At 42.1% G+C, this 70,690-nt stretch overlaps 5 protein-coding genes across 6 annotated transcripts; 4 read left to right on the top strand and 1 right to left on the bottom strand.

Annotated features, from left to right (window-relative positions):
- Positions 1 to 4,150: 4,150 nt before the first annotated feature.
- cacng6a (calcium channel, voltage-dependent, gamma subunit 6a) lies at positions 4,151 to 13,249 on the bottom strand. Of its 2 annotated transcripts, none has more exons than XM_010751654.2 (7): positions 13,208 to 13,249; positions 10,473 to 11,107; positions 9,131 to 9,241; positions 8,808 to 8,916; positions 6,346 to 6,420; positions 5,021 to 5,158; positions 4,151 to 4,940 (listed from the first exon to the last, which is right to left on the bottom strand). In XM_010751654.2, the coding sequence occupies exons 2-7, from the start codon at positions 10,674 to 10,676 to the stop codon at positions 4,720 to 4,722; spliced, it is 858 nt and encodes a 285-aa protein (XP_010749956.1). In that variant the 5' UTR covers positions 10,677 to 11,107; positions 13,208 to 13,249; the 3' UTR covers positions 4,151 to 4,719. The 2 variants fall into 2 exon arrangements, with proteins under 2 accessions (XP_010749956.1, XP_019109377.1); XM_019253832.2 differs by lacking the exon at positions 13,208 to 13,249 and adding an exon at positions 12,733 to 12,962.
- Positions 13,250 to 31,844: 18,595 nt separating this feature from the next.
- On the top strand, positions 31,845 to 40,573 carry LOC104935767 (neuronal pentraxin-1-like). The gene is made up of 5 exons (XM_027287149.1): positions 31,845 to 32,849; positions 35,152 to 35,845; positions 36,782 to 37,032; positions 39,192 to 39,371; positions 39,790 to 40,573. The coding sequence occupies exons 1-5, from the start codon at positions 32,106 to 32,108 to the stop codon at positions 40,000 to 40,002; spliced, it is 2,082 nt and encodes a 693-aa protein (XP_027142950.1). The 5' UTR covers positions 31,845 to 32,105; the 3' UTR covers positions 40,003 to 40,573.
- A 2,272-nt stretch (positions 40,574 to 42,845) lies between these two features.
- On the top strand, positions 42,846 to 46,517 carry LOC113747355 (C-type lectin domain family 6 member A-like). Its single transcript, XM_027286986.1, has 7 exons — positions 42,846 to 42,906; positions 43,200 to 43,328; positions 43,523 to 43,612; positions 44,406 to 44,570; positions 44,804 to 44,955; positions 45,414 to 45,538; positions 46,367 to 46,517. Exons 1-7 carry the CDS (start codon positions 42,846 to 42,848, stop codon positions 46,515 to 46,517), a joined length of 873 nt encoding a protein of 290 aa, XP_027142787.1.
- A 942-nt stretch (positions 46,518 to 47,459) lies between these two features.
- On the top strand, positions 47,460 to 51,522 carry LOC104935765 (cytochrome c oxidase subunit 6B1). Its single transcript, XM_027286160.1, has 4 exons — positions 47,460 to 47,544; positions 48,533 to 48,655; positions 51,090 to 51,190; positions 51,357 to 51,522. The coding sequence occupies exons 2-4, from the start codon at positions 48,550 to 48,552 to the stop codon at positions 51,408 to 51,410; spliced, it is 261 nt and encodes an 86-aa protein (XP_027141961.1). The 5' UTR covers positions 47,460 to 47,544; positions 48,533 to 48,549; the 3' UTR covers positions 51,411 to 51,522.
- A 1,270-nt stretch (positions 51,523 to 52,792) lies between these two features.
- On the top strand, positions 52,793 to 70,374 carry LOC104939426 (solute carrier family 2, facilitated glucose transporter member 1). The gene is made up of 11 exons (XM_019253280.2): positions 52,793 to 53,404; positions 53,661 to 53,796; positions 60,809 to 60,910; positions 61,502 to 61,662; positions 62,230 to 62,470; positions 62,566 to 62,728; positions 64,844 to 65,031; positions 66,927 to 67,031; positions 67,121 to 67,219; positions 67,701 to 67,904; positions 68,006 to 70,374. The coding sequence occupies exons 2-11, from the start codon at positions 53,785 to 53,787 to the stop codon at positions 68,357 to 68,359; spliced, it is 1,629 nt and encodes a 542-aa protein (XP_019108825.1). The 5' UTR covers positions 52,793 to 53,404; positions 53,661 to 53,784; the 3' UTR covers positions 68,360 to 70,374.
- The last annotated feature ends 316 nt before the right edge of the window (positions 70,375 to 70,690 follow it).

Here is a 70,690-nt window from a genome sequence, read left to right as displayed (position 1 = left end):
CTGACGGATGGTTGACTGACAGACCCCGGGGGGGGATTAGTGAGTTTGTTAGGTTTTCCACTTAGCAAGCTCGCAGTGTCCAATTCTCCTCAAAGTTCCTTAGACAGCACATCAACATGAGAGTCAGCAGACTTTGCTGACTCCAGAAAAGAAAAGTTGTAGCTTTAACAACTTGCGATCTGCGCTCGCTTCGCTTCACGACCTCTCGTATTAATTTAGGAGGATCATTTGATTCTCTGTGGTGCAGTAAAGTGGATTGGATGACGTTGGGAATGTAACCTCAGGGGTTCAGTATCAAGCAGGTTCAGACTGCTCGCACTGCGAAACACTTAAGTGTGTATCATCACATTTGTGCGTTGCTGAGCAAAACACTGCAGAGATATACCGTGTGTGTGTGTGTGGAAGAAGTGCACGCATGTGTTTTTTAACAAGTGAATTTGAGAGTGTTTGTGAGCAAAGCCTGTCTCCAGGTTTGTGTTTCTCCTGCCACGTCAGTCCTATCGGCTACGCTCTATATTTAGCCGAGAGGTCGCAGCCAAACAGCATGGGAGACGCTTCGGAGAGACGTGAGCCTGGAAGGAGGTCAGCGTGGTGACTGAGATGTGCTGTGAGCAGGATAACAAGAACCAAGCTGGTGGTAGAGGGGGTCAAAGAGGGGCACAGACCACGAGTCAGTGCAGTTACTTTGAAATCACACAAACTCCTAAAACTGTTTATGATCTTCAGTCATGCAGCCATGCCAATAAAAAAGGTCAATTAAGTGAAATGCTGATTAATGCTGTGTGACGATATCGCCACATGTCTGTAATCTACTTTTCATGCTGCATTCAGATCCTGTCGGAAATATCAGAATCATGACATGAGCGTACACGATCCATTCAAAGAAGGTAAAAGGGCGATGCTGGCGGCCGGGCAGTCTAAGTATGTGCTGTATCATATAACGGCATGTAACATGCAACATCCTGAGTTCAAATTTAGCCTGGACCTTTGTTGTATGTCATAGTCTTCTATTTCCTCCTGCTCTTCACACTCTAATGTCTTATAAGGCTGAGCGAGCTGTCTGTATCTACTGTCATTATCATAGTTTGAATTCATGTGGATAACTTGTTTATAATTATTGAAGTTCTTTGAAAAAAAATGGGCCAAAAATGCATCTATTGTGAATTGTACGTGAGCCTGGGCTTCATATTTAACATGATCCAGTGCATGTTCACACCTGGTTTGTTTACTTTGGTCCGATCCATTGTTGATCCGCTGTACCGTCCATGTAGCCTGTTAGGATTTACTCCACAAAGGAAACAGGAATTCTAAACATTGGGCGCCCTCCAAAACCTAAATGGCACAGTGCCAGTTTGAATGAGTTGGTGGCGCGCCATTTCTAACTTCAGTTCAATCCTGTACCTGGATCAGCAGCACTGTGCTGCACATACCTAAACACGAAATGCCACACAGCAGCATTGCTAAAGATAAACACATATTTAACATAGATAAATAGAGCTGGAAATGTGCTGTACTGTCTATCAAAGTTGATGTTAGCTGTGTTTTTTAGGCTCTAGTGATCTGTTCCGCAAAGTTCATAAAGAAGTTGAATAATCACACCTTGCAGAACTGCTATCGGACTTGTTTTTAGATAGATATCTCAGTTTTTATTTATTGTGTATACCTGCTTCTTCTGCCTCCTATAGGTAATCTATCAATCGACAAAAATGCGAATCATCGGCTTGGAAATATATTGATTGTGGTTTTAACTGGCTAACATTAGGTTACCTACTGTTGTGGAGATTGCTGAAGTCAAAGGTCAATGGTCAGGTCAGGAGGGAAGAAAGTGTTCAGGAGCCTCTGATGTCTTTTTATTGACACTTGGCCAAAGAGAATTAGAGACACTGTCAAAGTTCATCAGAAGTGCCTGAGTCGGTCTCTGTTCAACTCATCCTGGTGGATCGACTTTAAACCCCAAGATAACACCACAAATACTACACGCCCAGAATTAGTCAAAGAGAATGTCTTTACCCATGGAGGTGTTATTGTCAGCATATTCTAGTCTGGAGACACAGACGTCTGTTTACGCAGATTGGACCGTCAACAACAAGCTATCTATTATGACTAGGAAGGCAGCAACAGGTCTCTTTGACCCTGGCCACCACAGTGTTGAGATAGACTGGCACCCAGTCAAAGCCAAACAACTAATACTGCTGAGGACCTCAAGGCCCACACGTGACCTCGTGTAACCTAAGGATAGAAAATTCCATAACTCCTACCATGCTGTCTTGAATGGATAACGTCAGCTGATTCATCCAGACTCCTGAGGTTAATCCGGCTAAGTTAAGGTTATAGTTAGTATCATGGAGCCAATGGTCCAAATAAAACAAAGGAATGTTACAGATGTTCTAAATATGACTGTAATTTATTTCCCAGTGTTCAGTCTTGTGTCAAGGGTTTACTGAATGTTTCATAGAGAATCTTTCAGAACGGCGTTTATTTGTTTATGCAGATGATGACTAATTGTTCTATTCAGTTGTCTCTATTATACTTTATATTTTTTTATGTAACATTTTATGTTTTATATTTAAAACGGATTAAATTCCAGATGAAATTCAAAGAGGACGAAGCAAATATGTAGCGAGTCAACACAGCATGTTTTGTCATGAGGTGTGAAGCAGAAGCGACCATAAAAACGCCTTTTTGAGGAGGGCGCGACCGCGAGCTGAGAACCTGTTGAGAGTGCAGATTAAGAGAGAAATGAAACCTGAGAGAGGGTGACATTAAATATTCATGTCATGTTTTAATAATAAAATGAAGTCATTCATACTCAAATCGATTTCAGTTCAAAAAAGTTGCAGTGACGGTTCACCTTCCATTCAGGCACAGAAAAGCACTTCGTTCTAACATAAATCATCCACGAAAAACTCTGGAGGTAAAAACGTGGCAGCGTCTCACACTGATTTAACACCGTGTACCCGCGACGCAACTATACATGTACAGTGTTTTCTAGTTGTATCTGCATGTCAAACAATTTACCGTACGCTCACTTCTTCTCTACTAAACGACTGCATGTGAAATCTAATAATGATAAAAAGACAAGTTGTGTTTCAAAAACCAAAAAATCTGAATGTATTCTTATAATTACAAAGTTAGTCCTGTCACATGACTATGCAGGAAATGCATTTCTAATTAATGTCTATGCTAACTAATGAGCAACACAACAACAACGTCAACAACAGGAAGGCATTTGAAGACAAACATTTTTTTTGTTGTTTTTTAAACATCACAGAGAAAAAACAAGTTTCTTAAATGAGGTTCTCAGATTGGAGGTCAATAAACTGTTTGTAGGTGTTGAGGATTGTCGTTACCTGAGCTTACTAGGTGGGTGTAATCTAACCGACAGTGTTCAGCTTAATTCTGCTGCTTTACGTATTCTGCGCTCAATGATGCAACCATGAACTTTCCCAGAATGAACAGACATGACGAACAATAAGTCCTAATTTGAAAATCTAAAACTTTCACTTGTTCAATAACCTTGGGATCCAGTTAAAGTAAATATACCCTTGAAATAAGGGTAGATAAATTAACCAACCAGCATTTACATTTCAAAGCAACATTGTGCGACATTTCTTCCATAACATAGCAGTTTAAAATTACACTGACGTGTAATCAGGTGAATGGTGTCCTCTACGTCTGTTTCTGTCTCTATGTAACTTTGGGCTCTGGGTACAAAGTACGTAAGTCACACACCACCAACTATTGGTGGTATATTTTATGGAGAAAGCGTTTTCCTCTGACTGCACCGCCTCAAGTCTCAAGAGTTTCCCAATGGTCAGTAAACTGTTGTTGAACTGTAGCTGCCGTTAGCTAACGTTGGCTCAGTTTGTTAGCCAGGCTGCCCGGGACTGTGAGCTCAGAGTCTCTCTGGGTGCAGGGGAATGAATGCTGATGGGGAGCGGAGTCTGTGTCGTGCTAGAACCGGAGCTGGGCAAGCTGGCTCAGCAGCCTCTATGGACATAATGACAGAGGTGATGTTGACGGAAGACGCTAAGACAGAAAAGAAGAGATTGACCGAGCAAGAAGCTGCTGGAGAGTAAATCTGGGACTGACTTTTAGTCGCTGGTGAGAGCTTGGTGAAATAAAAGGCAGTGATATAATCATAACAAATACACATGTACGAATGTCCATATTTACCATAGTGGTATTATACTCTGAAACTGGGGGTGCTAAATCACAAAAATACCTTTTTCTATGCAATTCAGGTTAACCAGATACTAACATGTTGGCCAGATAATGATGATGTTGATGAAATTGTTAAGAACCTATTAACCTATTGAATGAACAAACAGTAAATTGCCTCCAAACCCTGCAGGATGATCAGTAAGACAATGCAGGACTATTTCCAAAACACATCCGAGCATTAAGCTCACCATATTTCATAACGCTGAATGGGATGTTTCACTGTCACTTGGCATCACAGCTTTAAGCACCTAGCACTCAGGGTAAATCTTAAATAATGTTAAATCAAAATATGTTCATTAGCAGTCAGGGATCCAGACTGACAAATAATATTTTATATTAATAAACAAGAATATTGAGATGAACAGGCACTTGTTCTGTGAATGGGGCACATCAGTGAATCTCCCATAAATATGCTTATGAAAATCTCTTTGCTAAGATGTCTTTGGGAAACATTGCACTCTCCCTCCTCACAAACAGAAAGTGCACGGAGGGTCACTAGCTGCCGCCGTCCTTGTGAGGGAGGCACCTCTGCCAGGGGCTGTAGGGCAGCGCCAGCAGCAGGAAGAGGATCCCACCCACGATGAGGACCGCCCCCGCACAGCCGATGCACGACACTGACCAGGAGAGCTCGTGGTGGAGGGGAACCGTGTGGTCGCTGGCGAGGAAGGCCATGACGGACTGGTGGAAAACCAGCAGAGCGAGAAGGACCATGACGCCTGTGGAGGAGACGGTGGACATTGATCAACACTCTTTATTTATTTTTGGACAAGACAAGATTTCTCGAGCCTCTTCTGACCTGACAGAATAAAGCAGATGGATGCCGGCTTGAGGAAGAAGAGGATCTCTTTACTGAGAGCCATGGTGATGCAAATGGCCCCCATCACCATCAGGAAGAGGCTGAACAGAGACAACATGGCCGTCGCTACATTCAGATCTGCGCAGAGAAGGACGACAGCGCTGTTATGCGTTCACTGTAACAGGAACACCTGTTGATTTTGAAACTAGGCTGATAAATGAAAGAGATTTGAAGTACTTTTGAGATATTTTCATGTTTAGCAGAGACACATCCTCTCGTTATTTTATATTAGGTCTTATACAGAACCAGAAAATAATTTATAAAGCTTACGTCATCATGTAGATTTACTGTCAACCCACACTATTGTTGAGATGGAGATTACAAAAGAAGAACGTGATAACATTAAGCCACTATTATATAGTATATGTAACATTATTGCACACGGATATGTCTGCAAAGTCCTGGATAAATCTCTTAAAGTGGACTTCTGCAAACATCTCTGTGGATCTTCACAGACAAAGACATCATGGGTAATCATAGCTCACAGAGGAGCTGACGATCATGTAACACAAAGATGCAAATGTCAGCTTGGAGATTTCCAGATTTTAAAGGTATCACGTGTCGGATTATGAGACATTTAACATGTTACTTTTGAGTTTTTACTGCTAATGGTTGAACTTTCGGTTGCTCGTACCTGCTGAGTTAAAGCAACAAGGTGCTGACTGCAGCTCACTCAATGCCCAAAGATGTCATTATTAACAAGGGAACATTAAATCATAAAACACTATACAAGATTTACTTGAAGTGAGACCTTTGTGATCTCAAATAAAAACAGGACATTATAGTACAATCTTCTACACACTCTGCTGTATTCATTAAATCGCCACGTTGAGGCCCGTAGCATGAGCTGTGGAAACAACAAGGTTTTAATGAACGTCTGTTTTTAATATATGTCTTTCTTCATTCGGCGTATGGCACCGTGTGATCTTAATACGTTATGGAGCTGCCAGTGAAATGAGAGGTTAGACGGCAGCTCGGAGACGCTTGAATGCAGCGTAGGCGGAATAGATTTCAAACACTCGCAGACAATGGCCGACCTGAAAGAGTGTGGCGAGGAGGTGAAGGGAGACGAGGGGGAGAGGGAGACAAAGGGACGGCGAAAGACGGGGACAGATCATGGGGGAGATGACGGAGGGGCAGAGGAATAAAGATAAACGAGATAGATGAAGGGGCAAAGAGGGTGCAGGGAGACGGAGGGGGTGGAGTGGGCGGATAAGGTGGGACAACAGTTGAGAGAGGCCGAATGAAAGAGGTGTGTGACTCACTCTTCTGCGTCGTCTTCTGAAACAGCACAGCGTTTTCCCCCGTGGTGAAGAACTTGAAGTAGGTGCAGTTTGCTTCTGCAGGAGGACAGAAAAGATGGAGATGGAGACGGAGGAAGAGAAACAGTAAGTTAGAGAACCATGAACACCAACAGGTGAACCTGCTGTAGCTGCAGACAATCCCGATGAACAATCTTATTGAAATTCAAGGAGCCACGTCTCTCCCTCAGCCGCTTCGCACACTTTGCTTCCAATGATTCTCCATCAAACATAATCAGCCGTGAACGTCAATGACAAGCTCAAGGTGACAATCCAATGCTCGCTGCACAATTAGTATTCTGCCGCTCCGATGATGTGTTACAGTAATTAGAGTTTGGCCGCCAAACAGAATGTGACACCTCTATCTGTTCCCCTCACACATTTGTGTGCACGAGCAAGCAATTCACGCACACACACACACACACACACACACATCACTCTTAATTAGTGCGATCAAAGCCGGATCCTCAGAGTGTTCTGGGTAGTTCCCCACAACAACAGATATCAGGTTTACATTCTGTTGACGAGCTGCACTCAGAAATTCATCAGTCAATAAATAAAGGCTGACGTCGGCTTCGCAACCCAACCAGTCAGACAATAATTGGGCTTTGTTCTCGCCAACCACAGAACATGTGTTCACTTTAATCTATCAAGGAAGACGTGATTCATGTCGTTCCTTCTGATGGGGCGCAGTAACAACGTGAACAGTCTGACGACTTGTTTCATACTCAGAGATATCACCATGTTCTGTACAATTATGTCACGTGACGACATACTGTACACTGTATGTAGAGGACGCCAATCTAAACTTGGAACTACTTAAATCTCATGTGTGTCCCGACATTTAAAACCTGTTTTAATCTTTTACTTGTGTTGATTTTGCTTTGTAAATAAAACTCTGATATTAATATACACTTTTTGTGACATATCATTTTGGGTGGAGAGTTTTTATAAATCAGTTGTTGTATAGTCTGAAATTGCACATGCCAAAAAAAGCCCTATCGTTCTGTGAGGGCTGCAAAAAATGAATTAATCTTCTCCAAAGTTTTTGTAGTTTCAGTTTCTTCATCTTAGCAATCATCCACGATTGTAAAAGCAGTTAATAGGGACACTGATGGACCTCAGAGAGGCACAACGTCCTTGTCCTGAGCTCACTGATGCTCATAAACACACTGCTACATCACATTTAGTGCAACTGGACAGTTGGTTATCCTTATACAACAATGTACGACAGGAAGAAGATTATCTTTATTGATACCTCGATGGGGAAATGATTTAAGTATCCCATTGGCGATGCAACAGGAGGCCAATGGAAGACTTTTCCTATGGTGGATCCAATGATGGTGCTCCTACTAATAATCCATCTGCTTCCATAAGCGCTTATCCTTATCAAGGCAGTGGGCGAGATGCAGGGTACACCCCGGTCAAATCAGCAGTTCATCACAGGGCTGACACATGGAGACAAACAACCATTCACACTCCCATTCACACCTAACTAAAGAGTCTCCAATGTCTCTGGACTGTGGGAGGAACTACTATTTATAAAGCACTTTGTTAGACATAAACAGGCACCACCAACTCAATCAATCACATGCAGGCAAAATGATATTATTTTTAGATGTTTTAAAAAAAAAGTCAGCAATCCCATTAATCACTAAAGCAGTAATGAAAATCAATCTATGATGAACACACACACACAGCTCCTGGTGGACTTTTCTCAGTCTGTCTCTATTTAGCTTTTGTGAGTCATGCTTCAAAAGGAGAGTTCATACAGGTGAGTCATGAAAAAGGGGAGAAAAACCACAAATACATTTTTAATAATCGTCCACTTAGAAGTCATTTTCAGCTCACGGGTCTGCGTTATTCTCTTTCTCTTTATTTATTCATTATTGATCTGAATATTCTATAAACAGTCTATTTTTAATTGGCTTGTGTTGTGACATGTTCTTTATTTATATATATATATATTTGAATTAAAAAACGACCTCTGACCTCCATTAGACTAAATTCATGTGGAATGTGGCCGAGCTAAAAATAAACTTGTTTAGACAAATCGCTGCACAAGAGCTTCCAAAGTCTAAATGATGTATCTCTTCTCTTGAACTATAAGCAGCTTGTGGACTCACTCTTTTACTCAGACTATGTAACAATGACTCAGGCTGTTAGTCAGCCAGAGAGCGTTCATCCAGCCAGCCATCAAACCGCGAGCCAAGCATCATTTGTCTAGCCGGAAAGTCAGGTAGAGCACTCACTCACGCTCAACTCCCTCCCTCAAACTGAGCCGTCCAACAAAGCTCGACAGTTTGACAAACATCCTGTCAGCCGGCCTGTTTGTCAATCATCCTCTTTAAAACTCCGTCCGTCACGCAGGCATCATAAAAGTCAGACAGTCATCCACCCAAGCAGTCAGTAAATCTTTGAGTCACCTCCGGGTAGTTCAGCAGGTCCACAGCTCTCTCTCTCCGGGTCGATATCAGCCACCCACAAGGTCTTGGTGCAGCCCTTCCACAGGCCGTAGTGAGCTGTCAGACAGGTCTGCACAACAAAAAATCAAAGGTTGCTGTATTCTTTTTCCATCCATCACAGGGTTCAGCTTCAGACACCAAACGGTGGTTCATTCCTAACAGGAAATGACTCTTTCTGTTTTGATTACTGCAGGAAACATCTGTGGACAGGTTAATAGCATCTGATGTGTCTGCGTAGGGGTGGAAACATCATATGATCGAAGGTTACTGCTCCAATATTTCACCTGGTTGTTATAGAAACTCTTGGGAGGTGCCAGCTCCACCCAGAACTCTGTACCCACCCCAAGGACGGTCAGGACTACGCCCACGATGGCCACGAAGAACGCCAACTTGATCTGGTGACAACAAAAAAACAAATAATCAAATAATGACTTGTAAAGAGTTCCCAGTAAACCTGCATGAGCTCAAGACTGTAGTCTGTACAGCTTGTGTTATATTCAGGTTCTTCATATATAGTACCCGGGCAGAGGTGTGTAACCTAGGGGGGGGTGACGTGAAACCTGATTTGACCACCCCAGATGCTGCCCCATTATCCTAAACTATGATTGGCTACCTGCCCTGTCAGAGGTGGGCTTAGTTTGACGAGTAAACTGGACAAATGTATTTTTGTCCGTGTTACAAGAAAAACTAAAAATGCCTCCACGTCCATCATCATTCCTCCAAACGACACAATGCAACACAGTGTTGAGGGGTTAGCTGGTCTCAGAGCTGTCACTTCCCTTTAAGTCTCTAAGCACGCCACGCTGCAGACTTGTTGTATGTAATGTAATATGAATTGATTTCACATGGCACTGTGCAGGTAAATGCTTCTGTCCAAGTTAAGGTGATCCCACAGAGTTATGTGCACAGTGCTTACGGTTACGGACACGTTATCTCCAGCTGGTTTCAGGAACAACTCAAAGTTCGTCCGTGATGGACAGATGGTTCATCCAATCACCTGCCAACGGTGACGTAACATTCAGATTTGTGACGTCATTTAATGTCTGTGGGAGTTCAGTGCATGGACATTTTTTGCTGCATACACCCAAAGAGAAGCAAAGAGAGCTTGATAACTGAGTTAAGCTGAAGGCGGACATCCTACAGTGAAGTGCAGCGAGGACGTAACGACACCAAAGGGACAGAACGATCTCTGCTTGTTGTTTTTAATGTCCTCAACAGATGAAATATCAACTCTCCAAGCAGCAATTGAGACACGTGGGTGGTCGTAACTTCTTCAAAGCACAGTTAGAGAGACTTTCAGGGAAGAATTAGGTTCAGAGTTTGGAGATGGGGAATGAATTATGTCACGGGTGGTACATCAGATAGAGGTGGAACTGAGCAAAAAGCAGAACGCTGGCTCTTATGGTTACATATTTTATCTCCCTAATGTCACAGAAACTGCGTTTGATCTATTGCAGATATTTGTTTTCTAACATTAGCAGTCCTTCATCTCTTGTTGGGGTGTTTCTTGCCCCGTGGACCAACCTGATTCCAGCTGAAAAAGTCGCCTGTATGATTGATTAGTTCCATTAGCTTTTCATACAGCCTGAGGAGGAACACACATTCACACAATATGAGTCCAGTCACCTTCCCTTCCTGGGCCTCACTCATGGCGTGTCCAGTTGACGTCGTCCTGCGGCGCTTGTTCCCCCCAAACGTACTGCGTCCAGTCATCAGGTTGGTCAGACCTCCCGGGCCCTGGGCCGGACCCCCCGCTGCCACTCCCACCGTTCCCGCCGCCGGGTTCACCGTGCGGCCCTCCTCGTCGGTCACCAAAAAAGTAGACCACATTGTCGTGACGAAGTAGAAAACAACTAAGACAGCTGAGTGGGATTTCAGTCTGGCAGCAGAGCTTCGTTGTCTGCCTCGACGGAGACGGTAAAGTGTTATCAATAGAAAAACCGAAGAGTGGAACAAAAACAGTTTGTGCCCATAAAAAAGTCAAACGTGTCAGATGTCAGGCGAATCCGACAGAGAGAAAGGGCAGACAGAGGTAGAAAGAAGCTTAAACCCAAAAAGTCTTCTTGGAAACTAAACATACAATGTCTGTGGAAACTTCAACCTCCTCTTGAGGAAAAAGTCCCAGAAAAAGTGTCAGCTTTGAGATGCAAAACTGATAAATGAATCATCGTGAACAAAAGAAAAAATATACGTGTAGAAAAGCGTAGCCGCTGAGTCTGTAGAGGTAGAAGTCAGGAGAGTGATGAAGTGACGTTTCAGTCCTGAGAGAGGAGAAAGGAGGAGAAGGTCAAAGTGACTGCGAGGCGTTCGGATGCACAATCATCGAAATCTTTCACGTAATGTCGCGCGACGTTTATCAATAACAGAGACAGAGAGGTGGAGTGCTTCATGTCGTACATTTCATGGTACAAAGACATGAAGGCTCGTAAACAGGGTGCATGCACTATAGACACAGAAGCAAAACGTGCATGTTACTACCAGGGACAAATGAAGTCCTCTTGGACTTCTTGTGGCCAAAATCACGAATGTTAATGAATGACAGGTGAGCGAAACTGTCGTGAATCCACGTAACTTTAGGTTAAAAGCATGCATTCCTTTTGAAATGTGCAGCGTGAACACAAACAAGTCAAATCTGAAATATGTAACAAAGTCTTTATTCTCAGAGGAAAAGCAGAGAGCGCTTCCTCCAATCACGTGTAATCATCTGTGCCGTCCGTTCTGCTGCTTTCATTAGGACAGAAAAGCAACATGAAAGCACGGTGAAATCACAATCAGTTATCTATTTTGAGACGTTACGAGACAGCGAACATGTAGACAAAACAGTCGGCGCGCTGAAATCATAACCTCGTCTATTCTCAGACGCTTTGTGGTACCTCAGTAGCACAAAAACACTCATCGTGTTCGAGCCATAACCAATTATCTATTCCAAGAAGCTCTGTGCTAGAACAGATACGCTGCGGATGAACTGAATCTTAAAGCCTTTATGTCTGTAGGGTGAATGAAGCAGCTGTCCCGTCGACTTCCACCAGGATGCGGCGACAACAGACATGACACGCAGCCCTCCCCTCTTGTTAGTGAAAATGAAACGCATCCCCCCGGGGAGGACACATAACTTTACTTTCACGTCGCCGTCTGTCTTGTTAAGCGAAAGTTTGTTTTCCGACAAAGTTTTTCATGAAGTCGTACTTCAAGGAAATACAAAACATCACAATACTTCACAAATGAATATTTCACACAAACTGAGCTCGGATCCTGTAAATTTAAAGAGTAACTTTAATTTTATGAACAGAAAATAGAAATATTTGTGTTTCTTGTCAGTTCTTGAGTTTAAAAACAGTTTTATTATTTCAATATTTAAGTAAATCAGAAGGAAAAATGTTGCAAATCTTAAACAACCTAGTTAAACTGACATGAGTTAATATTTAATGGTATTGAATCCTCACAGCATCTTTTCAGTGCAAATATTTAACACAGCTGATCTTCTGATTCAAAAATATTCAGACACTATTAATAATATCACTTCTTCTGCTCCTCGTAACCACATGAATATATTTCATATTGTAGGATTTAAGATAATGTTTGCAGCGAAGAAACAGGATGCATCGGGCGTCTTGCACAAAAGCACTTTCATGCATCGGATGCGGGAATCAAACCTGCACATGAACTACTATTGCATTTCTCATTATACCGTTTCTGGCATTCAAACATTAAGTGTTGCGTAACTGTAAGACCTTTAAATTATGAATGTGTGGAAGAATTTGGCTGCAATGAAAATTGGTCGTTACATGAAAGCACGGCGACAAAACAACATTCACAGTTAGTTGTTTAAACTTTTAATGTTAGTGGTCAAGAAAGTTGTTAAAGTAGTAAAGTCTGTTGTCCTTACTCTTCAAGACTGAGCACAGCTCTCCTTATACGGCCTCCGATTGGACGCGCTGGAGAAGAAGCAGCACTGAAGCACGAGGAGGAAGCTCATTACAGCCAAACAGCCTTTAACAAGTTCACTCTCTTAGAATATCCTGACTGTCTCCAGAAATAAGCCAACATGGGATCAGTATGAGGAGAAAGTTCTTGTTATATCAGCAAACCGTGACTCCATAAACACTCTGCACAGGCGACGTTTGAAGAAGAAGCCTGTTCAGCTTTATTTAACCCCCCCCAACACCACCCTCAAACAGCCAGCCGCAGCCCCCTCCCCTGCAAACAGTCGAGCAGCCAACAGATCTCATGCTGAAATTAGACACATTAGTTTTATTTTTTCACTCTTTAACACGTACTGCACGCGTGCACACTTCACGACGCTCGCCGCCGCCGCCGCCGCCTCACAAATATCACGACAATGAGATTAACAAGTTGCTGACCTGGTTTTTGTGTGTGTGCTTCTGCTCGGAGTGACAGAGGGCGAGGAGAGGAGAGGAGAGGAGGGTGACGGAGGGAGAGAGAGAGAGAGAGAGAGAGAGAGAAGGGAGGTGGACGGGTGAGGGAGGAGGGGGAAAAAAAGGGGGTGGAGGTCAAAGTAGGAGTCAACGTTACGTCTGAGGGAGGTGGTTTATGGTGGAGGGGGGGTGTGTGGAGGTGAAAATGAGCATCAGCTAAATGCCTGTGTGTGTGTGTGTGTGTGTGTGTGTGTGTGTGTGTGTGCATGTATAGTGTGTGTATACTTTTCATATAAGGTTGCAGGATCTGGGCGTGCATGTATGTATGTGTGTGAGTACATATGCTTGCGTATTAACTTGCAGGCCCCTGTGTGTGTGTGTGTGTGTGTGTGTGTGTGTGTGTGTGTGAGGTATGCAGTCACTCTGTAGCTTCTGTAAGTGAATCTGTTTGTTTGTGCTAACGTGGACAGTGCTGGACGAGTCCCTCAGCTTTAAAATGTACTTGTGTGGAAACACACACCAACACACACCCACACACAGCTCCTTAACTCTGTGTGTGTGTGTGTGTGTGTGTGTGTGTGTGCATGTTATGCGTCCCTCCTATCTATTTTTGCCCCCCACCTGTTAATGACATTAAAGCCGGGCCCGGGGGACAGGGCTGCAGCGGGGGGCTCGTGTCAGCTCGACCCTGGCTGTGAGGTTCATGTCTGCAGCCACCGCTGATTGAAGAGGGAATTGTAGATTCAACACCTTCGAAAAGAAGCAACGCTGCCGGTTGGCTCACGTAATCAGATGTTGAGAAAGCCGTGAGAAAGGAATCAGATGGACGCCTGCTGACACATGCAATGCAACACTTTAGTCACAGTTTGTTTGCACTAAAAGACGTTTTAAAGTGTGTGACAGTCTAAAAATTCATTTTAAGATGTGGGGGTTTTATCGAGATCTCAGTGGATGCTTTTGCCAGAAGGATACTCCAACGTTTCACCAACTTTTTGTTGCAATGCATGACTTGAATGAACCATTTTCAGCTGCCACTCAGTGTCACATCGGTAAAACAGAGGCAGGTCCAGGCTTATTGCCGGCCAATCACGGTGGTAGTTTCTAAAAAGTGCCACAAACAGCCTGTTTCTTTAGAGCTGGGCATGGATCGCTGAAAATCGCATACATTTTGAGCCATCTAATCAAACTTTTGGGCAAACTCTACGTGCAAAGACAACAACAACAACACATGGTCCAATTTATTTAGGTTTTCCAAAGTTTCAGGTCCATGTCGTAGCCTTCCTTGTGGATGGAGTTGCCATAACACAAGTTGGAGCTCAAGAAAATACCTTAATTTGGCATCTTCGTTAACCTTGTGACTGTTAGTGAAACTTCTTCAAAGACATGAGATGCACTTTCATACCTTCTGCACCTTTGTGCAAGATTATGTCAATGAACACCTCTTTTTGATGTAAGTCATGATGGCAGTTCACACTCCAGAGGCATCCTCATCTTCCTCCACTCTGCCAGAGGAGAGATTTAGCAGTCTCCTGGACACAGCACTCAGAGTGATGATGCAGCATGCCAAGTGTGATATTTGCAGGAGCGTCGTCCTCTGCGGCACAATAAGTCAGTTCAAACACACTGATCACAAAAAAAAAGAATTGTAAGAAGGTAGAAGGAGGGTAAAGTCAGAGAATGACCCAAGCTCAAACAGGGACTGCCCATTGTGTCAATGGCCCATTATTCCGAAACCCCAATGGTCCAAACAATGTCCCATTGGACCAAAAACCCATTTGCCTGACAGCCTATTATCCCAAAAACAAATGTCCATTGCTCCGAAGGCTCGTTGTGCCGAAGGCCCATTGATCTGAAAATACCACCAAAGAGTGTAACACACACGTCAGTCCAAGTGAAGTAAAAAGTGACATTGACACAGTGCAACTGCAAGGAGAGCGTGTATTTTCGGAACAATGGGCCTCGAAGCAATGGCCGTTTTTTTTAACATAACGGGCTGGCGGACAAATTGGCTTTCAATCCAGTCGACAGTTTCCAGACTATCCGTGTTTTGGGAGTAATGGGCCGTCATACAATGGCATACATGGCTTCACCCAAACGGGTTCACTGGATCACTTTATGGGATGGTAGATTGGTTTGATCCAAGGCTCCTCCAATCTACACATCGACGTATCCTGTACTTTAACTTTAACTGTCACCAATAGCCTTGCATGGCCTCCGAGTGAACATTAGTCTGTTTACAACCACTTGCAAGCACACTGCTTCTAAAATCTGTTTTCTTCTAGGACCTGACCCAAAATGTCACTTGGTCATTTAGAAACCTCTCAATCACAAATCTTTATTTATCTTTATCAAACGGATGTTACGGGGATTTTTAAAGACTGGATTCAAAGTATCAAAGTTTAAATTGGATTTATTATTCTTGTGTAAGAAGGAGTGTTTAACAGTGGAACACACTAAAAGGGGTTACAGAGAAAAGGCTCCCTGAGGAGCTCTAACAGTCGGTTCTTATACATTTTTTAAAATGGGCTGTCTCAGACACCTCGCTCACTGATGAGTCTGCTCAGCAATGAACATTATGCATCAAAATGACACTTCCCAGGCGTGTTTCTCACGTCCTTGTCCTTGAACTACAGTACCGCCATCCTCAGCAAAACACAGTCCAAACGAGGGACGAGTGCACGAGACATGCAAAAAACAGGAAACATTATATGAGTTAAAACATCTGAACCCCAGTATAAATCCTAATTTTTAGAACAACAGACAAAACCAAATATAAATAAAACAATATTTCAGTAGCTGATTTTCTTCAGTAGTATTGGTCAGGGTCTTGTTTCAAGACACCTTCAGTGTTCAGGTCAATTCAGTGACACTGACAAATTTGCACAATCGTCCAAGAACCAAGTTTTAGTGCTGCATGTCCAAATTGATTGATTTGTTGCTAAAATATGGGAGAGGATTTCTTACTTAGAGAACCTCCATTTAAAACTCAAAAAAGTCAAGAAACAAAGTAAGAAGGCTTCTTTAAAAACCAATCAGTCCCTTCAGTAATCTGTATCATATATTCTCTAACTCGGTGGCTCTGCAGAATGATAAAAGTATTCATGCAATCATTTTTCCATCCGTCTGATCAGAGGGTCAGTGGTTGCCTGGTGCCTTCTGCTGCTTGAGAGACAGGGAGAGAGAATACTGCAGTCAGATGTGCCTCGCATTGTGATAAATTGTGTGTGCGCAGGCAAGAAGGTCAGACAGACTGAGACAGACAGAGATGGTGGAGTGAATGGAAGGGAGTGAAAGATTAAAAGTAAAAGACGAGAAGAACGGAGAGGAAAGAGAAGAACCAAAGAATGATGGACACGGAGACAGTTACAGACGGTCTCAGACAGTTACCTCACCGCCGAGCCGGAGCGGCCAAATTAAAATGCACAGCGTGCTGAGGTGGACGATGGAGGCTGATGTAAAGCAGTTGAGACTTGATTACATGGGGTTTTAAGCCTTGATGTTTACTGGCAAATACTCAGTTCAATGCCATGACACTTGACTTGTGAACAGTAAAAGTGACTGGCAGTTCAACCTTCCACCTCCCGTGAAGCAGGACAGCTGATTTTCATCCAAAGCTGGTGATGTGATGGATGGATGGCTTCATTTATGACAAATATATGTTTCCACTGATGATTTATTGATGCTGAAATCTTTTTAATGTCCTAAACAAAAGCAGTACACATACAAGGTAAAGCCGTGTGTGGTTTTTTTGAGCTAATAGCGAGGAAAAAGCAACAGATTTATCAACTTATTGCCTTCTTTTGTACCACTGTGAGGCATTATTACTTCACTGCACCTCCTAACTGTTTAAAAAGTACAGCATGGCTTGACTTTTATCCTTTATTCGAAGTGGAAGAAGGTGACTTCACACCTCACTTCACACACCAGGCTGTTCTGCTTTTCACGGAGAGGGACGATTGGTTGGGTGCTTTGTTTAAGGACAATTGGGCGTTAATGTTCAGGGAAATGGGAGAATTATGCACTTCACTTTCTACCCCCAGTTCATCCAGCCAATCATGGAAAATGAACCAGTGACCTTCTGGTGGTAAGTAGAGTAAGTAAAACTGCAGTAGTAAATCTGCAAGTGCGTCGTTCTCCAAATGCAGTAGTGAACCCTATCCATAAGATGGCACTACCTTGCAGAGAGGCATGTAGGGTGGGAGGGGTGAAGGGCGTGATACTGAGCTCCTCTGATCCTTCGGACATGCACAGTGTCAGGACACTTGAACTTGTGTGTTGCAGCGAGGTCTGATGAGATTACAGCAACACAAAGGGGCAAGAGGATTCATTAGGATGCATGACCTGTTGGGGATGAAGCACGCCTCAGTCCAGGTTCATGTTGACACACTGAGAATCTACACCAGTTGCAATTCTTGTCACATCTTTTCATATGAAAGCGGTATCGGCAGGACGAGGTCACAGAAAGAGCTTTGCAGCCACATGTAGGACGAAAAGGAAAATAAAATAAAGGAAACACTGTTACCGTGCAGTTGTTGGAAGAAAATAAAACTGCAGAAGAGCAAAATCAATCCATCAAAGACAAGAAAACTGGATTTTATTTTTATATTTTAGTTGTATTTAGCCTGGTTCCAAACCACTGAATTACTGTCTACATCTGGTGTTCTTGACGGCTGTTCTTCCAGTTGGAGAACCAGTTGCCCAAACAGCTTTGTGGGTACATCATAAGCAGGCCGAGAGATGCCGCCTGGGTCCTCAAACAAACCAACGGTAATGGCACCCACCAGGCCGCTGTGGACATTTTAACATGGGGGCGTATGGAGATTGATTTGTTGTTTGAGGAGCTGCAGTTTTTGGCACTTGTGCATTGGTTTTATTTTACGGCCATGGAGGTTGCCCTTAGTACCCTTGGATATATAGATATTCTTACATAACTGCCTAAAATATCTTTATCATTTCAGACTTTGAGTAATGGTGTTTTGCTAGTAGATAATCCTTGGCAATGTATCAAAACTAACCTCTCTTTTTTATTATTATTATATATTTATTTACCCAGGTAAAGAGATGCTGTCATGACATCTCAGATCTGGCCATAATCTTGCCTTAGCATCCGTCTTCTTTCATCTGCCCTTTACAACATATATTCACATCATTATATACTATACATACAAAAGTGAGACTGATCCACACAGGTGTATTTCCTGAAGTAGTAATCATGGACATCATTATGTTACCGCGGTGAGAGCGGCGCCGTGTGCAGCGGCTGATGCTGAGAGAGAAAATGAGATTGCCACCAAGTAACGATAGAAAAGAGTTTGAGCAGAAACGAGGTTTTAAGGAAACAAATGGAGATGATGGCAGCCTGCTGGTGTGTCTAATTAAGCTCACCTCTTCTCTCAATGTACAGATGCAGGCAGATGCACACAGATTTTCTACGTGACCTTGTTATTCAATCGCTCACTCCCTCCGCCACCTTTCACTTGTTATTGTATAAAAGACAATCAAGCGTAATCATCCATCTGCGTCAGCGATGACCTGCAGGTCGCGGTCCAAATAATCATATGTAATAAGTGTTCCGGTGTCTCGATGATGTGTTACGGTAATTACGGCAGAACAGAACTCGCAGACAAAGGAAGCATCATGTTGTTTGAGTGGCATTCGGGTTCTTTTCCCAACTGAAGTCTCTCTAAACACACAGTAGACATAGTGTGATCATCAATTTACTTGCTGAACTTGGAGAACAAAAAGTCTCATTGGTCTACTCATAAAGTCTTATGGAGTTATATCATGGATCGCACTGTGATGAAGTCATTTGGCAACATATTCACGTTGTTATAAAAATTAGGAGTATACTGGGGTGCAGATGTTTTAACTCTTGTAGAGAGTGTGTCTTTTCTGTCTTTGGCATATCTCGCCCACTCCCCTTATCTGGCATGTTCATTACGAAGCGGAAAACCAAAAAAGGAAATTGTTAGTGGGGAGATGTCCGAGACAACCCATTTTGAGAAAATTGTATAAGAATCAACAGTTAGAGCTCCTCGAGGAGCCTTTTCTCTGTAACCCCTTTTGTGTGTTGCACTGTTAAGCGCTCCTTCTTGTACAAGAAAAATAAATTGAACTTAAACTTTGATACTTTGAATCCAGTCCTCCTTATTCAAGGGGTTTTCTTTAAAAATTCCCATAACACTTGATGCATGGTGCACTCTTTGTTTGCACGTCTAAAATCATTTTTGTATGTATAAGTTAGAGCTCCTCAGGGAGCCTTTTCTCTGTAACCTGTAACCCCTTTTGTGTGTTGCGTGGTTAAACGCTCCTTCTTGTACAAGAATAATAAATTAAACTTTGATACTTTGAATCCAGTCTTCCTTATTCAAGGTTTCTTCCTTAAAAAATCTCGTAACAATAGTTACGAGTTACGAGTCTTTCACATAGAAATCAGTAAACTTTACAATAAGTTACGTTACAACCTGTTCGCCTATTAGCAATGAAAAGTTTGATTCAGGCTTAAAAACTTAAGAAACAACACGTTTATTAAAAAGTAACCAAACCCCAACTTTTCCAACCACAGTGAATTTGTTGCCAAGCCTCACCACAAATGAGAATCACCACAACAAGAAGCCTCAAACTCTGATGCCAAAGTCCTGAGCTCCACCATCAACATGAACCCCTCCAGCATTTGATCGGATGTCTCTCATTGTTTTTTTGGGGGAAATTTTGGAATATCATCCTTGAAAACATGATGGCTATTCTAGAAAATTCTGCAGCTAATATTACCCTGGTGGCATTATCATACAATTTGTATATTTACGTATATGTTTGACAAATGTTGGCAATGTGTGACAATAGGATCTCAAGTTTAACCAAGTGTGTTTGAGTTAGGATCATAATTTGATTTGATTTGTTTCTAGGCCCCGTAGATCATTATACATGAGCACATCTCACCTGTTTATTTATTTATTTATCTGTTTATTTGAGTTGTTGGTGGTGGTGACCAAGGTCTGTGCTGATGTCTCATAATGTAATTGACAAAATTAGATGTGTATTGGGTCACTTGACAAATAATGCCACACTCATGCTGTTGCCAAACAAGGAAAAGTTTTCCCATCACATGAAATTGACACCTTTAGTTTACGAGACACAGGAAACAAACATAAGTGGTTGGTTTAATCAGATATCGTGCACGTAAGTGTGGACTTTGTGTGGGATTTACAACAAAACCTTTCTTAACTTGAGACGACTGAGTTGTTTTCTGAAAAATGTTAAGAGCAGTAATCTCTTCATATTTTCACACGTTCATATTCAAATACTCTCACTCTTGTTCGTCTTCTCTCTCAGCCTGAACTTTTAGCAGGCTGTAGTAATGGCATTGCAGCTGTCAGTCAAATAGTTTGATCAGATAATAAAGTTTTCTAATCCGCAGTTTGAACAGAAATATTCAAATTTATTCATAGTCTCATTCCTGTGTGGATGTGTTAGAAATGTGCTTATCTCAGTCTGAAAACTATTATGTATCTGTCAGTCCTACACGGCCTGAAATGCTTTTTACCACATGAGGAGCTTTGTTTCACTGTGGCATGAATACATTTGGGAATAAAATAATTTCCTGACAGCTATCATTCAACAGCACGAGAAGAGGGAGCCGCTCTTTAAAAATAGCATCGGTTTGTGAAGCAGGGACTCTCTCGACGTACCTGATGTATGTTGGAAAACCTGCAGAGCTGACATGGAGAATCCATCATCCACAAGAGTCGCTTCATTTGCATACGGGTACAGAGAAGCAAGAAGATTAAGGTTAAAAACTACAAAATGTATGCGATGGTTTCTGGTTTCATTATATTTTTTCCCTCGGTACAGTTTATAATGCTGGAACCTCGACTACAACCAAAAGATTATTACACCATAATCATTTTTTGTACCAGGCTGTAAACATGTTTATTTCTGCTGTGAAGTTGGACATTTGAACATGGGGACTTATGGAGACTGACACTTCTGGAGCCAGCCTCAGGTGGACGTTTGAGGAACTGCAGTGTTTTTTTGGCACTTCTGCTTCACTTCGCAGCCACAGAGGTTGCAGCTCTATCTGTAAATTAAAAAATAAATGGAGTGATAAATTACCAAGTGAATTGTTCCTGTCTTACATTCATCACTCACAGCTTAAAATAGCTTTTTAAGGAAAGCCTCCAGGGTGAAAGTACCAAAAAATAATTGCAAAAAATGAAACTGATGAAAAATGTTTAACCAAAGCTTTAATCTTTAAAGTGTAAATTGGACTGAAATGATAGATGCAGCCAGGACTGTTAGGATTTGGCAGCGACAGGCCTGGTAGACATGGATGATAGCGTAAGAACTTTATAAGGTGATAATCTGTCAGGGCTCGTGTCTGTCCGCTGTTTGGAGTTATGAGTTTTGGATATCGAGCAATTTTCAACTGGAGCTTATCAGAATGCCGTTGATCATAATTCATATTTCTAAAAGTTAAATTGTTATTCATTCAACAACTTTAAAAAAAATTTGTTTCCCAAAGTCTCAGGTTCATCTGAAACGGCAGTCCCTGAGCAGCAAGCAAGCCGGGCACCTTTTCACCCCGATCAAATCCTTTGAGGAGGTTATATAATGAAACTACACCGTTTTTCTTTTCCCGTAAGTGCTTTATAACTTCTAAGAAGTTCTTCGGACCCCGCCGTAAAAGGTTTTCAGGAGATAAAACCTGTTAAGATGGCACTTCGCCCTGAGTTTGTTTGGGGGTTAAAAGATTAGTAATAGTTTTAATTTGGGTGACGTTCTCAAAAAGATGCCGAAATATGACATTTCAGTTTGTTTCCTTAATGTGAGGATGGTTAATTGGATGATTATGGAAGGACTGAGGCAAAGCCAAGAGCAAACATATTATTATGTCTATATAAAATGGCCACATTTATTGTCAGACTGTTTCATTGATGCATATTTACTGCTTTGAATGGTTAATGCCATTCTGATGTTTACTGACTGTGTGGCTTTCAAACAAAACTGTTCAGTGCAGCATGAAATAGGCTTTTTTTTTTCCGTCAGAACAAATGCTTACTGTATTTCTTATTCATGAGGGGAGGGAACTGCGGGTTGTTATGAAATGTAAACAGTGAACACATGACAGCCAATAATCTGCTTCGGTTTTACCCACACTACTCTGTATTTTTAGCATGTTTCTATATATGAAAGTGTTTTCCCGATGACCTGAGCGTAAGGTTACGATTATAACAGTTAAGTTTCTGTCTGGCTGTCAGTGTGCTGCCATAAGCAGAATAACAGGGGTCAGAGCAGGAGAAAATACCTGGATTTAGCCCGCCCCGGGGTTAGGAGGTCAGCCTGCGACAGGCTTATGAAACACGCTTAAGCTGAGGAAAGGTCCAGACCTGCGTGTACGGAGCGCGTTCTGCAAGATTCTACAAGATACCCAAACAAAGAGTGAGGTCAAAATATTTCACACAGATTTTGCCTGAAGGTTTGCTCACGAAGCGAAAGAGGATTTAATCAAACAATGAAATGAAAGTTGTAAGAGCAAAAATGCAAAGGCAGAGAGTGTGCGCTCTCAACGATGAGAAGAAATTAATAAGCATGCAAAATTAAAAAAAATTTCAAACCTAATTTAAAAAGTTTTATTCATGTTCTTTCCGGACACCAGCTTAAAACCTAATTTGTGGAATTACAGTTAATTACTTTTATGTCCAAGAGAGATAAAGACTTCATTAATTTTTCAAATTCTTTTTGGTTTTTTACACGCGAGCTGAAAACGTGGATCGCTTCTGTAAAATCTATTAAATATGTTTGAGTTCTGACGGTAATGATGACGCATCGAGATGTTACAAAAGAGTTTTCACTTCAGTGATGAACTCAAATATTGGATCAAAAGCACAATAAATGTCAAAGAGGGAACAATAGCTGTCTTTTACAAGCAATGCAGACAAACGAGGAGAAATCCATCAGGGAGGAGGAAACACCCACAGGCAGTCGCAGAAAATAGACCACGCAGACACAAGGCCTGTTTCTGCTTTGCGTAACTTTCACACTTTTGTTCTTACTATCACTACCACTCTCCTCCTACGTGTAAAACCCACAACTGAACGCAACACGTGAGGCCTCTCTGTCCTCCCTCGGCTCTGTCGAGGCTGTTACAAGAGGACTGGAGGAAATCAGTTCTGCTGCAGAAGACAGCGAAGACAGGGAGTTCACGTCGTGACAATATGACGTGTTGACGTGTTCTTTGTCAGAGCCTGACCACTTCTCAGTCCGTTTCTACCTGAACGTGACTTCACCTTACACAGATGTGACGCGTTCCGGCCACTGTAGCTGATCACGGATGATCTAGTCAGTGTTTCACCACCAGAAGTGCTGCAACATGTTTCTTAGGCGGCACAAACAATACACGGCTGCATGAATCTGCACAGAGCTCCTCAAGCCGACACAGAAAGGGCACAGAGAAGCCGGTGGATTTTCAAAATAAAACACCTTGTGCAAACTTTCGATTCATAAAAACTGCCAGAAGAGAAACAGTTTAACTTTGTAGTCTATTTATTAAATGTAGACGCACATAAACCGAGAAAAAAATGACGAAAGTTCTGCCGTTATTCCCCAAACTCTGAGTTGTGCAGAGGTCACATCGCTTGTTAACCTCAACCAAATGATGATGTTTTTGTTTTGTTTTGTTTTTGTGCGGCACATTCTGAAGCTTTTTGTAAGAATCCTGCAAAAAAAGGTCATCAAGTAATGAGTGTGTTGTTCTAGAGGTCGAGGACAAACGATGCATTTAATGTGGAGGTCTTGTTGGTCGTGCAACGTGTTTAATTTCAAGGAACTTTTTGTGTTTTTATTTTGGGCGGCAGTAGTTCAGTCTGTAGGAGCGTGCACTGTCCAAACATCTGAGTGAGTTTTCTGTTTTAGATCTCCACTGTACCACAGACGACATTTAGTCTAATCACAGATAAGTTGTGCTGATCATCCAAGTTTAATCACCAGAACATTTGTTTGTCATCCTAATAAATATTCTTCTTCTGATTGCATCATTAGTCGGCCTGTGTACCAGCCAATCAAGAACGTGGGACTTTTCCTGTCTGAGTTTTCTGCCGTGAACCGTGACGACGGCTCCGTTTCCTGTGAGGCGCTTTCAAATTTCAAATGAGTGGGTGTGGTTGAGATCCGTGGGGCCTGGTTCTAAAGGCTAAAGGCTCAACTTAATCTGCAATTAAAAGGACTTTAGATGCCCGAGTCATTGGAGTGAATTCAAATACAGTTTGACCCAGCTCCCGGGATTTCACAGCAAGTACTTACAGTCAGTTTAAGACACAGAGACTGAGGAGACTTGTAGAAAAATATATAAAATTACCAGTTTAGAAAAGTCAGTTTAGTAGCATAATGTATTATGAAGAAAAGTGATGACCATCTGTTAATCTAAAGGTTGCTCACTCATAACTTTTCTGCACAGGGACAGGAATTATTCACATCTACAGGTTTTCATTAGAACACATTCAAAAACCTGAAAGTAAATGACAGTAATCAGCCAGTCTGACTGATCATAAAGCAGAGAGGTGTGTGTGTGTGTGAGTGAGAGAGGGAGGGGAAGATAGACAGAGTTAAAATTATCCACCTGAAGCCAATCCTCCTCAAGCTGATCAGCGCGCTGAATGGACTAACCAGCTCGGAGACTCCAAACTTGCAGGCAGGTAAGAAAACTTTAGTTTCTTTCCGACTGAATGAATGTTGGTTCTTTTCTTTAAGGAAAACTTCTTTTAGTTTCAGTTGAGCTGTTTTCACGTCGAGTCTTTGCTGGAAGGAAACATCTCAGGTAGTTTGTTTACATGGAAGCAGGTGATGTAAACACTGAATCAGATGTTAATGTTCGATCTGCAGTTTTCTTTTAGAGAAACCTGTTTTTATATTTTTCATATTGTAAACACAAGATGTGGTTCATCTGGTTATGTAATGTGTATATAAGGACAGACAGTCGACCATAAGCTGCCAGCTTACATGCTATATGTATATACTAGGCATATAGTACAGCACAGAGGTGAACAGAACAAGCTCATATCTACAGTTGCTCTGGATCAGAAACCTTTAACCCTTTAAACAATAACACAGAAGAATCAGAATTAGGAAAATGTAGGTTTGCTTATTTGCGTTCGTAGCTCTGTGATTCTGGCTCTTCGTAAACGTTGGCGTGCATTTTTGTGATAAAACTAAAAAGGTCTGTCATCTACGATAATCGCATCACGTGTAAGTCGATCACACAGAGCCTCTTTGACTGAAGACACATCCTGAACCGGAAGCTGAATCAGGCCGCTCGCACGGTCGTCGTGCTGAGATTAACGGATGTCGGTTAATGTTGAGAAGACTTGAACGTGCCGATCGATCAATGACATGAAATTTATTGCCTTTAAATGTTTTTTTGTTCGTTTTCTTTTGACTTCAGGCTTTGAAGATTTTGGAAATGTGTTGACCCAAACATGTCTCTGTCCTCGAGCTTTAAATCACGTGCGACTAAGATCTTGATGTGTTTGACGCCTCGTCTTTAGCCTTTTAGTCTTTCGTTGTCTTCTTTTCCGTTCCCCTCCCCATCCTGTGTATTCCGCTCGGCCTTTGGCCCGGCTCGCTGCAGCCCTGATGGGCTGAGAGGCCACGTGCCGCACTGAGACCTTGGTTTGACTCCTCATTAGTCGCAGCGAGGTCAGAATCAGCTTACAGGAGCCAAACAAAATGTGAGGAGATCAATCACCCCCCCATCAAATCCACCTCTTGACAAGCATGACGCTGGCTGGCAGCAAATCACCGATGGCCAAGAATTACGATAAATGATGATATCACCTGAAATCTCCGGGTTATAGGGTCACATGGGCTATCTTATATTGCAATATTATGACCTAAAACTCACAATACAAAGCTTGGAGAGTTGTTTTAACTGTTATTTTTGGGGCGCTCTTTATTATCATGCATTCCCGCAACACAAGCGTACAAAATCCAAATAAAACAGCCACGTGAAGTGCCTGTTAAAGTTACAGAGTGCTACAAAAGACAATCTGTGTCTCTGTTCCTCTTGACTTTTGGCACATCCGATTAACGTCTGTGTTGCACCGGACAGTCCAGTGAGAAACCTGAGCCCCCCGCAGTGCAACGCAACACCTCCAGCGAGCTCTTTGCACTAAGCCAGCGTATTGTCACATTAGTTGGTTAGCATTTCCACTCTCTCCACTTGAGCCTGAGAGCTTTCCAAGGCATCACAAGTATTCCCGGGCCGGTCTGGCGAGGGCGACCCCAGGCAGGGAAGTCACTGATGAAGCTGTCCTTGTGTCAGGCTGAGGTTTTTAAAGTAGCAAAGGTTAGAGAGTTTGTTTTCTTTAATGTTGTTGACATAAACCTTTTGATACTTTTGAAAGTGCTCTGCTCTCCTCTGCTGGGGGAAGTTAGTGCACATACGAAAAGATAAGACAATGCTATGATTGTCAATAAAAAAGTAGCTATGTTCAAGGTTAAGTTTGTTAAAATTTCACTTTCTTTGCAGCCGAATAAAACATCACATGAATATTGAACAACCCAATTTCTGTAACTTCAGGAAGTGGATGAAAAATGGTGATCTAATGCTAAAAAGAGGAGATATGTGAGCATTCACTGTTGCAGTTAAACAACAAGTCATCATCGTTTTGTTGCTTTTGGAGGCACAGTTTGTTCTGGTTACACACACACACACACACACTTTTGTGCAAATTACAAAAGACTAAAGTACCGACATCGAAATGTGCTAAAATAAAATAAAAAAGTACAAAGGTGCAGTGCAGCCACTCAGTGCATGCGGCACTCAGTGGCTCCAGAGTAGAAGGCTGTCGACCCAGGCGGCTCTGAACTGTAATTATATGTAGCTGTGTGAATGAGAGGCGGGATTGGCTTCCCAAAGGGAATCAGTAACTCGTCTGTTCAGTTGATTTGAATTGAGGTGACGGGTTTGCAGATAGAGCTTTGTTTTATTTCCACAGTTTGTGTTTTATGAGAAGCTCCTGTTGTCATTCTTGATAGTGTTTGTCAGCAACAGTCATCGTTTGCAGGATCAAGAAATAAGTTTAACACTCAAAACACTGTGAGAGAAACAGTTCAAATGAAAAGTAATATATTTATCTGATATGGGATAATCCAAGGATTGTTTCAGCTGTGGTATTTGTACCTAAGGAGTAATATCCACACACTTAAAGTTCATCACTAAGAAAAGTCCTCATACTACGAAAAGGCATCGAAACATCCTCATGACTAAAAGTCCTGGCGACTCAAGATTCCCACGATGAAAGGTCCTCAAAACGTCCTCATGACCAAATGTCCTCGCAACCCAAAGTTCCTGTTGTAAGTCCTCACAATGTCCTTATGACTAAAAGTTCCTACAACTGAAAATTCCTCCTCACTACTGAAGGTCCCCACAACTCAAAGTTCCCACTAGAAGTCCTCACAACATCCTTATAACTTAAAGTTCTCACAACTAAAGGTTTCCCACTAGGAAAAGTCCTCATACTACGAAAAGGCATCGAAACGTCCTCATGACCAAATGTCCTCGCAACCCAAGGTTCCCATTGTAAGTCCTCACAATGTCCTTATAACTTAAAGTTCTCACAACTAAAGGTTTCCCGCTAGGAAAAGTTATCAGTACTTGAAGTCCTCAGTCCTTTTTATCTGAATCATTGCAACAACTAAACATTCTCACAATAAAAGTCCACACAGCCGAATATTTCTACAACGTCCTGAAACATTCTCGCATGAAATTCCCCATCAGCCAAACATTTCCGACTTGAAGATCCTCATAGTTCTGAAAATAAATAGTCTTTGCAGCTAAGAGTCCTCACAGCTAAACAAAACACTGAATTTGTCTATTTGTCCTCTCCAAAAAGTGTTAATTGACTGTGGGGGACGTACTGACAGATGTAAAGACTGAGGGGGCATAAAAAGACTCACACAGCAGACGGGTGTTCTGTTTCTTATTAATTTAAGCTGAATTTGAATTTAATTAATAAATCTCTTGGTTTGCAGTCAGGGTTGTCATTATTCATTACTGGTGCAAAGAGTTCACTCAGAAACTTTTTCTTCATGGAGTTTTAGTTTTTGTGAGTAATAATATTATTCAAAACGTCAGTGTAGAATATCGAATATAGGAGTTTTTTGAGTTTTTCTAAGGGATGAAACTCCAAAATTGATCTAAAACTTGTTTGTCTGGATGTTTTTTTGCTGCAGTGCTCTTTTGGACTCAAAGTTCTTTGTCCACTTTTGTCTTTCGCTCAGTCTTTTTCAACACACTTGCTTGTTTCTATGACGGTTAATCAACCTTTAGAGATGTACGTCCATCCAAGTGTTGGAAAGGATCCCCCGGCCTGTCACCTAAATGTGTTTAAAGAAAGATTAAGACTCTTAGCTCTGACACATGATGTCACAACACCTACTGCACCTGCATCAATCCTCCGAGTGGCTGTTCTGTGTCGTGGCGAGTCACGTTCAGACAGACATGACTCACCTCCACATCAAGCCCGTGACGTGCAGGGAGGGAGGGAGGGAGGGTTGACAAGGAGATGAGCTCGGAGGAGGAGCATCTTTAAGCTGCTGGGAGGCCACATGGTTGAACGTATATCCAGTGAACCTGGGTAAATAGATAAGGGGCTGGGATTGACTTGAGAAGCTGTACACGCACATGTACAGACACTGTGCACACACATGCATGCATGCATAAACCTGCACGGAGGAAAGCAGAGATTATTCTATGCATCATAAAGTTTATTGACATGTTTCTCACTGATTATATTATCTAAACATAATGCAAACCTCCTATCAATGAATCCTATTCTCTGTTGATTGCCTCACAGTGATCACCGCACACGTTCGTCCTCTGCACTGACACATGCGACAACAACAACGGCTTGACTTTGTGGGCGAGGGGCGGGCAAGTTTCTCTCGCGGGACCGCGACCTTGCGGCCAATCCCTCGTTAAATAGCATTAAATCCAACCGATCCAATCAATTCTATTAGTCTGTCACCCCTGAGAGGAGGAGGTGGAGGAGGTGGAGGAGGAGGTGGAGGAGGAGGAGAGTTGGGGAGACAGGTTTGTGTGGTCTGTTCTGCCTCCGCTGGGGAAACAGAAGCAGACAAGATGTTAAAACCGACCTGATGCAGTGCGCCCACGAGGCTCTTGTTTTCACATTAGACATTACATTAAAATGATATATATATGTTTATTTTGCCCCCCAAGCAAGAAATAAATAGCATAAAATACTTCAGAGCCATAAGTTATTAAAGGTATTAAAATATTTTAGTGCAGTATACTATAAAAAAATCAATATTTTAGCTCAATATTTTGTAAAAAAATCTAAAAAAAATATAAGAAATACTGCAATATGCTGTGTTTTATTTATAAATATTAAAAAAACACTGCATAGAAATGTGCAGCTGCTGCAGCAGCCACATGTCACTGTTGGTTTACTGTCCACCTTCCTTCTGTCTGCAGCGCTCGGGGTCAATGCCCTCGGCGATGCTGCGCTCGTGTGTGATGCCTCGTGCCTCCGTCAGGTATCACGTCTCCTAAATCTCCTCTAATGTTGTCTTTAGGTATCAGACAGCGGGGCTCACTGTCGGATTATGGCCCTCATCTGTTGGCTGCCTCATTAAACTGAACTCAGTGACTTTGAAAAAAAAGAAAAAGAAAAAGATGTCTGGATATAAAATACATATTCATCTGACATCAGGCTGTTATTATTAAAAGTTTACCATCCCACAGTGACCTTAACGTCTGTTTGATTAGATGGTGATGATCTGAATAAAGTCACAAACTGCCTTTCAAAAGAGGTAGCAGCAGGTAGAGAGACTGTTCGGATCATTGATTGATCACCTTTGGAGAAAAAAAGGAGGATTTCTAAAAGTGTTTGTCTTATATACCGCGGTACTTTGCTCATAACTGTTATAGAACCTTTAGATGTGTAGTCTCAACACAAGTTGCCATACCTGAATGAGAAAATAGGCAACCCACATTAGTGTTCCCATAATCCATCATCCAGAACATGAGCCCCCATGAAATCTGCAGCTTCTTGTTTAGATACTTGTCTGTTTGTACAGATGAAACAAACACGACGTAACGTTTTGATCCCAGTGTTCCTAGTTTGACACTGTATGCCAACGCTGTCACACAGAGTGAACTTCCTGAGACTCTGTGCTTTGTACTTGTGTGTACTTAGTGTGTGTCTGTGTGTGTTTGAACCAGTGATGGAGATAAGAAGCTTAGAGGGGAACAGCATCCTGTGTGTCCTCAAACGTCTTCTCTGGCTTTGCGTTTTTGCTCTCTTGGCCGACACAACAACGCGTGCAGATGACTCGCCTTACACTGTGACACAGATGGAAGGTTTTTTTTTTTTTCATTCAAAACACAAAATGTCTTTTTTTCAGGAAAGCTGACTTTAATTAGAAATAAATGTGTTGCTCACTCTGGTTCGTGACCTTTAAATATTCCAGAGTATGTTCCCATCATAAATGTGAATTGTATAAACAGCTGACCTGCACAAGAAAAAAACTTGATTTGACTCACTAACAAGCAAAAGTTTCTATGTATGCTGTTTAGACTGACACATTTATATCTGCTTATACAGGGAACCTTCACAATGATGTGATTATGTTAGCTGACATCGTGACTCTATACAGAGATGATGAGGAAAACCATACCCCAGCATGAATGTGACATATGGGGGTGTGCAAGTACAGTGAAACCCAACATGTGCACAATGTTCTATTATATAATTAAATATATATATGTGTGTGTGTATATACAGGAAAATTCTATACAAGCTGTTTTCAGAAAGATACAGACGTCCAAATATTTGCTGGGGTGCGTCCACTCTTACACTCTGACTTTATCCGAGGGCGAACGAGCTCTGACATTGATTTACGACGCCCCCGGTGTGAGCGGTTTGGACTCCACAGGCCCGCCCATGTTTCAAATGAAAACCAGCTTTCATTATGTGAATTGCCGGGCTGTGGTTTTAGGGGGCAGATTAATTGGATGTAATCTTATTACACTGTGGCCTGCTGCAGGCTTGACGACCCCCCGGCGGCTTCCCCCCTTAGTGCTGTGTACCTGGCCGTCTGCTGGCGTCACTGTAGTCTCTGCTGACGGACTGAGGAAGTGATTTGATAATTGGAGATTAATGATTTGCGATGTAGAACAGCTTTTACTTGCATATTCTCTTCCTGTTATGTGTCTAAACGTATATGTATCTATGACCAGGATTTCCTTGACCTAGATCTCATTCTGTGCACTTTCCTTAAATGCTTCCAAGATAATGTTAATATACTTGAAACTAAGTTCATCAAAGTTGCTTATTTTCCATGTTATCTCACCATTTTCCTTCCTCTGTCCTGTAGGTAAAGCACTCTGATCTGATGGGTGCTTAGAATCCGAAGTTAAAGGGATTACTCTTGGCTGTAGAACACAGGAGGTCCTTGGAGTCGAGAGCGATCACCTGGCTGGCGGCGGTCCAACACCTCTTCCTTGGGGCAGCAGCAGCAGGACCTGTCAGCAGGATACATCAGGCCAGCTCTCACAGGTTGTTAGCTTGCCATGGAGCCAAGAAACCTTGTGTGATACATCAGGATTGTCTTGAAGGCAAAGAGCTAAAGAGTTTGGCTGCACGCTTTATGTGCTTTTGGAATACTGCCTTGGAGTTTATGCTATTTGTCCTCTAAAAGGGATTCATGCTGTCTGGGAGGAGAGTTCATCGGCGGTTATATTGTTGACATGCTTTGCCCCAACACCTTTCACGCATATGACATACATTCATGGTGTTCGTCACAACAAAGCTAAGGCCTGGGAGGACTTTCATTTGTCAAGGAATAACTTTGACTCAGGCCGAACATGGCCAGAGACGTCAGTCCTCTGAACCTCATGCCTTTGTCTGCAAGGCATTGGGTTGGAGCCTCTCTGGGGTCCGTCCCCCCCTTCTTCCCCTTACGTTCTCTAATTTTCTATTGCTTCCTGTCATGTGCAGCGGCAGCAGCAGGCAGCTTACCCGGCATAGAACATGACTATGGCATTAGCCCTAAATTTGTTTGCACTCCAATCCCCCCAGAAGCAGACCCCAGTTGCTATTCTCCACCCAGTGTGCCCCATGGACCAAGCAGTAACGGACACACTAATGGCCACAATGGCAGTAACCGGCGAAACATGATGTCCGACGAGGCCAAAGCCACCATCTTACACCTGCGCGAGAGCCTCGTGAGGCAAAAGGAGACCATTCTGGACCAGCGGGAGACCATCAGAGAGCTGACCGCCAAGCTCACTTTGTGCGAGGGCTTCGGTGGTCACCACAGTATCGGTCACCATGACAACCACCACGATAACCACCACGATAACCATCACGACAACAACCACGACGACCACCACGGGCAGCATGGCAGCCATCATACGTCATCGTCGTCGTCGTCGTCACATCACGGGCCTTCGTCGTATCACAGCAACGATCACCACTACTCCCATGGTGGCCACAGGTCAGACCCCCACCATAGGAAGGGCTCGTCTTATGGGAAACACAGCTCCTTCTCCCCTGAACAGACGGGCAAAACACTGCAGACACTTAAGGAGAGGCTGGAGAGCTTGCAGGTGGGTTCAAAAAAAGGATAAAGTGAGGATTAACACTGTGGTTTTAAACACAGAGAACGTGTACTGGTGGATATAATAAAATATGCAAAGTATATAAAGTTAGAATCACTTAAATTAGCTCTGGGGACACTGGTAGAGAGAAAATTAGAGCCTAAAGATGATGACAGTGAGGTAGTCCTTTCAAAAGTTTCACCAGTGTTTAGTCAGGTGTGCCAGAAAGAAGAAACACAACAAAATGTGAAAGTTTGGCACAATGCTGGAACAGATATGCTTCCATTTCTCAGGGTTTGTAGCCTGTTACATACTTTCTTACCCCCCAAATATCTGGCTTGTAATTTCAGCTGCTTGAGCTGAACAAGGTGGAAGGTTTCAAATGAACACTGAACATTTCGAAACATCCAATGTGTCTGCAAAGGAAGGCTGAATGGTGCGCAGGGAGGCAGAAGCCTATCAAAGGTTTGACTTAATTGGGGTCGTATCTTGCGTCATGAAAGGTCACAAGCTTAGCCGACAGTGATGTCCACTGTAAGAAGGATACGTTTCATGAAGACGAGGTGACCCAAACATACTGTTTGTGTACAGTTCATTAAAAGGCCATTTTTATGTTTTTATGTTACTTTGAGTGGCATATCTGTAGTTCTGGAATAAACACAGCAATATTAAATAAGCCAGGTGAAGATACTCACACACACACATCAAGAACGCTGATATCACGCTGTTTGTCGGTTATCTCTGAGTCGTTCCGGCTCTCAATCTCCCTCCTGGATATCACTGTCAACAGGAAGCTGCTCTAAGTTGATCAGCCCTGACCCTGAACAACCCCAGTGTTCATGTGCTTATCACAGGAGACAGGAGAAGGAAGGAGAGTAAACAGCTTCTCTGAGAAAGATTTACAGATCTCAGTATTGTTAATTGTACATTCATTCAGTGTTCATTCATCCTGGTTATTCACGTTGAGGTTGATCTGTTTCCACCGTGGAAACCAAGCTACTCTAAAGGTTGGAAACCACCAATCCAGATGTCACATGTCAAACACAATTGAACTTGAATGAACCCAACAAAGATCCAAATCAATGCTCTCTAAGAACTTTTGTAGCTGTTGTTTTTGCTCTCCCCGTGGTCACTTCTTGTTTGTAGATGTTGCACAGTTCCAGCATCTAAAACAGGCCATACATGCTGGTTCTGGTTGTGTTACAACATTTAGTGATGCTGGTGTCACATTGTGAGACTAAAACCCTGCCGCCCGCTGGCCTGTGAAAGCCTCATTATCAGCACAGGTGGTCTCAGGCCACGCTCAGGGAAAGTGTTACCAGAAATCCCTCTCAATCTCCCTCAAAGGTGTGAGACAAAGCAGGAGCGGAGCCAGGATTTACCTTCCGTCGCTCCCTCCGCTAACAGGATGTCTACGCCACCAGCCTCTGGCCATGCGCCAAAGGCCGCTAGCCAGCCTCACCTTCAATTAGCTTCATCCTCCCTGACGAGGCTATTAATCGTGGCGTGCGCTGGCAGGGAGTAAAGCCGGATTTGCTGGTGAGGAAAGGGAGGGTGAGCGAGGGAGAGGAGGAAGGAGGGGCAGTGACAATTCCCCTGCAACTTTAAATGTCATACCATAATTCTTTTTTATTCACTGCATATAAACAACACTATCTATCCCAGGTTCTCACATATCAACACTGCTTTGTCACGCCTTGGGTGTCTCATACAGATGCACAATGTGATGCATTTTTAACACGTGGAATACAAAACATTGTAAAACTGTTTGGTTTGGTCTTTCACTCCTTTTCTCTTTTTAGCTTCCTCCGTAAACATCCCCTTTAGTTTTTTTCCCTCTGTCATTATGTCCATACAGGCTGTCGAGCCCAATTACATTGCCTGCTTGCCCAGCTCCAGTTCTGGCACGACACTGGATCCTACCCATTAGCATTCGCTTGTACCCCAGACCTGAAAACCTCCTCTTCCCAGTGGTCTAAAATGCCTATGGTACAAACACTGACACTCCCATGGGCAGCCCAGCTAACAAACTGAGCTAACATTAGCTGGCAGCAGCTGCAGTTTGTAGCAGTTTACTTTACTTTCAATCAGGAAACTCTGGACATCAAAGGGAAAATGTGAGGGGAAGACATAAAATATGATCCAGTTTCACCAAAACCAGTGAAGTAGTTGGTGTGTAACACGTTATGTACTTCTCACAGGTAAATAATTAGTAGTAAAGTTACATAATGTTGCTTAAACTGAGCCCCACAGTGCAAAGTTAGGACCTCAGATGCCAGGAGTCCTGACCGATGTCCATATTCTTCTCTAGGCCAGGAACTCCTCCAGCTCCTACTCCAGCTCCCTGAGAGAACTCCTCCAGCGGAAGATCACCGCTCTTGAGGAGCAGCTTCACAGCTACTACAGAGATCACCGTGACTATGGTAGCCATAACGACCACCATGACGATCACCATGATGATCACCATGACGACCACCACGATGACCACCACGATGACCACCATGGAAACGGCCACCATGACGACCACCACGATGACCACGGCGGTAGCAGCCATCATGTCGACCGCCACGACAGCCACCATAACAACCACCACGGTGGCCACAGGTACAACCACCGCGGCGGCCACCATAGTCGCCATCACGACTACCACTACGACACGCACCACAGCCGGCATCATGGTTACTATGGCAACCACCGCAGCAACCACCACAATGATCACCATGATGACCACCACGATGACCATCACGATGATCACCACGGTGACCACCATAATGATCACCACGACGATCACCACGACTATCATCACGGGCCTGGACACTACGATGACCACCACGATGACCACCATGATAATCACCATGGCAGCGACCACCATGACACCCATCACGGTACTGATCATCACCCACGGCGGCTGCCTTTCAGCAGCAAAGAGACGGGCCCCCGGGGCCCAGGGCACAGCAAGCTGGAAACAGTGCTCACCCAACTGCACCATGGCAACACTGACCACGGTAAACACACACACACAGTTACTGTCACAGAAAAGGCCACAGTGAAATCTGTCATGGTTGTGGTTTCTTCAACTTATCCTGGGAACCAGATGAATCACAAGCTCATGTTTCATTTGCTCTGGTAGATTCATCTGCTTCCACTGTTTAGACAGATCTCAAGCCAACCTGCGCCAATGATTTGTAAACAACCAAGTTGGCTGCCATGGATGTGGAACTGCACTCAAAGCTTGTGTTGACAGGATTTGGTAAAACATCATTGTTGCCTTGCTCTCATTGGTTGTCCATTTACATCCAACAAAGGCCTTTTGGACACTTGAAAGTCAAAAATGAACTGAGAGGTTCCAGAACTATTTGAATTTTAGCAAACTGGTGTGGTGATGCCTCTATTATCTCTGTTTGCTATTATTCCCAAGCCAAAACAAAGATTGGTACTTGAACATATGGACATTATTTTGCTTTTATAGCTACAAACTAATTTTCTTATCAGGGCGTTACTGTACTTGGATCTACATCTTAAACATATTTCAGTTGTCTCCTTTGCTTGATGCAAAATAGTTCTAATCTATTTTACTGTGGACTAAAAGCAATATATGTTCTGTCTTTATATATTTAAGAAAAATCTTCATAATCCTAAATAGAACAACAAACAGGCACACACTGGATTTAACTTGAACAGCAGCCAGATTACAACCCTGAGGTAAACCCAGACTAAATATAACAGTGCTTGTTAAAAACAGTATTTGAGACGGAATAATACAGTCTGATTGAATGCTGTTATCATTTTGCCTGTGGGCTGCATTTAAATTTCTTTGCTTTTTTTTATTGGGGGGTTGTATATATCTAGGGAATTGCATTTGAATAAAAATGTTCAACTGAAGCCAACTGCTGATGGCAGAACAGTCCATGAATGACCTGAATCTAAATCTTTCTCACCAGGAAATCACAAGAAGCTAAAGAGTCCCAACGCTTTCCTGCTCGACTTCCCCATGAGGACTAACTACATGTACGCCAGGATGAAGCGGTCGGTGGTCAACGAGATTTTTGCCCTGACAATCTGCGTGCGGCTGAAGGGAGGAACGGGCCCTGGTCTTGGTACTCCGTTCTCCTACGCTGTACCTGGACAAGCCAATGAGTTGGTACTCATCGAATGGGGCAGCAACCCCATGGAGCTGCTCATCAATGACAAGGTAAAAGCAATGCAAGAGTCAATGTTGAGAATCACAAATTTAGACATTCAAATTCTTTATCTAAGTTGACATAACTCCTTTTTGGCCCCTGCTGATTCTGGCATAGAAAACACTGGTACTGCTGTATATTAGAGAATTAAAGCTTTAGGACTCACTGTGACGTTATTAAAGAAGGATTTTCCTTGTCAAAAAGCTGCTTCTCTGAGCTTGAAGAGACCAGTGTCCTTAGGAAACACTGCAGTTCTCACAAATCCATGTCCCAGAGTGCTACACATCTTGCATACAGTGAGGCGTTAGTCTGAGCTGATAGTCAAACCTTAGACACACAACACAGCAACACCTCACCAGTGAAGGTCAAAGCTACTAGACTCAGGAGCACGAAGCCATAATGCACTCAGTCAGGTGAAAATGAAAAGATGGGAAAGGATGCTGGGTGTATATAAAAGACGTAGCTGGCATAAACCTCCTCAAAAATATGATTACATGTTGGAGCTTACAGTTATATCATGTGGAGACCAAAAGAATTGTGACTGGCCAACTTGGGTTTCTTGGAGGTTTCTGGACAACGGATGGATACATTTCTTCAGTGAATGAAACAACAACTCATCACTTACAATACATTTCAAAGTTTAAATAACTTAATACAATCGTGTGGAAGCTGTTGACAAAATAAATTTAATTGAAGTCCACGTTTCAGTTTTTTTAAAGTGCAGAGTAGGTTGTTGTTTCACGTCCCATTAGTCACAAATGAATTAGGAAAATGTCATTCTCCTGCAGTTTAATAGTTTGTATTTTAAGTTTCACCCACTAAACTCTTGCTTGCGATCGTCGTTTTACATCTCATTACCACTGTGAATGAGGATACCGCCTCAGTGGTCTTTTAAGGTACAATAAAGGTTGACAACAGATCAGTCATAACACTTTCAGTGCTTTGCTTTCTGCAAAGATTTGTTATTTATCTAAAAGGTTGACAAACTTCTGACTTTGAGCCTCAAAAATGAAAATTGTGGACATCTCACTTTGAACGACACTTTACGATTCAATGAGACGTCTGATTTCTAGCCTACTTAGAGTCTTGACACAAACGATTCAATATTAGCCTCCTAATCCTCCATTCTCTGAAAGGCTGATAGCTTTTTCCCCTAAACGGAAGACAGATGTTTGTCTTTTTTCCCTTCCTTGCCCCAGTACTGTGAGCGGTGAGCTCAACAAACAAAGCAATTAATCTGATTATCGTAATTGATTGGCCTAATTGTCTGTAGGAGTGACATTACCAGGAGGGATAAACTGTCATGTTTGTTTTGCCTCTAGTCACTCACTTGGCAGCGCTCAAACCGATCACTGACACAGTTAAATGATTTTCAGAACGCAGATTAATCTCTGTCGTCAATTAATCTTCCAGGGTTTTTGAGGATGAACAGAGTGGAGATTCTCATATTGCACTAATCCACTTTCTCTACATCAGTGAGCACGCATGTAAAGCTGTTTAAAGCTCTCATCTGATAGAGATTTGTTATAGAAATGGATTTTCACAGTGATGTTCCTGATTGAATAAAGAAAAAAACCTTGTTTCTGCACAGATTAAAGGTGGGAATTTAGAGCTCAGGAAGTCTGCACTTCTGTTGTTACTTCTCCAACATGTCCTAAGTCGTAAGCTCAGGTCAGGTCTCAATTATTCAATTAACTCATCACAGACTGTATCTTCCAGTTTTTGTTCCGCTTGGTCAAGCAGGGCAACAAGGAATACGAGAGATTAGACCCGAATGCAGGAGGCAGAGCTTCAAAACTTTCAAAACTCAGATGATTTACAGGATGGTGACGACGTCCAGACAAGAAAACAAACGGAGTAAGCGGAAAATCACAAATCCATAAGGCAGACGAGTTAAAGGAAAACACCCTAAAACCGTAAAGAACACCAGAAAAAAACAAAGACGAAACACACTAGTGAGAACCAAATACCAAGACATAGGTGAAACTAATCAGGGGGAAACGATCAAAACTGTCAGGAAACACAAAGACATGAAGTACAGTTTTATTCAGATTAATGAAATCTGCTGTAAAGTTTTGCACCCATGAATGGCAGCCTGACCGGAGTCGGGACATTCCTCATTAATGGTGTTTCTGTCTCTGTCTACCTGTTCCTCCACCTGTTTCTTTAGGCGGTGACAATGCCCATAACTATGAAAGATGGGAAATGGCATCACGTGTGCGTGACGTGGTCAACGCGCGATGGTGCCTGGGAGGCCTACCAGGACGGGGTGAAGAAAGGTTCAGGGAAAAACCTCTCATCCTGGCACCCCATCAAACCGGGAGGGATCTTCATCCTGGGCCAGGAGCAGGTAAGACATACAGGATGTCTAGATAGGCATCGGGCTCTACAACCATGGACATTAACATGGACATTTTCCATGATAGTTAGATGTCCTGAAGGTCCTCAGATGTGACACTTCCCACTACCAAGTATCTCTAAGAATTATGTCCAAACGCCCATGCCGATCTACAAAGTAATGTCTGTTGTAAGGAAGCATATGGAAAGTAAGGGTGTAGTTAGAGAAGGTGGGATGGCATTTACCACATTTGACTTGCAAGACACCAAAGTTCAGACATGTAAATATGTTTCATTCTTAACCTTGGCCCTATCGTAGTTAGATATCATAGAAAACAAGAGTTTTAAATGTTGGGTTTGATGAGAACTTCATTGCCAAACTGTGAGAGAAATACGTTTTAAGTCAATAATGCCATCACTGTTCCTCACAGGACACAATGGGAGGCCGCTTCGACGTCAACCAGTCCTTCATGGGAGAGTTGTCTGATCTCCAGTTCTGGTCCAGAGTCTTGACACCCAGCGAGATCTACAGCCAGGCGACCTGCGCAGGCCACCTTGAGGGTGATGTCATGTCCTGGTCTGAGGAATCAGTGGAGCTCCACGGAGGGCTCGGCGAGTTCCCCTTTGACCCCTGCCACCAATGACTGACAACGGACCCCCACCAAAACCCAGAGCTTTAGCACCATCAGCCCCACATCATTTCAGAAATAGAGAGATGGATCGATTTATTTCATTGCTTGCTCTGGTTGTTCATCATATTTGGTCTGCAGAAGTTTAATAACACAAGCTCAGCCATGGGCCACAGGCAGAACAAGGAGTTATTTTGCTTTTTCTTTATGTGTTTGCCATTCCTGTTCGATCTCTCTGCCTTCTCCACCTACTCCCCCACTTCTTCGCTCTGACGCTGTCAGCAGGACGACTTTGAAGGCTCCAAAGAGCGCAGGGCTTTGGATTTACCGGCTGTGTGATCATGACTACGGCCGCTCTGAGAGATCCAACACACATAATAGGATTTCACTCCATCAGAACAGGTCCGAAGGTTGCTTGTTGCCATTAGTTTACCTCCTCTGGCTTGTTTTTGTTCGGTGTGTGAGTAACATACACATTTCAGGAGGTGGAGGGATGGCTGAGAGGCACTGGATCATTTACAAATAAAGTCACATGGAGACCTGAACCATGATGATTCATACTCAGCGATAAAGTACTGACAATCGAATATCTGCTTGTTGTTTTGTGTACACAAAAGCTGCCGCAGGACTGTTTTTCTAAAAAGCAGAGAGATTTTCTGGGCTGTTTTATACTAGTATTTCATATTGAAAACTCTACAACAACAGGCTTTTTGTAGACATAAAAAAAGTACAATCCACGTGTTGTGTTGTCTCTGCGGAGCCGTTACGTAAGAGCACCGCGGCTCAGTGTCAGACATACGGCCACGAGCCACCTGACTGCATCAACACAGCGTCAACCTTCTATCAGCATGTCAGCCGCCGTAATGCTGAAGTCTCCTCGGCAACTGGTGGCTTACAGCGGGATTTACCTGTGGACAACTCATCTGATCCTGCCTATTTCCGACCAGTTAAAACCACACAAACACACACTCACAAACACACACTAACAAACACACACTCACAAACACACACTAACAAACACAAACACGCACACACACGCACAGAAGATAAAGAGGTGAAAAGAGACAGTTCATGCTAACTGTTTGTAGATGCACCTTCATGTTTTTATAACAAAAGAGGATTTTGTACATGTAAATTGTATCCGATAGCCTGTTTTTAATTATTATGATCATTTATTATGGCATTTCTCATATTGTAAATAATTTAAATAAGTACATAGCACTTTGTTGACCCACTCTTAACCCTGTGTTTGTTTGTAAAGCACATCTCTGGGTGTAAACTGTCAAACTGTCTGAGTTAAACTCAGATTACATCCTGTGTTGAACTTTCTTTTTTGGAGGGGAGGGGGGTATCTGTTGTTGCCGTGGCGATAGAATCTCTCTCACCATCAGGACCGCGTCATCCCGACGATGTCGCGCTACAGCTTGTAAATATCCGCAGATAATGCCAAGACGAGCAGCACTTGATGATCCCGTGTTTCCTCTCAGGATAGTGGGCCAAATGTACGTGACATGTTCTTTCTTCTGTCTTTGTTACATAGACTTCAGTTTATACACCTACTACTACCAAACTGTAGTTTGTAAGCTGAATGTTGACATAAAACATGTAAAAAATATATATATTATATCCATCTTTATGCATAAAAATGTGCTTATTCTCGCCTTTGGTGTACATTTTAATTAGGTTGTTGTTGTTTTTTTGTTATCCTTGTGTCTTTGGGTGTAAATAATTAAAAGTATTACATCGTGTTGAGTCAGCAGTCCCTCCCTCATGTGTAAGCCAAAACTATAAACTGAATTGTAAAAACTTGAAAGAGGAAGAAAAATGCACATGCTGTCAAATATTTGTAAATATGTCAGGATTTTGAATAAAACTATTTCAAATATTTTATGAATTCAAACCAAACTGCAAACTTTTTATTTTTCTATGACCATATTTCTCTGTGCAGCATGTATTGTATCTTTCTACAGAGCATCCAATCAAATCAACGAGTCCTCCAGATTTAAGCAACATTGTGTACAAATTATTAGTATTCTTGTAATTTACCGCCCCTAGTTTCAGATTGCAGTACCACTGTCGTGAATACCGATAGCTGTGTACATGTATTTGTTATTATTAGATAACTTTTAACAGCCAAACATCAACCAAGCGCAACATCACAAGACATAGCAGCCAGCTAATATGAGTTACTAGTCCAGCAGCAGGAATTGTAGTAGTAATTGTAGTACATTGTAGTTTGAGGTTTACGTTAGGGAGTAATGTTGATGATGCTTTAAAGAAGTGATAAACTCACCTTTCTGTTTCCTACACTGACTTTGACGCTTCATAATGTCACCAGACCTTTTTCTTTTTCTGTTATAATCACTACAGCCACTAGAGGGCATGCTCACCTGAACATAAACATACTGTCATTTTGTGGAACTTTCATATTAGAAGGACAGTCTCAAACAAAGAGACACATCGCCTCACACTGTTTTCATATATAAGACTGAAGAAGATAATCGACTGTATCTAAAACAGTAATGCTGAACTCCACAGTGTGCCAAACACAAGCATGCATTGTTACCAGGGACTCTGTTATGCACAAAATATTTTTGTCAGCAACAACTTCAAACTCTAAAACTGAAGGACAGACTGTGATGGGGCTTTAACTGAACATGTAACTCTTCTGGCTTGTTTGGCTATCAGACCGACTGCTGCTTTGCATGCGGCATTGCATTTGCATATTTAATCTTACATGAAACACTGACCAGAGGAACGTTGGCTGTTCTTTTGTGCCTGCCTTGAGGTATTAAAACAACACATGAGGACCACACAGAGCCATTATGCATTAATGCAGTAATTACTGAGGGAAAACCATGGGAGTGAACAATGGATCGGCTCTGCTGGAAGAACAGAAAACAGCAACAACAGACAAAAGTATTTCATTCTTCTTCCTTGCATAATGTGTTTTGTCACAGCTGCGTGTGTGCATTTCAACTTTTTAAGATACGTCAGAGCTCATTTTCTTTGTAAAAGGCTTCACACAGCGTTTCTACCGTTATGTTTTATGCTTTAAAATCAGTTATTTTCATACACACACTTTAGCCGCTTCCAAGTTTATGATCATCTACCTGTGCAGATGGTTTCAGCTTTATTTGCTGAGGTTTTTTGAGAGCTTCCTTTTCTCCTGTTTTTTAAAAGCCAAACTGAACATAAATGCTCCTTTCCAGAAACAATATCGCAGTTATTTAAGATAATCTGCAAAGCTCGCTGCGAGGGGGCGGCTGAAGTTTCAGGAACATTGTCAACATCTCAGCAAATAAAAGTGCAACTGTCAGCAGGTCTGGATTCTGTTAGAGGTAAGCTACTCTTGCAGAATGTCGTGCAATCATACAGTACCATGTGTTTATTTATATGATTCCATATCTATATATATAGTGCAACAAGACCACGTCCTAAAGTCTCTTAAATCAGGATTTACTGCTGAGCTGTTGGATGATGAAATGACAGTCTGTGTAAAGTTTGGTCTTTGTTGCTGTGTTGTGTCTCTCAGGTGTTCTCAGTCAATACACACAGTTGGCTTATTACTTCTCTCTGCTCTGCTTTCTGCTCGTCATCATCACTCTGCTCCAGACTTTCTGCCGTGAGTACCTCATGACAGTTTGACACCGACATTATGTAACAGTTCATGAAATTTAAATCTATATGATTTATAAAATGTGACAATACTTCCTACTGAAGTATATAAATCTCACAATTATGTATAAAAAAAAGTTTGAGTCATTTCCTAAACAGCTGCTCGCTGGATTTTAGTTTCAGTCACTCGAAAAGGAGGACAGGGTGCATTTGTTGGGGACTATTTCCAGAGGCGGATTAATCCACATTTGGTGCTGTAGTGAGTATTTGGGGCAGTAGGTCAGTGTATGTGAGATTAAGTCAAAATAAAGTACAATAATATCCCAAGCAGGTTTTAAACAGTCAAATGTGATGATATCAGCCTGAAAATCACAGATTTGAAAGATGCTGAGCTTCCTTTCCTATGGAACAGAGGGGGAACACTATTTTTTGGAGATATTCATTGTTGATTTTGGTATTTTCATGAGATCTGTTGACAAAAATCATGTGTAGACATATTTTTAAAAGGTCAAACTTCACAGCAGCCATGACCTGAAATGAAATGTCTCAGTCGTAGCTTTAGAAAATACAGAATGTTCTTTAGCGTTTTGTCAGAGACGAAGACGAAACGGAGGATTAACTATTAATGTTTCTCCTGAATGGCCGTTATCTGTTTAATGTTTCTGCACCTCTGTCAGTCTGCTTCTCCCACAACACATCCTTTATTATCCCGTATCCATGGAAACGGCTGATGGGACATCACTGTATGTAATTTTCTGTCTTTCTGCTGTGTGTGTGTGTGTGTGTGTTTGAGATCACAGTGGTTCAGATCACCTTCGTGTTCCAGTCGCAGTCGACCCTGCAGGAAACCAAAGTGAGACATCTGACAAACAGACTGGAGAAGCTCAACCAGTCATATCAACTCCTGTTCTCCCAGTATCCGGCTCTGAACCAGTACTGCCCAGTGAGCAACTCCACCACCGGTGGTAAGAGTTTTATTTGTACACTTCAGGCACACAAACAAAGTCACAATTTTAGAAAGGTTTTAAAGTATTTTTACAGTTTTTACACGTTTTGAATTTGAGAATTTATGATTTTGTAATCTGTGCACGAAAGGTCATGAAACAGTCGGGGTGTTTTCACAGCTGGAAATCGACTCAGTCTTGACATTTCCGTCGTGAAAAGGTCACTCATCCTCTCTTTTTTCTTCTCCACGCAGAGCGAGTGTGCAGCCCATGTCCAGCCAGCTGGACGCCTCAGGAGGAGAAATGTTACTTGTTCAGTGAAGACAGGGGAGACTGGATCAGCAGCCAGTACCGCTGCTTGACACTGGGGGGCACTGTGGCCATAATCAGGACAGAAGAGGAGCAGGTGAACACACACACACACACACACACACACACACACACACACTGTCATTTTATGTATTCATTAACCACTTTCTGATTCAGTTTCACGACCCATTAAGTGTGTTTATATTCCACCATATCGCACATAACACTCTGAAACCGGAAACCTTCTTTTCTTGGTATTTATGTGTCTTACATGGAACCTCGCTGATGATATATTCTGCATCTGTCCAGTTGTAAACATTTGAGATGTCAGCTGTAAGGTCACACACACTGCAAACACAGAACCAGCAGAGAGAGAGAAGTTAAGAATAGATTTAAGACCTCTGTAAAATATGGAGACGTCTGCAGGAGCAGCCGCTGCTCTGGGTCATCTCAAGTTTTGTCTTTCACAAGATGTGTGTGTGTGTGTGTGTGTGTGTGTGTGTGTGTGTGTGTGTTTCTCGAGAAGCTGATGACATTTCCTGACATGTTTCTCAGGTGTTTCTGTTTAAAAAGGCCCAAAGTTTGAGCCAAGGAGACTCATACTGGCTCGGCATGAGGAGCAGCGGTGCTGACGGAGGCTGGCAGTGGAGTGATGGCTCCCTGGTGGAGAAGGGACTAGGGTGAGTAATGATAGGCAGGAGGAGGAGGAGGAGAGGAGAAGAGGAGGAGAGGAGGGTTAAACAAGGTGAGGAGACACCAGACACTGATCTCTTTTGCTGAGAATACAGTCACAAGTTATTAATATGAGTTTAATATTTGTTTTATGAAGAAAAAAAATGAAAAAATGAAAAAATCAACTGAATCTGTTCAGGTACAAACACTTTCCTCATGATTTTAATATGAAAATGAATAAAACACAATTAATCACAAAATGAGGAGGTCAAAATAAGAAGCAACAGCAAGGAAGTGTCTGACAATGAGAAACACGTGTACGATCAGTTAGAAAAATGAAGAAAACATAAAAACAAAAACAAAACTTCACGAGCAGGCGGTTTTAAACACACTCAAACAATACATATCTAAAGAATGCAACATTCTTTTGTCTGGAAAATCATCATCAGTGGTTTTTAGTGTCTGAGTCGATGTGATTATGTGTGCAAAGCATGAAAAGCTGATAAGAATAAATAAATTCTCTGAGTGATGGCTCCTAAACTTCTAAATTACGCTGTAAGAGTATCACTGTTAGTACATTTCATTCATTTTTTAAATATATTTCAGTTTACCACAGATATGAGATGTTTGTTTTGAGAGTTTCTTTTTCATTTTCCGTTTTAATCATACAAATTCATCATCCTCTCTGGATATACTGTGATTATACTGGCCGTAATAGAAGGGGGGATTGAAAGTCACCGGGAGGCTGTTTTTTTTATTTTTATTTCATGATGTATTTTCATATGGAGGAGTAGTGGTTGCCATGGTAACAGATTAAAAGACCGCATCTCTCGCAGGTTTTGGCTGCACGTGCCTGACGACACAGACAACAGGGAGCTGTGTGGTCGACTGACACCGGGAGACAACTACAAGACGAGCTGGTTCTCCTCCAAATGCTCCAACCAGCTGAGGAGGATCTGCGAGAGGAGACAAGCTACTCTGCAGTGAGGGGAGAGGAGAGGAGAGGAGAGGAGGGGAGAGGAGAGGAGAGGAGGGGAGGGGAGAGAGAGGAGAGGAGGGGAGAGGAGACAAGGAAGGATTATTTTGAAATAAAACATAACCATATATACGTCTATATATGCTGTTGATTTAATGAATAATGTAACGTGTATTATAATCTAACATTAATAATAAAATACTAACTCACAAACATCAGTCTTATTTCATTTATTTCACATTTATTTTGTTGTTTTGTTTGTTCTACTTCTTTATGGGTTCATCACCGATCTTTAATCTGAAGGATTGTTAATATTTAAATAAACCTTCAGGAAATTTGACATTCTACGACAAAGTTTATTTTTTTAAATTAAAAATATTAGTAACGATACAGATTAACTGTGCAACCAAACCTTTTTAAAAAAAAAAATGTTAACACTAGTCTCACCTAATAGCTTTTTCCAGAGCTTTGACCACATTTAATAGTTTTTAGTTAGATTTAGATTTAGATATACTTTATTCATCCCACCACGGGGAAATTTACTTGTTAAAGCAGCAGAGGAAAGTGTCGAATACACTACAGAATTAGAAAAACACAATAAACATAACCTACACAATAAACAGGAAAAACAATCAAAAGCAGACAAGTAGTGAGGATAAAAGTGGCATGATATATAATGTAAAGTGACCATAGTGTAAGAAATATTGCAAATAAAGTGACCATGATACAAATAATAATATTATTATTGCAAGAGTAGTTAATTAGTTAGTGTCCAGTGTCAAGAATGAACTTTAACTCTCAGTATTTAAACAGATACGGTGATATAAAACATATTTTTATGTTATATTCTTTCATACATCAGCTGAAGGTGTAAAGGTTTTCCGTCACCTCCACCTGCTGCTGCGCCTCCTCCGTCTGTCCACCAGGTGGCGCTGCTGTGCCTTTAAATACGAGGCGTCTTTTCCCGACATGCACTGCGAGCGAGCATCCCTTCGCACTAAGCGGTTTGTTGGGATTACAGCGGAGTCTGTGTGGACGGTAAACTCGTTTTATTAACAATAACACACTTTATGCTTTGTTGGCACGATATTTATACTTTCCTATAAACGTATTAAACTTAGTGTTTTATTTATTTAACTCTAGTAAACAGGTTAAACGTAGAAAAACGTCCACTACATCGTTAGACGTGATTGTGTGTTTCGGTTTAAAGGGTGACCGTGTTAACTGGTGACCGCTCAACGGTTGTCGTAGTTACTTAAGGAAGAGACGAGACACGAATAACTTTGTATTTTCATGACTTTGTTACGTTAATGAGACAAAAACAAAGAGGTAATCGTGTGCAGCTACGTATCTTCCTGTTTTTGTAACTACAATAACCACAAACGGTATTCGGTTAACGGTCACCAAGTAACAGCGTCGCTCGTTAATCCGTAACACCTGACTCCATTTGTAAAAAGACGGTATTTTTTAATGTTTCTCGTGTTATTGCTGAACGCACACAACAATTTACTGTTTTTTAGTAGTCAGTAAAGTCAGCTGGTGAACTCTGCACTCAACTCAGTCCCCAAGACTGACCTAAGACTGACCTAAGACTGAGAAACTGACCTAAAACTGACCTAAGACTGACCTAAAACTGACCTAAGACTGACCTAAGACTGAGAAACTGACCTAAAACTGACCTAAGACTGACCTAAAACTGAGGAACTGACCTAAGACTGAGGAACTGACCTAAAACTGACCTAAGACTGACCTAAAACTGACCTAAGACTGACCTAAGACTGAGAAACTGACCTAAAACTGACCTAAGACTGACCTAAGACTGAGAAACTGACCTAAAACTGACCTAAGACTGACCTAAAACTGAGAAACTGACCTAAGACTGACCTAAAACTGACCTAAGACTGACCTTAAACTGAGGAACTGACCTAAGACTGACCTAAAACTGACCTAAGACTGAGTTTCTCGGCTGCTGCTCGTCTCTGCGGTGTCTCCTGAGTGTCTCACACCATGTGTTGGTCTTCTGCAGATCTCCAGCAGCTGAAGATGTCTGACCAAATCGAGGAGAAGCTCAAGAACTACAGGACCGCTCCGTTCGACGCCCGCTTCCCCAACACCAACCAGACCCGCAACTGTTTCCAGAACTACCTGGGTTAACGAACGCGTCGGCCTGCCGTCACGTAGATCCTGTCCAGACTGTTTACACTGATGTGATCTTCAGGTTTTCTATATCTGCATGTTTCCTTGTGTCAGACCGGTACAGGGCATTTCCTCTGACGCTGAATCCGACCTGAACTTTGAACACAAGGTGGACACGAGTCACGTCTACGTAAGAGTCGCTTCAGTCTGCCCGCTCTTCACATCTCCACATCGTTTGGCGTCTTTGTGTTTACTGCAGCTGAAAAACGTCAAACTGAAAAGTTTCCGTTCTCGCCAGCTTGCTTCTTTTCCCATCTTCATTTCAGTTATGTATTCATGAGGATGACGCAAAGACGTGACAGAGACGAGACGACAAGACGAACATTCTCAAGTGTCTTGACTTTGGAGAACAGTCCCCTCTATCGACGTCCAACGTCTTCCTGAACGCATTTGACTGCTTAACGACAGGCTCAAATCCTGCTGAACTTCTCTAATCTGTTTAAAGAAAAAGAGTTAAAGCTGTGCTGAGGTCTACATGAAGCAGTCCTGCTGCTGAACACGTTGCACGCTCTCTCAGCATGATGTTTGATCCACTGAAACAGCCACTGATGAGGTGTTCTATAATTACTAGGGCTGTCAATCGATTAAAAAAAATTAACTAATTAATCGCAAAAATTTCTGTAATTAATCGCGATTAATCTATCAATAAATGTATCAATAAATTAAATGCATTTTTCTGAGACTGAAGCTTATAATGAATATTTATTCATGTAAAATTATCAAATGAATGTAGAATAAACACAGAGAAAGTATATTTAAATTCATTCATTTTATTGGCTTAAGGTGCACATATGCACAGTGCAAACAGAAAAAAGCCAGAATGAGGAAATATACTGAGGAGTGCCACACTCCTGTAGTGTAGACTGGGTGTTTTGCTTTAAGGTGATATGTTAAAGTCGTGTTACTTCTGTGGAATTTAAATTCGGCTTTGCAAACTGTGCAAATTGCCTTGTTTTTGTCCAACGAGCCGTCGGGCAACTTTTTAAAATGAAATGTTCCCCCTAAAAGTTCGTCCTTATCCATCTTTACACCACAGACTCTCCTTTAGTTAGGATAGATCATAGACATATATACACAGAAATATATACATAGACTCTCCTTTAGTTAGGATAGATCATAGACATATACATAGACGCTCCTTTAGTTAGGATAGATCATAGACATATATACATAGACTCTCCTTTAGTTAGGATAGATCATAGACATATACATAGACGCTCCTTTAGTTAGGATAGATCATAGACATATATACATAGACTCTCCTTTAGTTAGGATAGATCATAGACATATACATAGACTCTCCTTTAGTTAGGATAGATCATAGACATATACATAGACGCTCCTTTAGTTAGGATAGATCATAGACATATATACAGACTCTCCTTTAGTTAGGATAGATCATAGACATATACATAGACGCCTCACTGAGCAGGTTGGTCCGTTGCTGCGATACGTTAACGTGTCCGCCATATTGGATGTGGCAGATCTGCCCGTAAACTAAAACAAGCAGGGCCGGTTTTAGCTGTGGGCAATGTGGGCGACCGCCCAGGGCGCAGTCTCCGTGAGGGCTTTAAGTTAATGCCTCTTATACACCCATTCACACACACACTAATATATCTGGGAAACAAAGCTCTACTTTGCCACATCCAAAATGGCGGCCGCCACCGGAAGTAAACAAAACCGCGTTAATTGCGTTAATTTTTTTTAACGCGTTAATTCTTTAAAATTAATCGACAAAATTAACGCGTTAATTTTGACAGCACTAATAATTACATGTCTGCCTCTGTCGTCCTGCACGTTAAATGTTTGTTTTTTACGGTTCCGTTTTGGAGATCTGGTATTTTCCTGCCTCATTTCAATCATGACAATCGGCCACACGGATTTTCAAAGTAAAAGTAGTTTCAAACAGCACGTTTGTTAAACTACATTTGATACAGACAGTAAGGACGGGGTTAAAACTGAAGACTAATGCAGCGTGTGTGATTTTCTCTATGAAGACAGGAGATATGAGTTATGCAAATGAAACTGACAAGGCCGGTACAGACTGATGACACACAGGCTTTAGACGTGACAAAGGCCACGTCCGTTTCTGTCCAGAACTTTTATTTTGGTGCTCAGTCCAAGCTGCGTCAATCTGTGCATGTAGAATCTCATGATCTAAAGTTGTAAAAATAATTTTGAGGAGCCAAAACTGCAAATGATAAAAGAACAGCTTCCTGTCGGGCTGTCATCTCCGGCTTGGGTCATCCACTTTTCATGGTCACGGACAATCACTCCTCTGATGAATGGCTCCCGCTCTCTCTCTCTCTCTCTCTCTCTCTCTCTCTCTCTGCTGGCTCTTTATTTTCCTGCTCTGACGTCTTTGTCTTTCTGTCTCCTCTGTGCAGATTTCCACAGATGTAACAAAGCTCTGTCTGCTAAAGACCAGGACACGGCTCCATGCCAGTGGTACCAGAGGGTCTACAAGAGCCTGTGCCCCATCAGCTGGGTAAGATGCACCAAATACACACTCATAGCAGACGTCAATGAAAGAATCAACACGCAGAATAACTTCTTTTGTCTTCTTGTGTCACCGAAGATGACATTTGAGCATCTCACTTCACTTCTTCACTTTAAACTTGATCTCCTCGTCCTTCTCTCCGTGTCTCCTGCAGGTTCAGAAATGGGACGACCAGCTGGAGACGGGAAATTTCCCCGGAAAGATCTGAACACACACATTCCTCTCCACCCTTCTCCACCTTTACTCATTCTATGTTAATGTAGAGCATCTGCTCTCTCTGTACAGAAGCAGCTCAATAAATTCTATGATGTCACTTTGAACTCTGACGCTTTTGTTTCACTCTGCGCAACAATCTATAAAGAGGAGCTTTTATTTTGAAAAGCCTACGTACTCCAGAGTTTCCACAGACGTTCTGGGGTCTGTAGTCTTTAATTAGTAATCGAGAACACTTTGATTTACAAACTGCAAAACATCCTGGTGGAGGATTTCTGAGGTCAGCAGGTCACGTGAAGCTGGTTTCTTTTGACGTTAACGTGCTGCGTTCACAATCCAACAAAACTGTCCAGCAGAAGATGAACACCCCGTTTACGTCGTCACTAAACTTCTGCTCCCTGACTTCAGGGAGTAAAGAAACCAACACCTGTAACAGAAGACGAGTTAGACAACTACACGATGATTCTTCGTTCTTTACTCCATTCATGAAAATCAGTCTGTGACGCCTTCTTTATCTGAGATAATCGGCTCACAAACCACGACTGAATGATTTATACCCAGTGCTACTTGACTAAGCAGGAAGAAATAACACAAGTACAAGTACAAACTGAATGGCAGCACTGAAAGTGAAGTATAAATATATCAAGTACGAGTGTTTGTGACAGGAAATAAAAAATATTTTGACTGTTTTTTGGGCTAAAAAACCCACAAACAAGTCTCATTTTTTTTTTCCATTTACTAGCTCTTGATCTTGATGCTGTTTGGGAGCTTTTCATCATGTCGTTGTAATCATGCATGTTCACATTGCTTTGTTTTCTGATAACTTTAAGAACTTTTCATCCGTGTTGTCGTGGAAATTCAATAAAGACTGAGAACACGATCAGTATTAAATGAGAACTTTATTCTTGGTCAAGGAGAGACAACAGTACGAGTACAAGAGTCGCAAAGTCCTCTCTACTGATAATACATTCAACTGCTCCTTTTGTAGACATTTCTCCCCCTCCCTCTCATCCGAGGTAATAAAAGAGAGACTCTAAATGCAAAGGGGGGGTTACCCTCGTAAATATCTGCTTTACTCCCCTTCTTCACCGTGGCTGGTACCAACATCTCCGGGACAGAGAGAAATGTCCACACTCAAACATATATCAACCCATCAGGAGGCAGTCTCCTAGATAGGACAGTGACAACTCAACAAAAAAAACCTGAAATTGAATGTTTTATTCTTGAACTACTGTTTAAACAATCCCACATTCTTCTGGAGCTTTTGATCACTGAGTAGAAATGACAAAGTTTTTCATTTAAACTAAACGGCATCATTTTACACAAACCTCCATGACTCACAGTCAGCTGACTTTTTGTTATTGTCTGAGTCACGAGAAGATCATAAGACCGGCACAAGACCGCAGGGCGAGCATTATTTATTTGATACCTTGATGTGGATATTTCTGTCACTGTCTGCAAATACAGTGAAACCTTTTTTTTTTTTTTAAAGTATTCATTTCTACAACTGGAGCATCATCAACCGCATGACCGGTTGCCTGAGTAACGGCATCAGCATCAGCATCAGCATCAGCATCCGCAGCATCAGTCACACGGCGGCTCCTGTCAAGGTCGCAGGAGAGGGAGGAGGACACCATAGAGGGAGGGAGAAGGAGGGAGGTGGACCAGAGGGAGCTTACTCCTCCGCGCATGCGCCCATGCCATAATAGGACGCGGGCGCCGCCTCGGCTTTTGCGGGGGATGCGGTGACGCTGCAGAGTCACGGATTTGTGCACGTAGAAAAAACGTAGAGGGGGGCGGAGCGACGTTACGACATCGCAGCATTCTGTGTTTTTATAGGTGGATGGAGTGGATGAGAAAGAAAATAAAGAAAAAATAAAAACTAGTGCGTGCTCATACGTGCGGTTCTCCTCGCAGACTCCTGCATGAAAAGGGAGGGAGGCTGCAGGGCTGCAGCTGCACCGAGGCTTTCTTCTTCTGTCACGACAGGTGAGTGGACACTGCTGTCTGTGCGGATCATTTCTTTTTTGAGGGTGGTGACCGTCAGTTTGACCGCCAAGAGGTGACCCGACAAATAAAACCACCTTCATGCCTTTGCTGTCCTGCACAGCTTCACATGTGTCCTGCACAGTGCATGCGGTAGATTATCAGGGGTTAGTTTCCTGAGCGGTCGTGTCCTTCCCACAGCTACAGCCGGGTTAGTACCACGGACAGCGCCTGATTAGGTTTGTTTCTTTTTCTGCAGCTTACAGCGCCGGCGGGCGGGTCCTGCAAATCTTTTAACCACCACCTGAAGATCTCCTGCCTCTCTGCATCCTTCAGTTTGGAGTAAAACATTCTCTGGTGATCATCCAGCTAGATTTCAGAAGATGGAAGGGCAGGCAAGTCTTCCTTTCTTTATAGTTTCTGTTGATTGACCTGACTGTCACCTCCAGTTTATTATAGGAGTTCACTGGAGTTGTGATCTGTGAATAAAACATGTGTGATGAGTGTGTCTGAGCAGAGCTGTGTGGGCGGTGAAGTGTGCCATAGTGGCTCTGTGAGTCACCCATGATCGCTGCAGATGTGAGATACATCGTGTACTTTCGTATGTTTGGGATGATTCTCTGCACGCTGAGCTCTGATGTCGTGTTTATCGTGTGAGCGGGGAGAGATGTCATGAGTGTGGAGCCGTGGTTTGAACAAATGGCATCAACACAGGAGGCAGAAGCATCATGTGGCATGTTTTTATTTATTTATTTTAAGATGTTTTGAGCAGCTAAAATGGAAGAACGTGATAGTAAACACTGAACTGAGACTTTCTACAGGTGCGGTAGCAGAAAATAGATGCAGCTTCAAGACGCCTCTTCACTCTCAGATGCTGTCACTCTGCACGTACACAGACGAATGCAACATGTACATCTTTCCTCTTGGGGGGGTTTGCTGAAAGGAATTCTGGGAACTGTAGGAAATCAAATTAGAAGCAGAGCAGAAGAAACTAATGCATTAAGCGCCGTATGTGCTCTCATTGTGTCAGCTTTGTTGGTTTTATTTCTTTTTGTCTGCTGTAGTCAGATTAGCTAACTGAACAAAGGAAGCAGATGTCTTTTCAAAATAACAGCGTCACACACTGACTGTGTAACATAAAGAAGAGCCGTCCTCATGTTTCTGTGGGTGAATTTTTGCTTAAAACATCAAAATAATACAAATATCTCTGGAAGCGTGCAAAGAAAAAATATTTTTTATAAGTTTAGAGAAGAATTTGTCTTAGAAATGTTGATGAACATCACCTAACTGTTGCTGGGGTGCACAGAAACAAAGCAAGGTTTGTGCTAAAAACTGGTCTCAAGTGTCAACGACAGTCTAATTTGGCATGACTTCTCTGAGTATAGTCGACTACAAACCTCATCAGCTTGTTTCTTTCCTACAGTGGCAGAGTAAAAAGGAAATTCTGGAAAAATGAACCTCATTTTTCATCTTCCAACCCCAAATATTTACCAAGCAACCCCTTAGCGCTTCACTGTATTTGTGTAAACATTCCCGTGTCCCTAAAGGACGTCCTGTCGTGTTTTGACTTTGCATCCTGCTCTCATTGCTCGTGCCAGATATTGACCAGCTTGTCAATACACCCGACCTGAGCCCCGTGGGACTCGTGCACTAAAATCCAGAGTGTAACGTTTTTTTTTTTTTTTTTGCGTCACCCAAAACAGCTCGATGCATTTAACCTCCCGGTGTCACTCAAACGCTTGGGTTGATTGGCTTAATCCGTGGACGGGATGTAGGTCAGGTGTAGTCATCGGATGCATGCGCACGCTATAGTGGGAGTGTTTGTTTAGTTTATGAGACCCTGCCCCGTGTGTGTACGTGTGTGTGCGCATGTATGCAGCGGTTCACTTTCAGCCTGTGTCAATAAAACTGTCACCTCCAGGCAGTTGTCATGGAGACGAAGGAAGAAAGGAAGGAGGGAGGGAGGAAACACTCTTGGTTTGATGGTTGGAAGGATGGAAGACGAAGAAGAAGAAGAAGAGAGATGCTGGAAGCTTAAACGATTCAGCAAGAAAGATAAAACATGAGCGTGTAGTTCGAGAAGGACAGTTCGATGAGTCATGGCGGTCGTCTGAGTCATGATTGACGTGAACGTTTGCACTGCACTCTGTCCATGCGCAAACAGCCATAAAAGAAGAAGTGTTGGAGCTCAAAGGGCCACATGTGAGGCATCAGGTCGGATCTGTGTGCGAGGACAGAGTGACCATGACGACAGTTACCATAGTGACGCGGCATCTGTTCAGCAGATCTGGGCGCTGCAACACGCAACAGGCTGCTGATACAGAAGTTTGTCTGGAGCGCCTCATGAAACACTCTCAGTTAATATTGTTAAATAATCCAGTCCACTTTATTTATATAGCATGATTTTAGCAAACACAGGGTTTCCAAAGTGCTGCACAATACGATAGAACACAATGAATAACAATACAGAAACACAACAAAACATCAAGTGGATAAAAGAAAGATAGAAAACGAATGAATAAAAGGCACTAGATAAAATAAATAAAGACAGACAAAAATAAATACGTAAATAACAAAATGCATGTATGCACATAAAATCAACCATCTACATGGTGTTAAAAGCCAAAGAGAAGAGATATGAGATATTCCGCATTTGTCATGTAAAGGCTAAACTGAAATTTGAATATAATATGAATATAATATAAAATAAAATATAGAATTAAAAGTGTAATGCTCGAGCTGAATGTTTGGGCCGCTCTGTCACTTTACAAGTGCTGAATAAGATTCTTTAACCATAAGTCAGAGGATGGAGTCTGAGGAGCAGCTGTGTTGATATTTGACCTACACACTCTTGTCATTGATCCTCATACGAGACATTTTGGGTGCCGTCACGTGACCGATAATTTCTACTGAGTCACTGTGACTTGACAAAAGAAAAAAAACAAAAAAAAAAAAGCGGAAGGTGAACTTCAGGGCAAATATAGCAGTGTGTGTGTGTGTGTGTGTGTGTGTGTGTGTGTGTGTGTGTGTCATGGGGTTGATAAGAAAAAAGCTGATTGCATTGAGTCTTGTGATGCACTCAGGGCTCTTTTTTCCACCCTGTCTCATATAATTAACTTTAATCTTCCGTGATGAAGTTGATGACATCAGACAGACGATGAAGGATCAGTTTGAAGTTTGTTTCTAAAGACTTCCTCTTTAGAAATTTCATCACATGCTCAGAAAATGTCATAACGTAGTACAGCACTTTCAGAGAAGCCAGAGTTGTGTTTGACATCGCCTGCGTTACAAACTGTTGTGGAAGTCTAAAGAAAGATGCTGCTGAGTTACCGTAAATATAAAGTCGAGTATCTTTCCATTACGACTGAAACTGATGATTATTTTAATGAGCGATTGATTTTCTCTCCTCGTTGTCTTCGACAGTCTGAGGTAACGTCTTGTTTTGTCCACAGTCCAAAGAAATTCACTGTCCTAGAATATTAAAGAAAATATTCACATTTCAGAAGCTGAAAGCAGAAACATTTGGACATTTTCTTTCTTAAAAAAACAACTCGAAACACTAAATGATCAAAAGTTGCTGATTCATTTTTTTATAGTTTTTGGACCCGTACTAGAGATTAAATATCAGAGTAAGTTGGATCAGTTCCTTTAATGTGTCCAACTTTGTGAAAGTGGAATAAAGTGCAGTCAGATGTCCTGAAGTCAAATACATCACAAAGTGCATTTTCTCCACAAATTTCACATGGACTTCTTCTTTCAGTAAATTATATAACCGTTATATAACATAATGCTTAGTGAAGCGAAGCTACAGTACATCAGTGCAGTGGTATAGAAGCAAAGTTATAAATATATAAATTATATTTTCAAACCTTCATTTCACTTCAGCTTTATTTATATACAGAAGTTATTGTATCCTGTGTCTAAACCAAGGTGAGAAGGAAAACTCCCTTTAACTTCCTTTTAAGCTCTGATGATAACAACAAAACATAATATATAAGCATAGGACTGACATTATAATATGAAAATGTTATATTATCCCTTTAAACTCACTGAGCGTGACTATAGAATATTATAAAACTGCACCTGTCATCATGTGGTAAACAAAAACCATCATTCAATATGTTTAACATTTAAAGGATCCAGCAGTGTCATCGTTTTAAAACTGAATGCTGCCAATTCATTAACGTGACAGAAAACATCAAACTTACAGAGGTGAAATATCTGGTATCCATTTTAGATAACCGGAAAAACACAACAAGTGCAGACGAATCCCAGACGTCCATTTGCAGACGCACCCAGAGAGCTGCAGAGGCTTTCAGTGTGTGCGGGTTATCGATCGCTCGGAAATGTCACCTAAATCCTCAGGGAACGTATGCAAACGAGGACAAAAAGCAGATTTCATTAACTCTGAGAGACGGTTGAAAACATGTTCACATAATGAGAGGAAGAAGAAAAAGGTGGATGATGCTGAGAGCAGTCAGGTGCAGGACTGGATGGTTAAAATGTCGCCTCATGTCAGCGTGCACATCTCCTCTCATTTCCCTTCATAAGAAATTTTCACTTTTTTTCAAGAATATGTCGACGTAGAAACCAAAAGTCAGTCTGAATACCTGAATTCCTGATAAATTACAACAATGTTAAAGTAAAGTGAGTTATTCCAACTACAGCCAGCCACTGTAAGACGTCAGCCGAGGTAACGTAGAATATGATGAGCTTCATAGGATGGACTAGCTCGGCTGAAGTGAACATCTTTTTAAAGGTACATGTGATCATGAGCAAAGATGAAGAGTTCATGTTTTAAATGAATAATCCACCAGTATGATTGATATTCCCTTGAGTGGACAATTAAAAAAGTCATAAAAAAACAGAGATTCTCTTTTGAATAAAAGAAAAATTGAGTAACATCGGGATAGCCTCTCTGTTTTAAGGAGGAGATCACTGATTCAGCCGACATGATTTGTCCTCTTTAGTTTTCAGCCGAGCGTCTGGAACAGACAAAACTTCCAAAACATATGAGAAGAAAAATGACCAGATAAATAACTAGTGTGTAGTTTATTCCCAGAAACGTTGAAACCATGACAGCTAAAACTGCATTGTGATCGTACATAAAAAGTTATAATACCTTTTGTTATTGCTGTTTTGTCCCTCTGCAAGTTGCAGTTAAATTCATTTGTCCACCCATCATCCATAACTACTTAGGCATGTTCAAAAACATGCAATGAACCTGTTAATTGTTTCTGGACTGTGGAGACGTCACACAGAAACCCAGAACCTTCTTGCAGAGAGTCACAGTCTTTAACTTCGGGGTTAATAATAAGCACAACATTTGACTTTCTTACTCTCAGTGGACTCCTGTCAAACATAATAACCTTTAACAGCCATAAACTAATTTGACAGAAGTGAAAAATGATCCTTCCTCCAGCTGATCCATTATTTTCATATATCTGAACACCTCCCTGTGCATTATTCACTTAAAAGGCACCATGATTCATCTTAAGCTTAAATGTTTAACGAAATCAAGCCGAGCTTCTTCTCCCCACTTTCAAATCCCTCGTTTGAATAATTCCAGTTTGACCTTCGCATCACTTCCCATCCTTGTTTCTCTCTCGTTGTCTGATTGGTCCGGAGAGGCCGACACCCACGAGGCTAAAATGAATCCTGAGAAGTGCAGCCCATGCTGATATTGTCTGACCCTGCTATGTTATTGTTGAGCCAAGGGCAGTGGATCACCTGAGGGCCCGTCCAGGTCTCTCTACTGTCTCATATAACAGCAGCAGATTCTGCCCCGTCAGCGGGCTGACTGCTGTATCTCAGGCGTCAGCAGAAATAAAGACACAGTGGCCTAATTCCTCCTGCTGTGACCCAGCCTGACCTGCCGGTGGCAACAATCGAGGAGTGTTTAATAAACTTTGACCTTCGCCAACCTCGAGCTGCGCTTGAGAAAGCCGGAAATCTGCCGGAAAACCGAAACTCCAGCTCCCTGTGACTCCGAACAGGAGGAGTGGTTTAGAAAATGGAGGACGGAATAAACCAAAAACTGTACTATAAAAGCACTCTGCTGCAGCTGTGAACCTCACCGTGAGCTCATTATTCACTGCAAAATCTAAATCCTGCACCTCCATGGAAACAGTACAATTCGGCACACTGTATCCAAGAGTAAGAGCCTTTTTGTTTAACCAGGAACAGCTGTTATGTTGCTAGACTCCATTGAGGAAACTCGTCATTCTCCCCTCGCAGATCGTCTTTTTAAAACCGTCTCTGTTCGTCTATCCACTGAACAGACAAACCGTTCAAACCGTTCCAGTCGCTCTCCTCAAAAGCCAAAAGTTTGACACAGAAGGACTCACATGCACATGGAGAGGCTGGGACGACAACACAGCACAAACTCTACTATTCTCCGCCGTGTCTTAACATAGCAAACTGTTCTAAGGTTCTGGATCTCGTATACAGACACGTTGCAGATCCTTTGGAAACTGAAATAAGGACAAAAAACGTTTTTTAAAGTATAATATGAACTGAAATCTGTCCACAGGGAAGCTCACATGGTGATCTCAGAGTTTTATGTAAAAAAAACAATAAATAAGTACTTTTAAATCACATTTTCTCTCTGAAGCAGAAAACAAATGAATACAGGAATCATATAAAATAAGATGATGATTATTTTATTACAGTTTCTCGGTATAGAAAAGATAAAAACTGGTTCTGACTCGACACATCAGTGTGTAATAAGCTGATTTATAAATGATACGATGCGTCCGATGGAGGCTTGATGAGAGTCAGACGTTATAACGTCTGATCGTCATGACAGCGACTCCTCCTGTGATACTCACCCTGATTTCATTACACAGATGAATGGATTTCTTTATCAGGGCCGGTCCAGAGCAGGTGGACGGCTTCGGTATTGAATTTCATCTGCATTTAGCTGATAATGTTCAAGACAGAAAAACAGTCACAGAAACATTTGATCACAGAGAGAGACGCTTTGGAACCGTCAAACAATATCGTCCAGATTTTAAAGTTTTATTTGTTTTTGTTTGTATGTTTACCAGAATTACATAATTCTGCATAAGTCTCGCAGTGACTTTAAATACGATGAGTCATCCTGTGTGGCTGCATGTGTGGTGTATGCATGTCCAGCCTGAGTTCACCGTCTGATACCTGATATATGATTGTTTATGAGTTCATGTGTCACCGCCCGCTGACCTGTCCGCTCGCAGTTTTATTGCATCTGTGCGCCGGCTGCAATTATTATAAATCTGATTATGAGCTCAGATTTCATATTCACTCTGTCCCCCTCTCTCTCTCTCTCCTTGTCTCCTTCCTTCCATCCTTTCATTTCCACATTTATCTCCATTTTCTGCTTGATTTCTCCATCTCCTCCTTCCTCCTCTCGCTTCATCACAGCAGGAAAAGCAGGTGACAGGTTATCTCCTGTTCTCTCTGGCCACCGCCGTCATCGGCTCTCTGCAGTTTGGTTACAACACGGGAGTCATCAACGCTCCGGAGCAGGTTGGTGATTAGTCGGTAATGTCCCTGCATCTGCAGGCTGCACACATGTTCCACCTCAGCTTCTCCAGATGTTAACACCAGGTATATCTGCAAATCCTGAAGCCACACATCCAAGTCGGTGTTGGGCGATTGACACCAGAACAAACCAAAGAGATAAGAAAGGGAAGGCAGTGAGTGTTCAGAGTGTACGGTTGATCTCTAAATGTCTGTTTCTGATCTGTGTCTCAATGACTTTACAGGTTGGAGGGTCATCTCTGTTTTTAGATAAGTGGATTTAACCCTGCGCAGCTTTAAACTGGATTATTTGAATATAGATGTAATGGTGGAACTTTCCAGAGCTGCTCATATATCAAGATAAAATGTTTTTTTATTTTGTTTCTAATGCGGCAGCCGCACAAAGTGACCCCTGTAAAGAAACCATATACCGGTCATTAGTGCGCATTAAGGCCGGAAGCCTAGCCTGGCTGAAATATACCGGCCAACGCCTCAGCAGCTCACTGGTGACTTTAATCTGTGCAACAAAAGTCTGTTTGTGCTGTAATAAACTATTACTGTGCACTTTGATTCATGTTTTTATTCACCTGCCCTCAGAAACTACGATCTTTCTTCAACGACACCTGGGTCGAGCGTTATGGCGAGCCAATCAGCCCGGGGGTCTGCACCATCGTGTGGAGTATCGCCGTCGCCATCTTCAGCGTTGGCGGCATGGTGGGCTCCTTCAGCGTGGGAGTCATGGCAAACCGGTTTGGCAGGTGAGATGCACAAGTAGAAAACATCTCTGGATATTTATTATTTTTCTTTCTTTTCTTTGTTTGTCTGGTTTTAATGGCTCTGTGCGTTTCCTGAGTGCTTCAGCCAAACAGTCACAAGCTATTACTACTACTAATGGAGGATATGAAGCGTGTCTGTCTTCTGGCTCTAATGTTCCCCAGAGTTCTTCATTTCCTTCCATCAAACCACAATCCTCTTTCATTTCTAATGTTGGACTGTTGTTTTTTTATCTTTTCACACATAAAATGTTTTGCAAATGTCAAAGAATTCAGATGATAAATGGATTAACACCCATGTGTCGATGGACTAATTAGACAGGAAAGCTCCTGACCTTTACACACACTCAGGCGGGTCAATCAGTCGTGACAACACTGACGCTGACGTCACAGTCAATCGATGAACCTGTCAGTTTTTATCTTCTTTGACCACGAACCTTTCAGATGTCCTCCCCCACCACCACCAACCTCCTTTCCTGTAGCAAATAATTAACCTACTAAACTATATTCCAAATTAAAATTGCTGTCTCTCCTCCTCCTCCTCGTTCTCAGGCGTCGCTCCATGTTCCTGGTGAACTCCCTGGCGGTCATCGGCGGCCTCCTCATGGGCTTCTCTACCCTCTGCTCCTCCTATGAGATGGTGATCGCCGGCCGCCTGGTCATCGGCCTGTTCTGCGGCCTCTTCACCGGCCTGACTCCCATGTATGTGGGCGAGGTGTCGCCCACCCCCCTACGAGGAGCCTTCGGTACTCTTCACCAGCTCGGTGTGGTGCTCGGCATCCTGATCGCTCAGGTCCGGCATGAAGCTTCCTAAAAGTTCCTGAATGTTGATTTATGAGATCAGTTTCTGACTGGATGTTAGCTTTGCTCTGTCATCCCTGTGTTTAGATCTTTGGTCTGGAGGCTCTGCTGGGCTCAAGCAAGCTGTGGCCCCTGCTGTTGGCCCTCACGGTGATCCCTGCTGTGCTGCAGTGCATCCTGCTGCCGTTCTGTCCCGAGAGCCCTCGCTTCCTGCTCATCAACCTTAAACAAGAGGAGCAGGCCCGCAAAGGTACACACTGATACTACTGCTTAAAATAGTACTTCTGTTACCGCTATACCACTGCAACTACTGCAGCAGTACTGCTACCTGTACTACTACAACTACATCTAACTGCTGCTGCTTCCACTGTTTCTCTGATCACTGTGACTGCAGTTCAATTCATTAATTCACTTTAATTGTCACGTATAATTATGCAGGTGCAGTAGTAGTAATATTAGAATAGAAAACACAAGTAATAGTAAAAGTTTTTCTTATGAAGGTGCAGTGTTCTCATTCAGTGTTTTAGTGGCCTGAGGGGAGGTTGTTACTATCATTCACTGTGTGACTGCTACTGCTTTCATTACTACACAAACTACTGTCATTACTACGTTTACTGTGACCACTAATACTCGTTTTACTACGACACTACTGCTTCTACTACTACTACTACTGATGCCCAAACTATTACAAGCTGCTGCTATTATCTAGTATCAGTACCATAGTACTACCGCTACTTTCATGGTGTTATATAATATAATACTGCAATCTCTACTATTGCTGCCAGTATATTGCAACTACTACTTGTTTTAGTACTACAGATAATAATACCACTATACTATGACTACTTATACTGATACTACAGCTATTGCTGTTTCTGTTATTTGGAATACTACTGATGTAAGTACTATAATGACCATCACTACGGCTGCTACTACAAGTTATAGAGAAGATGCATGTGTGACACACCAAAAGAGTGAAAGTTATAAATATCAGATCCCAGAAATGTGAAAGAGAGATGTGCAAAGAGGAAAAGAAAAAAAAACAGGAATGAGAGATCAAGGAGAAAGATAGAGAATGAGAGGAGGCAGTAATTATTAGTACACGGGGTGAGATCAGGTGAGTCAGGATGATTTATCCTGGAGAGTCCTTGAACAGGCAGAAGGTTTTGGCATCTGTTCAACCTGTAGCCAGTCAGGGTCTCCTTCACACAAACAAAAACAAACACAAGCCTCAGTCAGTCGCGTCAGAGTATCTGTGACTGTGCCGTGTTTTTAGATCATACTTTAATAGTTAGTAGCCAAAAAAAAAACTTCAGCTTTAAAGTCGCTATGTGTCTGTTTTTATCCAACAACGGTATCTTTAAAATGACTCGAGTGTTTGTTTGCAAAGAAATGAGACTGAGAACTGAGAACTGATGCAGCGCCTGTCTACCACACTGGCTCCAAAATGTATGATCGATATACAGTATATTTATTGTCCCAGTGGGGAAATTTGACTTCCATCAACATACTGTATGTGCACACTCAATACTGTCAAACAAGGCATTAAAAAATGCACAAATAATACAACAAACATACATAAAAATAGGTCAAACTGTGGGACGGATCACAGAAGATCTTCTTTAACTGTGGAAGTGCACACTAGTCATAGAGAAACTGAAGATTATGATTTGATTTCTGACCAATGATTTTCATCGCACTCTGAATGAAATGCGATAACTTATAATAATATTGATGATACAGGAAGGTTCCCAAACCGCGCATAACACGCCTGATGAAATATCTCTGATACTACCACTGGAGGGTGCCACAGTTTGGGATTTTTCAAATATTACTTTTAGACGCTTCATGGGGTCGTTTCTGTACCGGGCAGGATTCAGTGTGGTGCTTTGGGGAGATCGAAATGTAGACACAAGGAAACATATTGAAACAGCCAGAACTGCTTTTCTCATTTCAGCTTCATCTTCTTACCCCTTTTTGCTACTGTGGCAATAAGAGAGTAAGTTTAAATGTAGCATAAATTAATATTAGTCAAAGCTTTCTACTGGACCAGTGACTGCACCTTAAGAATACTTTTCTTACTTACTTTACTCCTTACTATTATTGTGATTACTTTTATTATTATTACTTATTTAGTTCCATTAAGACTTTAGACTTTTGACTTACTCACATGACTACTGAGGAGTTTGCTCAGTAGTCATGGAGATGGCTTCCTGGGGTTAGTGGACCTTGTCCAAGATAAAGAATTACAATCCAATCCACTTTAAAAGATCATGCATTGAACTTTATTGTTGACTGTCCCTGCTTGTTCTTTCTCTTACACTGACTGATCATCAGCAACGTTGTGTTTCTGTTCCGTCGACAGCACTGGTGCGTCTGCGCGGCAGCAATGATGTGAGCAAAGACATGCAGGAGATGAAGGAGGAGAGCGCCAAGATGGCCATGGAGAAGAAGGTGACCATCCCCGAGCTTTTCCGCTCTGCGGCGTATCGGCAGCCCCTCCTCATCGCCGTCATGCTGCAGCTCTCCCAGCAGCTGTCGGGGATCAACGCTGTGAGTCAGCAACAGGCAGCATCTCCACACACACACACACACACACAAATACACACTTTTACACACAAAGATTTATTTATTCTTCACTTGGATCCCTAATGGTCGTTACCCTGGCAACATCCACTCGTCCTCCGGTCTGTATTTTAAAAAAATACACACAATATAATCAACGTGTTCGCTACAACACAGTACATCAGAATCAGAATTAGGAATAATGTATTGATCCTCAGGAGGAAATTGGAGGAAAATGGAATAAATACATTACAAAACAAGTATTATATACTGATTTATACAACGATATATGACTAAATATTACAGTTAAAGCAATAATCTCACATGTTAAAATATCCTAATACTAATTTTGTTTGTTTATCGTACAGCTTGTTGCTTCATAAAACGTGTTTTCCTTCACATGTAAAGTGTGACAGACTATCCCAGCGAGACGTGTCTCTATACAGAACTGGATAACACAGATAAGTCAGAGTGGAGAGAAAGACTGAGCTTCTGTAATAACTCAAACCAAACACACGCTCTATTCAGGGACTGCAAAAGGTCACTTTGCAATACTTTGAACAACTGGGTCACAGAGGAAGCAAATGTCAGCTTCATCCTCCCAGTATGAGGAAGAGTCAAGGATAAAGAGCATTTTTGGTACATTGTAGGTGAATGTGATTATATGATTGGACCTTTTGGTTCTGCAAAAGCTGGAAAATATTTAAAAGCGATGCTGTTTGGCTGGAAATTGTCTTTAGAGTGATATTGGTGTTTTGATGATGATGGTGAATGTTGTTCCAAAATCTCCAAAACCAACAGAACTCCTAAAAATCCCCTAAAGCTCCGTTAGAACCTCCTGAAGGAGAAGAAGAAGAAATCTCCTGAAAGGATCTCTTTAAGGATTTGTGTTACCCTTTTTAGTGGCCACTCAACGTCTTAAAGAAACACTAAAACAGAACTTTCTAAAGAACATTATCAATGGTTACTAACAACTGGGCCTATAGAACCTTGACCCATGACCAACAGAACCTCATAAAGAACCACTAGAACTTTCTTAATGACCATTAGACCCTCGATAAAAGAAGAAACATTATCCAGTGCTACTAAAACCTCATACAATACTATAGACCTTCATAAATAACCATTGACACCTACTAAACAACCCAGAGAACTTCCTAAAGGAACTCTAGGACGTCAATTCTGACCACGAGAATCTCTTTAATAACTCCTTAAACTTCCTGAAGAACCTTTAGAAACTCATCAGTGACCACTACAACCTCCCCAACGACTACTAGAACCTCCTTAAAAGACAGAACATTACCAATTGCTACTAAGACCTCATAGAGTACCCTAGAACCTCATAAATAACCATTTATGAGGTTCTAGGCAACTCTAAGCAACCCATAGAACTTCCTAAATAAACATCAGGACCTCTTTACTGACCACTACAACCTCCTTAATGACCACTACAACCTCCTGAAGAACCTTTAGAAACTCATCAGTGACCACTACAACCTCCCCAACGACTTCAAGAACCTCCTTAAAAGACAGAACATTACCAATTGCTACTAAAACCTCATAGAGTACCCTAGAACCTCATAAATAACCATTTATAAGGTTCTAGGGTTCTCTAAGCAACCCCTAGAACTTCCTAAATAAACCCCAGGACCTCTTTACTGACCACTAGAATCTCCTTAATGACCACTACAACCTCCTGAAGAACCTTTAGAAACTTCTCAGTCACCACTACAAACTCCCCAGTGACTACTAGAACCTCCTAAAAGATCTGTCGAACCTCGTCAGTGACCGAAAGGATTCCTAGAACTTCCCAAGCGACCCCTTAAACCGTCACCTATCCGTATGTATGTGTAAATCTTTCCTGTCCTCTCTGTGTCCCTCAGGTGTTCTACTACTCAACGGGAATTTTTGAGTCAGCTGGAGTGAAAAAGCCCATCTACGCCACCATCGGAGCCGGCATCGTCAACGTCATCTTCACAGTTGTTTCTGTGAGTGACATCGGCGTGTTTCTTTCTGTTGCTGCATGTGTTTGTGTGCGTTCAGCGGCACATCACTGCCTCGTGTGTCTGTCCTCCAGCTCTTCCTGGTGGAGAAGGCAGGACGGAGGACTCTGCACCTCCTGGGACTGGGTGGAATGGCGATCAGCGCTCTGATCATGACCATCTCCCTCCTGCTGGTGAGTTCAGCACTATCGTGGCTCACCCGTTTCAGGCGGTGCCAGTCTTGACTTTTCTCTCCACCCTTGACAACCAAAGCATAGTTACTAAACTAAACATAAACATATAATTTCAGACGATAACTATAACAGGATGTCTCAGAAAAGAAAGAGCTTGATTTTGAACATTATAACACCTGATGAAATGCTTATTTTTAGTGACCTCTAGTGGTTTGTCACCTTGCTGCAGTGATGTGGTGTGATCAGGTGTGTTAGACTTGATATTAAATGGACAAAAATCCAACTTTTTGATCCATATTTTTAGAATTGTTGATATGAAATGAAATGGATCCATAGAAAAACCAAACGTTACCTTATTTCTAATTAATATTAGATATAATTTATTCATGTTTTACTTCCCCTGTGTATTAATTTGCTTTTATTGAATGTCAAAAGCTTAAACTAAAACACAAACTCAATCTTTCTCTCTCTGTCTGAGCAGAAACACATTACTGCAATGAGCTACCTTGCCATCACTGCTGTCATGCTATTTGTGGGTATGTTTGAGCTGGGCCCCGGTCCAATCCCATGGTTCATTGTGGCTGAGCTGTTCTCCCAAGGGCCCCGCCCGGCAGCCATGGCTGTGGCTGGCTGCTGCAATTGGACGGCAAACTTCTTGGTTGGAATGAGCTTCCCCAAACTAGTGGTGAGCGGTCGTCGTGGTTTGACCTGGTTTGGTTTGGATTTTTCTTTTGCTTTGTCTTTCTGGTTTGACTTTCTGTTTTCCCGACTCTCTTGTCTCCGTAGGAGGTGTGCGGGCCGTGGGTCTTCCTCATTTTCATGACCTTCCTCATCCTCTTTTTCATCTTCACCTTCCTTAAAGTCCCAGAGACGAGGGGCAAGACCTTCGACGAGATCGCACGCTGCTTCAGTGGCGGCCAGCCCCCCGCCTCGACCGTTGAGGACCCGCTTGCCAGTGCCAGCATTGTCACAGCAGTTCCTACGTCGCCGGTGAAGGAGAAGGTCCCGTTGGTGCAGGCGGCACCACCGGCAGCAGCAGCAGCAGCAGCAGCAGCAGAAGCAGCAGCAGCTCCAACTTCTGTAGCTGAAAGCGCGCCGCTTGAAGATAAATCAAACTGCACAGTGCAGGAGAGTGTGTAGACACGCTGTACCTAGAGTTCTGATGGATGAAGGGGGGTATAGATGACGGAAGAATCCCAGAGATTTGAAAAAATGCTGTAAATTGTAGTAAAGTATCACACCTTGGAACAATAGAAACTACATAATTTTATAATACACAATATCAATTTATAGGCTTTGACCCTTAAGAGGTCATGCTTTCTGCTTTCACGGTAACATTCCTTCTTTCAAATCCTCCCTTCCTAAACTGTGAAAGGGAAGCGGTCACTGTACAAAACCGCAGGTTCGATCTACTGTACATTCCTAGGAATTAAGCTACACTCATTAAAAGTGCGAGTCTCTTTCAAGACAGCAGCTGCACGTCTAGTCAGGGCGACACTTTGTGTACACTTAATGTACCAACAGCTAAAGGTAAAAGACTACAAGCAGAGTGCGTTGACATTGGTGCAGGCGTTTTCCAGAGGTCAGGAGAGAGGAGAGGCGACTGATTTTGTTCACGTATTCCTGTTCTAGTGGATATTTTAGTGCAATATGACTTTGTAGCTGTAGTTCTATCTAGTAATATCTAATTATGTATGTGTTTGTTCCTGTCATGTTTTCGGAAGTGGTCTCAAATCACTGAGAAGGTCCGAGAAGGGATTTTTTTAAAAACTGAAGCTTTGCCTTTCGAAGAGCTTTTTAAGCAATGCCAAAGTGCTGAACTTTAATCACCGTCTTGCGAACACGTGATACGAAATGTGTTTCTGCCGGTTGTTAAATTCAGAGTGGGGAATTAGCCACAGGTCATGCTGAGTTTATTAATACTGAAAGAAAGTGGTTAACGCGGTAATCCACAAGTTTAGTCGACGTTTTTTAGTGTAGAGCTACCCTGTGTGGTTTGATGTGGAGAAATTGGTGCTTAGTTCTCGTTTATTCCAAACAAACACAAATTTGTTGCATTTACGAACTCGTCATTGGATGAATTTCTTCTCTTAAATCTATCGATCTGTTGTTTAATCTTGTGGATTATTGAACTATACTGCATGGAAAATCATGACTTTCATTTGACTGTAGACAAAAAAACATGTTGGCTGAATTGTTTCACAGATGTAGATCACAGTAGGGTAACGTGCAATGTATATTTTTTTGTTGAAAGAGAAAAGAAAGAGAGTATTTATTAGCTTAGAAATTAATTTTTCTACAAAAAATAGAATTATATAATAGACTAATTTAGAATCGTAATGCTTTCCAGACTAGCCCCGGGTAATGAAGCTGAAAGAGTCCGTAGTTAAATGAGTAAATCTCATTTGTTGCTGTGTTTAGATGCACTTTGTTAACCAGTTACGCAGCAAAGCGAAGAATTAGAGCCACAATCACCGACGTACGTAGAATTCATCGAGCACAACAGCGCTTTACGTCAAATTAACTAAATAATAATTAAAAACTATTTACCCGAGCGATTCGCATATACTATATCTGGCCAGGCTATTATTAGAATAGATGGAAGTTGTAATAAAATGTGCAATCACCGAAGAAACTTCAACCTAAACGATGTAGGAGCTGATCATGAATAGAGGCGACTAAAGGGAAAGTGCAAATACTGGTGGAAGACCAACTTGAATTGTTCCTGTTGTTTGATTAGAAAATCTAATCTGGTGCATTTATTTTTTATTATTATTTCATAAGATTATTTTGAAAGAAATTACTGCTATGACTATTCACTTATGTTGACTACAATGATAATCTGAGATTATGTGTACCGTGACTTTACATGTTCAGTCAAAACAAGGAGTGTTATTCCAAAATGAAATGCTCTTATTACATGACATTAAGTTATTATTGATGCACCTTGAAGTTGACAGATTGAAGTTTTAGTTTTTCAAACAATATTAAAAACTTTGAGAGGAAGCAGAGGATATATTGGCCAGTTAATTATTAAGTAAGTTAGTTAGGAAGTTTATGTGCCGTGCAACCAAGCAGCAGCCACGGTGGATGTGAAGTGAAGTTTATGCCAAAAACTGCAGTTCCTCAAACGTCCACTTGAGGCTGGTTCCAGAAGTGAGTCAGTCTCCATAAGTCCCCATGTTAAAATGTCCAACTTCACAGCAGAAATAAACATGTTTACAGCCTGGTACAAAAAACAGTTTTGGTCTCTATAGCTAATTTCTCTTCACCTCAGGTCCACCGCTGATCCACGTCTTTACCGATTTTTAGATCTCGTGCTCCTCTTGGTCTTTGGACTTATTGTTTAAAAACTAAAGCTACAATCTGCCTTCAAGTCAGAAAAATTAACAAACCTCCTTGAAAATGGAAATGGTAAAACTTTAAGATGTGCTAACTTCTGTGTGTTTTCATCAACACGTTGTGATCCAA

The sequence above is a fragment of the Larimichthys crocea genome, chromosome XIII (assembly GCF_000972845.2).
Source record: "Larimichthys crocea isolate SSNF chromosome XIII, L_crocea_2.0, whole genome shotgun sequence".
NCBI classification, from domain to species: Eukaryota; Metazoa; Chordata; class Actinopteri; family Sciaenidae; genus Larimichthys; species Larimichthys crocea.
The sequence above is the reverse complement of the archived record's forward strand: the minus strand, read 5'-3'. Positions and strand labels throughout refer to the sequence as shown.

What these genes read in the sequence shown, in the direction of transcription:
- cacng6a (XM_010751654.2), bottom strand. Translation starts at nt 10,676, where the DNA reads ATGTGGTCTACTTTTTTGGTGACCGACGAGGAGGGCCGCACGGTGAAC. An exon ending in ACCTGCTGAACTACCCGGAG is followed by an intron (nt 6,421 to 8,807) that starts GTGACTCAAAGA and finishes GTCCTCCTGCAG; the next exon opens with AAGCAAACTGCACCTACTTC. An exon ending in TCAGAAGACGACGCAGAAGA is followed by an intron (nt 5,159 to 6,345) that starts GTGAGTCACACA and finishes TTCTCTGCGCAG; the next exon opens with ATCTGAATGTAGCGACGGCC.
- LOC104935767 (XM_027287149.1), top strand. Translation starts at nt 32,106, where the DNA reads ATGGCCAGAGACGTCAGTCCTCTGAACCTCATGCCTTTGTCTGCAAGG. An exon ending in AGAGGCTGGAGAGCTTGCAG is followed by an intron (nt 32,850 to 35,151) that starts GTGGGTTCAAAA and finishes ATTCTTCTCTAG; the next exon opens with GCCAGGAACTCCTCCAGCTC. An exon ending in TCATCCTGGGCCAGGAGCAG is followed by an intron (nt 39,372 to 39,789) that starts GTAAGACATACA and finishes TGTTCCTCACAG; the next exon opens with GACACAATGGGAGGCCGCTT.
- LOC113747355 (XM_027286986.1), top strand. Translation starts at nt 42,846, where the DNA reads ATGGGAGTGAACAATGGATCGGCTCTGCTGGAAGAACAGAAAACAGCA. An exon ending in AACAGCAACAACAGACAAAA is followed by an intron (nt 42,907 to 43,199) that starts GTATTTCATTCT and finishes GCTCCTTTCCAG; the next exon opens with AAACAATATCGCAGTTATTT. An exon ending in TCTGCTCCAGACTTTCTGCC is followed by an intron (nt 43,613 to 44,405) that starts GTGAGTACCTCA and finishes TTGAGATCACAG; the next exon opens with TGGTTCAGATCACCTTCGTG.
- LOC104935765 (XM_027286160.1), top strand. Translation starts at nt 48,550, where the DNA reads ATGTCTGACCAAATCGAGGAGAAGCTCAAGAACTACAGGACCGCTCCG. An exon ending in CTGTTTCCAGAACTACCTGG is followed by an intron (nt 48,656 to 51,089) that starts GTTAACGAACGC and finishes TCCTCTGTGCAG; the next exon opens with ATTTCCACAGATGTAACAAA. An exon ending in GCCTGTGCCCCATCAGCTGG is followed by an intron (nt 51,191 to 51,356) that starts GTAAGATGCACC and finishes TGTCTCCTGCAG; the next exon opens with GTTCAGAAATGGGACGACCA.
- LOC104939426 (XM_019253280.2), top strand. An exon ending in ATGGCAAACCGGTTTGGCAG is followed by an intron (nt 61,663 to 62,229) that starts GTGAGATGCACA and finishes CCTCGTTCTCAG; the next exon opens with GCGTCGCTCCATGTTCCTGG. An exon ending in AGAGGAGCAGGCCCGCAAAG is followed by an intron (nt 62,729 to 64,843) that starts GTACACACTGAT and finishes TTCCGTCGACAG; the next exon opens with CACTGGTGCGTCTGCGCGGC.